At 46.6% G+C, this 72,089-nt stretch overlaps 2 long non-coding RNA genes and 2 pseudogenes across 2 annotated transcripts; 3 read left to right on the plus strand and 1 right to left on the minus strand.

The window, feature by feature from the left end:
- Positions 1 to 4,414: 4,414 nt before the first annotated feature.
- Positions 4,415 to 4,553, plus strand: LOC125555137 (annotated as a pseudogene).
- Positions 4,554 to 49,942: 45,389 nt separating this feature from the next.
- LOC125550095 lies at positions 49,943 to 52,815 on the plus strand. The gene is made up of 5 exons (XR_007301532.1): positions 49,943 to 50,100; positions 50,631 to 50,875; positions 51,322 to 51,396; positions 51,743 to 51,806; positions 52,610 to 52,815. It is a non-coding gene; the product is annotated as an uncharacterized LOC125550095 (long non-coding RNA).
- A 2,141-nt stretch (positions 52,816 to 54,956) lies between these two features.
- On the minus strand, positions 54,957 to 56,189 carry LOC125550094 (annotated as a pseudogene).
- Positions 56,190 to 67,899: 11,710 nt separating this feature from the next.
- On the plus strand, positions 67,900 to 69,828 carry LOC125553299. The gene is made up of 3 exons (XR_007304021.1): positions 67,900 to 68,672; positions 68,769 to 69,240; positions 69,635 to 69,828. It is a non-coding gene; the product is annotated as an uncharacterized LOC125553299 (long non-coding RNA).
- Positions 69,829 to 72,089: the final 2,261 nt, after the last annotated feature.

The following is a 72,089-nucleotide window of genomic DNA, read 5'->3' on the forward strand; positions in this document are numbered from 1 at the left end:
TGGATTTACAAAAAAGAATGTGAATAAACCCCAATAGCATGCAGTAGAGAAAATATCACAAAATCCAATGCAAAATGATCAATAAGTGTGTTCAACATTCAGTTTATGTAGAAGGCCAAGAAGAAATTGTGCAGAAATAATATATTAAAACTTTATTTAAGGTCCAGCTAGAGGATGCTACAAGGGGTCCACGACTATTGACGTGCATGTAATGGGGCTCAGGAAATTTCTTTCACAAGAATTCCCTAATCAAAGAAAAAATATAGTAAATATTGCATGGAGTATGGATGGTATGCATTATGGCCGCATCACAAAAAGAGTTAGTGCCCATTTTCTTATGTTCATACATAAAATCTTTATTTTAGGATAAAATACTAGCTTCTTAATCTTGCAGAAAAGAAGTTGAGTTTTAATTCCCTAAGAGGAAAGCATATTGTCACAGCATCAATATCCAGACACTTAAACTGAACATTCCGAATATAATGCTATAAGCATAAAGGATAAAATACATGTTATTACATATTATAAGTAGCTTATAATCTTAGCACACAAATTATCATCGTTATTTGAACTAGCCATGCTACAGAAAAGTATGTTGAACTAACATGAACTAAATTTAAGATTGGCTTCCTTGACAGTTACACCTGTTGCAATGTTATTTGACTGAAAATACAAAACAATTGTAAATTTCTATATTCATTCTGTGTTGGAAATTTCTCACACTGTGTATTGTTAAACATGACCATTTGAATGAAACACGGGTTTAAGCAGAAAACACAATAATTCTCATTCATGCAGATAGATTAGATGGTAGTAACCAAGCATATATAACTGTAATTATGAACGTGGATTCCACTGCATTCAGTTAGTTAACTTTTACTTGGGTTGACATAGATAGTGAATAGATATTAATAAACAAGCAAAAGTAATAAATATCAAAGAATATAATAGCATTGTAAGTTTTTTAATACATTATCACGGTTACCATGGTTACCGCGAAATTCCGAGAAAATTTTGGACGGAAAATTTTGATTTTTAATGAATCCGAAGAAAATTAGTCAAAATTTCAGTCAAAATTCATTCAAATTCAAAATTTCGAATTTTTTTCCTTGGGAAGTTGATTTCTCGTGGGGTACTGGAAAACGCGGTATCCACCCGATAACCGGTTTTCTCGAGCGGTACCCAGAACGCTGCCATATACTCGTCCCAAGCCATGCGAAATTCTTAATTGTCTCTGTCAAGGGAAAGGCAACATATAATTATCTCGCCGTTGACAATTGCATTATACATTCTCATGTATATATGTACTTTTTTTGTAAACATAGTACACACACAGACATTCACATACACACACATACACTCACCCATGTGAACGTAAAGGCACACAACCTATCATTAAGATTGTGCCCACATCTCAGTATGAGCATCTCCGAGAGACTGTGCCGGGTTGCCGGCACATCTTGAGGCTGACGATGTACTTTGTTGTAGACAAATCTGGTTTGTGCAAAACCTGTTGATGACTGCTGCTAAATTTGCAGCGGATTATTGGTGTTCAATTAACTTTGCTATGTACGTACAAGTGGGTATGTGAGGCTTGTACTTAGGTTAGAGAGATGGTATCATGTTGAGTTAACTAACTACTACATTGATGTTTGCGAGCACCCGGCGAAACTAATCCCATCATGTGATGGCACATTCATCCGTTTGGTTTTTAGTAGTACGTTGGACCGGTGAGAGAGGTTGTTCCTCCCCATTCCAGTAGGCAGCGAGCATTTTTTCACAGCATCCTAGACCAAGGGAACTGACCATGCATGGCGTTTGCCCCCCAACAAGAGCCAATAGATGGCCCCGATCCAAGCATTTGCACTCCGACCGATGCACACCCACGCTGGAGTTTCGTATGGGCGGCGAGTGTCTCCATTTAAAAATCTGCACCTTGCGTGCAGAAAAAGGAGCGGGGCACATCGGAATGCTATACAAAAGTTGTCAAAAGCTGCATCGGCAAGATGTATCCCCAAATAGATTTATGAACACGATGATACATAGTGCAGACTGGTAGTAGTAATATTCAGAATACACAAGCTGCCCATAAATCTGGTCGATGGGGACCTCTGTGAATTTGTGCTTTCATACAAAGCAGATGAAGACGCACAATTATTTTTAGCCGAACAAACATAGAAGCACGTAGGAGTGGAGCACACTTATCTTCTACTCACAAGTGGCACATCGCACTGTGCCACTTTAGTTAAGGCTGCAATGGGCCGGCGTCCGCATCAAATTCCAGTGGCCCTAAACCGCCGCTATAGGGTCCTGGAGACGAGCTATGCACTGCTTTCTTCCACTGATACTATCTCGTATCTGTGGGTGTGGAGTATTTGAATCAGAGCTCACATGCTCTATTATGAAAAGTAAGATCCAAAAAAAAGAATAGTAAAAATAGTTTAGGCAGCAGCCATTGTTTCAGGTCCGCAAACTGAATGCACTGCAGGACAGATCAGAGCAGCATGCAATGTTTGAAGGTATGAAGTAATCTCCTATGACCGGTTCCACCATAGTTTCAAACATATGCTAGAGATAGCTCAATCCCAATATATGTCAGTTATATTAATTTGTTAATTTCCTGATACTCGCAGCTGGCCTGAGCACTAGATATCATGGTTATTAGCTATGAATGCTTTGTGATTTGTTGACATGCACGTCTGAATATGTATGATTTCCTGCTTATTAATCTGCGATGGTCAATGATTAAAGTATCATTTTGCTTATCCTGTGAGTAGAATGTCGACTCTCCTTGTTGCCTTTTTTTTTGTTTGAACAGGATTGCTTGTTGCCTGTCCAGCCTGAAACATTAGCTATCTTCTGTATAGCCATGGTTAGTAATTTGGCCTGTATATAAGCTAGCTAGCTTCTAAGGAAATTGACTGCATTTACTACTTAACCTGCTGTTGTTATGCTGGATTAGAAGCTTGCATCTGACGGCCAAAAGAGTCCAAAGGTGAGATCAGACGGCCAAAAATCATGTATACGTGAGAGGCCTCGTAGAGTGTACAGTTGTATATACTGTCTCTGTCTTTAATAAATGGAAAAGAAACACGCCAGCAGGATTTCAGGTTCAGAAACAGAAACAGAGGAAAAAAACACGAGCAACCTGGTTTATTTCTTTCCACATTGCGAGTCTGTGTCTTGTGCAATCAGGATTGCTTTCTTGAGGGTTCTGAAACTAACTGCTCTCGACTTGTTCATGTTCTGATCTTGCGTTTACTAGTTTAGAGAGAAGGTTGACAGCGTGCAGTGCAAGCAAATGAAGTTTATGGCCTCTGAAAAGAAGACTCCAGTTCTGAACCTGGAACCCAAGTTAATTTCTTCCATCCAGAACAGAGCAACCTGATCGTAATTTGGTTCTACTCCATTGAAGTAGCAACAGACAACTAGGCCATCCAGCTAGCAGGCAATCCCTCCAAAAAATCATCTTAGCGTGGATCTCACCGACATTTCATTGATCCTGCATACATCACTCTGAATTCCAATAACATACGTCAATAATTAAGCAGCCAGGAGCCGGAATAACTCTACTTTACTGACAGTCATTTGTGTTGCTGCGATACAACAACTGAAATACCAATGTGCTATTAATCGAGCTGTTAAACAGCCGTATGTGTCAACTATGTTTATGCGCATCTTGTACGTGTTTGGGTATACCTTGTACGTATCTTGGTAGGAGTTGTGTTCGGTTAGGATAGAAGGCTTATCTCTTATTCATAACTCTATCTCTAGCTAGCTTGCTTCCCAAGTTGTAACCTCCTACGAGATCCAAACTGTATGCGCTATCAGGGACTCGGCGCCCCTGCCTATAACATGTACAACGTCTCTCTTCACACATGGTAGTCAGAGCCCTTCCTTTTCCCATCTAGAGCTTCTGTCGAACCAATCTAGCCTAGCCATGTCTTCCTCCGGTGCCTTCTCCCCGAGCCTTAACAATCAGGTCACGGAGAAGCTGTCACGCACAAACTACGTGCTATGGCGCACGCAGATCACACCTCAGCTGCGCGGTGCCGGCGTCTTCGGCTTCATCGACGGCACCAACCCGGAGCCGGCCAAGCTCCTCGTCACCACCAAGGATGGCAAGGAGACTTCATCGCCCAACCCTCTCCACCCTATATGGGAACGGGAGGATCAGCAGGTCCTTGGCTACCTGCTGAATAACCTCACCAAAGAGGTCCTGGTCACGGTGACCACGGTCACCACGGCGGGCGCGCTCTGGACGACACTCGCGGCCACGTTCTCGTCACAATCGGCGAGCCGCATCAACAACATACGCACCTCCCTCATCAATGCGCAGAAGGGTAACCTCTCGGTTGCGTCCTACTTCGCTGTCATGCGTGGCTACGCTGATGAGCTGGCCGCGGCGGGCAAGCCTATCCAAGACGATGAGCTCATCTCATACATCATCCTTGGGTTGGAGGCGGACTATCAACCTCTGGTGTCGGCTCTCGACGCCCGTGTCACTTCTGCAACCCTCGACGAGCTCTTCGCCATGCTGTCAAACTTTGATCAGCGCATGGCCCAGTTCAATGGATCTGGTGGCTTCAAGTCTTCTGCCAACATGGCGTCGCGTGGCCAGGGCGGTGGATCCCGCTCACGTGGTGCTCCTCGCTACAAGGGATGGTCTGGAGGCGGCGGCGGACACGATCGCGGCCATTCTCCTCCACGCTCGGGCGGCCGAGGCCGTGGGCGTGGGCGTGGCGGTGGCAACCGCACGCGTCCAGAGACTCCGCGGTGCCAGATCTGCGGCAAGCCCGGTCACACAGCAAAAGATTGCTGGTACCGGTATGATGATGATGAGGACTCTCAAGACGATGACAAGGTAGCTGCTGCTGCTGACGGTTCCTACGGTATTGACACCAATTGGTACGTCGATAGCGGAGCCACCAACCACATCACGAACGAGCTTGAGAAGGTCACCATGAAGGAAAAATACCGCAGCAAGGATCAAATCCATACTGCCAGCGGAGAAGGTATGGGTATAAGTCATATTGGTCACTCTATATTCCTTACCCTAGTCGCAAACTACACATTAAGAAAATATTGCATGTCCCTAGTGCACACAAAAATCTTCTTTCCGTCCATAGAATTGCTCTTGATAATCATGTTTTCCTTGAATTTCATCCCTTTTTCTTTTTGATCAAGGATCAGGCAACGAGGAAAATCCTCTATCGAGATAGATGTGTTCGAGGGCTCTATCCGTTGATTCCGGAGTTTAGAAGATTCAATAAACAAGCTTGTGGTGCTATCAAGCTTTCGTCCACACGATGGCACGATCGTTTAGGACATGCCTCTTTTTCTTTAGTAGAAAAGTTGCTTAGGAAAAATAAGCTCCCGTTTGTTGGTGAGCGTCATGTTGAAACCATTTGTGATTCATGTCAACGAGCTAAAAGTCATCAATTACCGTATCCTGTCTCTACTAGTGTTTCTACCAAACCCTTGCAACTCATTTTTTGCGATGTTTGGGGTCCAGCCCCTACCTCTGTTGGTAGACATACTTATTATGTCAGTTTTATTGATGACTATAGCAAATTCTCTTGGATCTATCTTCTCAAAAGGAGATCCGATGTGTTCCAAGTTTTTCAAAACTTTCAAGCGCTCGTTGAACGAAAGTTTGATAGAAAAATCATCGTTGTCCAATCCGATTGAGGAGGGGAATACGAGAAGTTAAATTCCTTCTTCCAAAATCTTGGCATCTCACACAACGTGTCATACCCGCATGCTCACCAACAAAACGGTTCCGCAGAACGCAAGCACATGCACATTGCCGAGGTTGGTCTTGCCCTTTTGGCAGGCGCATCCATGCCCCTCAAGTTTTGGGACGAAGCTTTTCTCACAGCAGTTCACATTATCAACATGCTACCTAGTCGTGTTATTAACAATGAAACTCCAGTAGAACGACTTCTTCAGACTAAACCAGATTATAAGTCTCTCCGTGTGTTTGGGTGTGCATGTTGGCCGAACCTTCGTCCCTACAACAACCGCAAACTTATGTTTCGCTCAAAACAGTGTGTCTTCCTAGGGTATAGTGCACAGCATAAAGGGGTCAAGTGTTTAGATGTCTCCACTGGCCGTGTCTACATCTCACGTGACGTTGTCTTTGATGAAACCAAATTTCCCTTTGCTGACCTCCATCCCAATACTGGTGCACTCCTTCGCAATGAAATACTCCTTTTGCCCTCTCATCTCACTAGTTTTGACCAAGGGGGACCTAATATTGATGACCTATTGACTAACCCATCTAATGATGTGCCTGAGTTTTGTGTTGATGCAACAGATGACAACAGTGCGGAAATTGCAGAAGAAAATCACGTGCAAACTGCAGAAAAAGTAGCTCAAATTGAGCCATATTCCATGTGCCTCCCGGCGGGAGGCAAATCCGCCTCGGGATCGGTCCAGCTGCAGCGAATCGGATCCTCCTCAGGATCGGTTCCTGCGACCGAGGCAGGTGCAGGCGCGGGATCCCCGCCCGCTGACGGGGCAGCAGCAGGCGCGGGCGTGCGCGCCGCGCTTTCCCCAGACCCACGCGTCCATCTGGCGGGGACCACGCGCACTCAGGCGGTTGCGGCCCCGCACCAGTCGCCATCGGCCTGCGGTACGAGGTGCGCCACCAACCCGGTGACGTACACGCGGCGTGGTGGCACGCGACGCGGGGAGGGTCCGACCGGCGCTGAACTCCAAGTGGATGCGCCATCACCATGCAATGATGAGCTGCATGCACCGGCGGGATCCTCTGCGGCTCATTCACGTGCTCTCCTTCAACAATCAGCCGCAGAAAATCCAGCAGCATCTTCCTCGGGATCTGACGTGGTCACACAAGAGCAGTCTCCAGGATCCTCTGCTCCGGTCACTGATCCTGCCATTCTGCAACCGCGACGCACACGACTGCAACAAGGGGTAATCCAACCTGTTAATTACAAGCATATAACAAAGTATGGTATGGTCTGTTCCACAGGTGAACCAGATGAGCCTAACACTCTTGAAGCAGCACTGTGTGATGAGAAGTGGAAGAAAGCTATGCATGAAGAATGCATGGCATTGATGAGAAACAAAACATGGCACCTGGTTCCCCCACAGCAAGGTAAAAATTTGATCGATTGCATGTGGGTTTTCAGGATTAAGAGGAAAGCTGATGGAACCATTGATTGTTATAAGGCTAGATTGGTTGCAAAAGGCTTCAAATAGAGATACGGCATAGATTACGAGGACACCTTCAGTCCAGTAGTAAAGGCAGCCACTATTCGCCTTGTCTTATCTATTTCTGTTTCCAGAGGATGGAGTCTTAGACAGCTCGACGTTCAGAACGCGTTTCTCCATGGTGTTCTGGAAGAGGAAGTGTACATGAAACAACCTCCTGGGTTTGAGAGTAAGAATGCTCCATCTTATGTGTGCAAACTTGATAAAGCGCTATATGGATTAAAGCAAGCTCCAAGGGCGTGGTATGCTCGTCTCTGTCACAAAATGCAAGCACTTGGTTTTGTTCCATCTAAGTCTGACACGTCATTGTTCATCTACAAGAAGTCCAACACATGTATATTTGTTCTTATATATGTTGATGATATAATTGTGACTAGCTCATCGGATGAAGCAATCACAGGACTTCTTAAGGACTTGAGTGCCGATTTTGCCCTAAAGGATCTTGGTGCTTTGCATTACTTCCTTGGGATTGAGGTGAAAAAGCACAATGATGGACTTGTTCTCTCTCAAGAAAAGTATGCCACTGACTTGGTCAAGAAAGCTGGGTTACAAGGATGCAAACCCTCTCTTACTCCATTATCCAGCTCAGAAAAATTATCCCTTGCAGCAGGAGAGCCCTTGAGTAAAGAAGACAGCACAAAATACCGGAGTCTGGTAGGAGCTCTTCAGTATCTCACACTTACCAGGCCTGATATTTCTTTTGCTGTTAACAAAGTCTGTCAGTTCCTTCATGCACCAACCAATGTTCATCTGACAGCTGCAAAACGCATAGTTCGATATGTTAAGCACACTCTGAACTTAGGACTGAACTTCAGCAAATCACCGTTTACTCTAGTCAGTGCATTCTCTGACTCGGATTGGGCAGGTTTTCTTGATGACAGACGCTCCACAGGTGGTTTTGCAGTATTCTTTGGACCTAACTTGATCTCATGGTGTGCACGCAAACAGGCAACTGTATCCAGGTCCAGCACAGAGGCAGAATACAAGGCATTGGCAAATGCCACAGCTGAGATAATATGGGTTCAGTCCATGCTGAAGGAACTTGGCATACGGAGTAAACAGGCTCCTTGCTTATGGTGTGACAACCTTGGAGCTACTTATCTTTCTGCAAATCCAGTGTTCCATGCCAGGACAAAACACATAGAGATAGACTTTCATTTTGTCAGAGAAAGAGTTGCTCAAAAGCAACTTGATATTAGCTTTGTGCACTCCAAAGATCAACTTGCAGATGGATTCACAAAGCCCTTGCGCCTACAAGAAGCTTTGAAGACTTCAAGCATAATCTCAACTTGATGAAGTTGTGATTAAGGGAGGGTGTTAAACATCCCTATGTGTCAACTATGTTTATGCGCATCTTGTACGTGTTTGGGTATACCTTGTACGTATCTTGGTAGGAGTTGTATTCGGTTAGGATAGAAGGCTTATCTCTTATTCATAACTCTATCTCTAGCTAGCTTGCTTCCCAAGTTGTAACCTCCTACGAGATCCAAACTGTATGCGCTATCAGGGACTCGGCGCCCCTGCCTATAACATGTACGGCGTCTCCTCTCGATGAGGCAAGACGTTTTCTGCTTCGCACACGAGCTAGCCAAAAAAATCATAGTTATTCAGAGAACCCTAATTAAATAGCCAATGCAGCTGGTTCAGAGAAGCTGCAACCTGAGGTGCATTGTTAGAGCAGAGCAGAAAGAACAGCCTGCCAAGGTCTTCATGTTTCTTCACCAGCTAGTGTACCAGGAACTTTACTTCTCTAAATTTGTGAGTATATATGACACACTTCCTGAAAAATGAATACGATCTCTGAATCTCTGCAGGTAGTATATGGTTGTTGTTTTTCCCTTTATTCAGTAATCGGATCACAAGAGAAAACGAGGCTTCTTTACCAAACTGAAAATGGGTCACAAGTCACAACTCACAACTTACATACATGACATTTTTGACAAGTTTAATAAAGCATACCATTTTCCTTTCCGCACAGTATCTAGCGGCCTTGCTTATATATCAAGTGTGGCCATGGAACCGAGCTCTACCTTCATGCAGGGTTCGGTGAGAGAGACAAAAAATACTTCCATCACGTGCCCAGGGATTTGCATGGATGAACACTTGATATGAACCAGCTAGCTTGGCCACGGAAGAAGCGGATGCATCCTTGATTTATTTGATCGATTCCACCTGCATGGATTTGGTCATCCTATCAAACATGAAATTCCACTTGTAATGAAAAAGGTAAGAATACTCAAAACTAGAACAAGTCGTAGTAGCAGACGTACATGTATCCTTGCATCATATGGTCCATTTGGCCATCGATGTCCCCTTCCTAGTTCTGCTGTAGTTGCAGCCTAGTCGTCTTCTTCCACCAATCGATCCAGGCAAGCAAAACAAATTAGTTGTGGAGATACATTCAGCTATGCTATATAATACTGATAAAACAATATGCATGGAACCAACAAAGATTACATTAAGGAAGAATATATTATTAGCAAGATTGAAAGAGGGAGAGACCAAAGTATTACCTGATGAATATTTGTCTGTATGTTGTAGGGTTCGGATGTGTAGAGCACGTGCCATTTCTTCTCATCTTCACCGTCATATGCATAAGCCTCGACTTGCTTGATATGACTGAACTTGTCCCACTCGGAGCTTGATTCACCCTCAGCCATGGAAGTGAGTACTGCTAGGTTTTAGGCCAGCAGCAAATTACTAGGCTTTACAGTCTGCAGGTAGACTGGAAGTTGATTTATGCAGAGGATTTTCGCTGTCCATCCTCTGCATAAGCCTCGACTTGCTTAATATGATTGAACTTGTCCCACTCAGAGCTAGATTCACCCTCAGCCATGGAAGTGAGTACTGCTAAGTTGCAGGTCAGCAGAAAATGACTAGGCTTTATAGTTTGGAGGTAATCTGGAAGTTGGCTTTCCCAGCGAGAAACTCTAAGCTCGAGCCGCCGGAGTGCATCCATCTCCTTCAGTGTCTTGAGTTTTCTGCAGTAACTGATTTCAAGCTTTTGTAATTTTGGAAGATTGGAGATCATGGCCAGTTCGGGTACGTTAGTTAAGTCAAGCTCAACTACAGAAACAAAGTTCTCTAGGGAGTGGAGACATCGGACGTTCCATATTTCAAGTTTCTTCAAAGCCTTTGCACGGGACATAAGTCCTGGAGGCATACGACCCAGTTTGCAACCATTGATGCGAAGTACTTCCAGTAAGGGCATAGCTTTCACTTCCATCTCCCAAACCCACTCCTCCCATTCCTCCATTCCTTCCAAATGCAACTGCTGGAGTCTAGGAAACGTAGCAACCAACTGAGATGAAGGACGGTGCCGCTGATTGTACTGTTGGACGAATTCAGGACCGACACACTTGATTACTGGAGCCTCGTTCACTAATATCCACTCCAAATACGGGAGCCTGCACAAGCCATCTGGGAGTTGGATGCAGCAAGGTAGCTGTTCGAGGACTAGAATCTTCAAGCTCTCTAGAGGCACCATAGCTGTGGATGCCATCCATCCTAGGAGCCGACGACCAAAATATCCTTTTATTTTGATGTGTTCTATGCAATGCTGAGGACATAGCACATCAAACACCGCCTCAATTATTTGCTCCTCCTTTGACTCAGAGACTGATCCTTGGACCAACCCATCTCCACTACCAGAAAAACTGGGGTTGCCGACGGCCAAATCTATGCCGACGGCCCCCGTCGGCATCGACGGACATATGCCGACGGCCAAGGATAGGCCGTAGGCGTAGAAAAGCCGTCGGCATACATCCATCTATGCCGACGGGGCCGTCGGCATAAACGAGGCCGTCGGGACCGCCCGAGATACGCCTACAGGGCCCGTCGGCATAGGTCAGGCCGTCGGCATAGCACGGGCCCACCTGCCCGGTCAGCGCTGACCATTTGACGGCGTTGAACCTACGCCGACGGGTGGTAACGGCGGCCGTCGGCATATCTGTGGCAGAGGTATGCCTACGGCACAGCCGTCGGCATAGGCCCCTCTGCCACGTCAACGATCCGTGTGCCACGCCACGTCATCGATCCGTGTGTGCGCAGGTATGCCGACGGCGTTGTCGTCGGCATATGTTTACTTTACTTAATTTTTAAATTTATCTATGGCAGAGGTATGCCTGCGGCACAGCCGTCGGCATAGGCCCCTTCGCCACGTCATCGATCGTTGTGCCACGCCACGTCACCGATCCATGGGACAACCTCCGTGTGTGCACATATATGCCGATGGCCTTGCCGTCGGCATACGTGGGCATTACTTTATTTTTTTAGTTTTACTTTGTTTTGTTATTTTTACTTTATTTTAGTTTTTGCTTTTGCATAAGATAATTATGCCTTATCTAAAAAAACAAACCCGATGGTATATCGATTGCCCCCCGTTACGAACGTCGCTATCGCCGTGTCACGGAGGGGGGAAACGGTCGACACGGAAAGAATTCTGGTTGGTGGGGGGGTTCGGGGTGTAGCTATGTCACCGAAACATCGCACGGGTCCCGATGCGTATGTGAAAGTGTTCATGCATGCGTAGACGCCCGGCACGCGTGTCCGGGGTGTGCCCCCCCTCACGGACGGCGCCGCCGCCGGCACCTGGAGGGGGGAAACGGACGCGTGGGGTCTACACGGAGGGGATCTTGCTGTGGGTCTGGCCCGGATGTTGCTCCAAAGTGTTCCTATGGGCTGACCTAACACAACCGGGTGGGGAGGTCCACTGGTCAAAGCCCGTCCGTGCAAAGTCAAAGGGCTAGATCCCGTGGTCAAACGCTACAGGGTTAGGCGGGACGGGGGCACTGGGGGGGGGGTAGCAATGCCACCGGAGCGTCGCACCGGGTCCTCATACATGCGGGGTGGTGTGGTGGCATGTCCGAAGAGGCGGGACGCGTCTCCGGGGCGTGCCCCCCCCCTCACGGACGGCGATGACACGGTAGTAGACGTTCTGCGGTAACGATGCGGCGTCAATATTACTAAATACTTGGAGCGCGATAAAATCATGAGTTTTTTTGCACGAGCGGGCACATGTGCTATAGGAACGATGGTGTTTTTTCATAATTTTTGGTGATGGAGAAGTATCCGAAAAATTCCCTCTACGCGGATTGCCCTTCGCGCGTCTACGGCTGTGGCCGGCGGCCTCCGGGGGCTAGCATGCCGCCAAATCTTGCGTAGGCGGCCTCTCACAAGTCTGGAAGTGTTGTGGTGGTTGCAAACGCCCGGCACGCGTGTCCGGGGTGTGCCCCTCCTCATGGACGGCGCCGCCGCCGACACCTGGAGGGGGGAAACGGACGCGTGGGGTCTACACGGAGGGGATCTTGCTATGGGTCTGGCCCGGATGTTGCTCCAAAGTGTTCCTATGGGCTGACCTAACACAACCGGGTGGGGAGGTCCACTGGTCAAAGCCCGTCCGTGCAAAGTCAAAGGGCTAGATCCCGTGGTCAAACGCTACAGGGTTAGGCGGGACGGGGGCACTGGGGGGGTAGCAATGCCACCGGAGCATCGCACCGGGCCCTCATACATGCGGGGTGGTGTGGTGGCATGTCCGAAGAGGCGGGACGCGTCTCCGGGGCTTGGCCCCCCCTCACGGACGGCGATGACACTGTAGTAGACGTTCTGCGGTAACGATGCGGCGTCAATATTACTAAATACTCGGAGCGCGATAAAATCATGAGTTTTTTTGCACGACGTGGGCACATGTGCTATAGGAACGATGGTATTTTTTCATAATTTTTGGTGATGGAGAAGTATCCGAAAAATTCCCTCTACGCGGATTGCCCTTCGCGCGTCTACGGCTGTGGCCGGCGGCCTCCGGGGGCTAGCATGCCGCCAAATCTTGCGTAGGCGGCCTCTCACAAGTCTGGAAGTGTTGTGGCGGTTGCAAACGCCCGGCACGCGTGTCCGGGGTGTGCCCCCCTCATGGACGGCGCCGCCGCCGGCACCTGGAGGGGGGAAACTGACGCGTGGGGTCTACACGGAGGGGATCTTGCTGTGGGTCTGGCCCGGATGTTGCTCCAAAGTGTTCCTATGGGCTGACCTAACACAACCGGGTGGGGAGGTCCACAGGTCAAAGCCCGTCCGTGCAAAGTTAAAGGGCTAGATCCCGTGGTCAAACGCTACAGGGTTAGGCGGGACAGGGGCACTGGGGGTAGCAATGCCACCAGAGCGTCGCACCTGGCCCTCATACATGTGGGGTGGTGTGGTGGCATGTCCGAAGAGGCGGGACGCGTCTCCGGGGCGTGGCCCCCCCTCACGGACGGCGATGACACGGTAGTAGACGTTCTGCGGTAACGATGCGGCGTCAATATTACTAAATACTCGGAGCGCGATAAAATCATGAGTTTTTTTGCACGACGCGGGCACATGTGCTATAGGAACGATGGTATTTTTTCATAATTTTTGGTGATGGAGAAGTATCCGAAAAATTCCCTCTACGCGGATTGCCCTTCGCGCGTCTACGGCTGTGGCCGGCGGCCTCCGGGGGCTAGCATGCCGCCAAATCTTGCATAGGCGGCCTCTCACAAGTCTGGAAGTGTTGTGGCGGTTGCAAACGCCCGGCACGCGTGTCCGGGGTGTGCCCCTCCTCACGGACGGCGCTGCTGCGAGAACACCATGGACCAGCCGGACAGCAGCAGCCCATTATTTATATCTGGGCGATCGGTCCTGACAATGGGCAAACACCATACATTTACACTATTCTCGTAGCTGTATATGGGTCCGTATAAGGTGAAAAAGCCTGACAGGAGTGAATCACGATGCATATTCCCACGAGGAGGATACCGAGCTGCCTGACGCTCGGCCTCTGCAACGCCACTCTCGGGTAAACCCAAGGTACTTGCACGGAAGGGAGACCAGCTGCACAGATAAAATATCACTCACATCGAGCCCATTGCAGCTAATAGGGTAAGCCACTGTTGGGAGTTATACTCTCCACTTTTTTTGGCAGGAGTTATATTAAGAGAATAGGTGTTGCGATGGTCAAACTAGTGTGCTTGGGAATATGAGAAGTCTAAAAATGCAACCCAGGCTTAAATGACAGCTGCCTTCATAACTTTTGGCCCGTGTGTGCCCTTCCAGTCCCTGGACGCTTTCTCTTCTCCATAAATAAGACCACCGGACGAGCATTCCCTTGTACGTTTGTCTACAGCGCAGCAACCTCCAGCACCGCGGTGAGCTTCTTCTACCTAGTTGCTCACCGTGAGGGAGAAGTACCCTGGAAGGGACCGCATCCACACTGCCGACGGATCAGGTTTGCACATAGCTCATCGCGGTCATGCTCTCCTTCCTACTCCCTCTACCACCCGGAGACGCGTCCCGCCACTTCGGACATGCCACCACACCACCCCGCATGTATGAGGGCCCGGTGCGACGCTCTGGTGGCATTGCTACCCCCAAGTGCCCCCGTCCCGCCTAACCCTGTAGCGTTTGACCACGCGATCTAGCCCTTTGACTTTGCACGGACGGGCTTTGACCAGTGGACCTCCCCACCCGGTTGTGTTAGGTCAGCCCATAGGAACACTCTGGAGCAACATCCCTAAGTCGGTGAGGAACCTCCTCCTCCACCTCCTCCTCCTCCACCACCACCTCCTCCTCCTCCTCCCTAGAGTGTACCTCACTAGAGGAGGGCCTCGAAGACAACACCCCTAAGTCGGTGAGGGTGTGCTCTTTCTGGCCACGACCCCCTGTAGTGGTTCTCGATGCTGTGATCACTCCTAGTATCTCCTACACACAGCTTCGTCGGATCGACCCGAGCCTGAGCCAGCGCACGAGCCAGCTAGTGACTAGTACACAGTCCCTCTTTCAGGAGCAACAATCTGTAAGTATTTTCCCTCTTATCTTCATTGCTCACTTCATTTTCCGCATTTAGTAGTTTTATGAATTCCATCATGTCATACCGTAGGCCTACATGGAGTACACACGCCAGGAGACCATGGCGTGGCATCAGAGGCTTTATGAACACCAAGTGCAGAGGGATAGCCAGATGCAGCAGGCTTTTCAGGATATGGCGGCCGGCAGGTGTTCTCAGTTCCCTCCAGCACAATGCCCTCTAGCACAACCAGTGCTGATGAGCTTTGAGGAGTTTGTGGCACAGAACGCTGGCCCCTCGCCGGTTAGTTCATCCCCAATCTATTCACCCAAAGCATGTCATGCCTTTCAACAAAGTCATATATCCCGTGCATATGTCTTTTCAACATCCAGGGAACATGTGGATCTACCGTTGGCGGTGGTCTTCGCAGCACTCCGGAGACACGGAGCCCGACCACTCCGATCCACGGAGGCGGAGGCGGAGATGGAGGTGGAGGCGGTCTTGGCGGTAGCGCTGCCGCTAGCAGTGACGACCTGGGCTTTGGCCGTCTTGGCGGTGACGACCTCCGCGGTGCTCAATGATCCTTGTGTGGTGATGATGCTTGAGATGACTTGTGTGTGGTGATGATCATTTAGATGACTTGTGTGCTTCTCTATATGCTTATGTTGGTTGTGATGATGTTCATTTAGAGACTTGTGTGTGATGATGCTTATGCATATATTGTTGTGATGGTGCCGGATGATATCCCGTTGTGTTTTATATGTCTATCCCATCATATATATCTGCTGATATGTGCTACTATTTAAATTGAATTGATCTGAAAACAAATAGAAAAAAGAAAAAAAAAGCAAAAGCAATCTATGCAGATGGCTAGGCCGTCGGCATAGGGCTAGCGTGAGCTCCCAGTAGCTGACACGTGGGCGCCTATGCCGACGGCCTAGCCGTCGGCCTATCCAGACACGGGACGAAGTCTTCAATCTTGTATCTTCATAGTCCTGGAGTCCGGCTGAAGGTATAGTCCGGCTACCCGGACACCCCCTAATCCTGGACTCCCTCAGTACCAATTCTTTGACATTCATCACAAGATAAAACAAACTTACGGGCATCCTTGAAGAGAGTAGGCCAATAAAAACCAGATTGCATTACCTTATGTGCAGTTATATCTCCAGCGTGGTGTCCTCCATAAGCTTCGGAGTGACACTTGCGTAGGATCTGTTCCTGTTCATGCTCAGGTACACGACGTCTAATAACACCATCTACTCCTTCTTTATAAAGATGTGGGTCATCCCAAAAGTAATGTCTCAAATCATAAAAGAACTTTTTCTTTTGTTGGTATGTGAAGCTAGGTGGTATAAATTTAGCAACAATATAATTAGCATAATCAGCATACCATGGAGTGCTACGAGAAGTACTTATGACATTTAGTTGTTCATCAGGAAAGCTATCATCAATAGGTAGTGGGTCATCAAGAACATTCTCTAACCTAGATAAGTTGTCTGCAACTGGGTTCTCAGCTCCTTTTCTATCAACAATATGCAAATCAAATTCTTGCAGCAAGAGAACCCATCTAATAAGTCTAGGTTTAGAATCTTTCTTTTCCATAAGATATTTAATAGTAGCATGATCAGTGTGAATAGTTACTTTAGAATCAACACTATAGGGTCTGAATTTATCACAAGCAAGCACAACTGCTAAAAGTTCCTTTTCGGTAGTAGCATAATTTCTTTGAGCATTGTCTAGAGTCTTGCTCGCATAATGGATAACATTTAATTTCTTATCAACTCTTTGCCCTAGAACAAACCTACAGCATAATCACTAGCATCACACATAATTTCAAAGGGTAAATTCCAATCAGGTGGCTGAACAATAGGTGCAAAGACTAATGCTTTCTTAAGTATTTCAAATGCGTCTACACAATCATCATCAAAGACAAATGGTACATCTTTTTGTAATAAATTAGTTAGAGGCCGAGAAATTTTTGAGAAGTCCTTAATGAACCTCCTATAAAATCCGGCGTGACCAAGGAAACTTCTTATACCTTTGATGTCCTTGGGACATGGCATCTTTTCAATAGCGTCAACCTTGGCTTTATCAACTTCAATACCTCTTTCAGAAACTTTGTGCCCCAAGACAATACCTTCATTAACCATAAAGTGGCACTTTTCCCAATTCAAGACAAGATTAGTTTCTTCACATCTCTGCAAAACTCGATCAAGATTGCTCAAGCAATCATCAAAAGAGGAACCATAGACGGAAAAGTCGTCCATGAAAACCTCACAAATCTTTTCACAAAAATCAGAGAATATAGCCATCATGCATCTTTGAAAGGTAGCAGGTGCATTGCATAAACCAAAAGGCATACGTCTATAAGCAAAAGTACCAAAAGGGCATGTAAAAGTAGTCTTTGATTGATCTTTAGCCGACACAGGTATTTGAGAGAAACCAGAATAACCATCTAGAAAGCAATAATGTGTATGTTTGCATAATCTTTCTAGCATTTGATCAATAAAAGGTAAGGGGTAATGATGTTTCTTAGTGGCTTTATTTAATTTGCGGAAATCAATTACCATCCTATAACCTGTAATAATTCTTTGAGGAATCAATTCATCTTTATCATTAGGGACAACAGTAATACGTCCCTTCTTAGGGACACAATGGACAGGACTTACCCACTGACTATTAGCAACGGGATAAATTATACCTGCCTCCAGAAGCTTGAGTATTTCCTTCCTTACCACTTCTTTCATTTTAGGATTCAAACGTCGTTGAGGATCACATACTGGTTTAGCATCCGCTTCCAAATTTATTTTATGCTGACATAGAGTGGGACTAATGCCCTTAAGATCATCAAGAGTATATCCAATAGCGGCACGGTGCTTCTTCAGAGTTTTCAATAATCTTTCTTCTTCATGCTCTGAAAGGTTAGCACTAATAATAACAGGATATATTTTCCTTTCATCAAGATTAGCATACTTGAGATTATCAGGCAATGGTTTAAGCTCAAAAACGGGATCACCCTTGGGTGGAGGAGGATCCCCTAGGATTTCAACAGGCAAATTGTGTTTCAGAATAGGTTCCTGTTTAAAGAATATTTCATCTATTTCCTTTCTTTCATTCATAAACATATCATTTTCATGGTCTAGCAAATAGTGTTCTAAAGGATCACTAGGAGGTACAGCAATAGAAGCAAGACCAATAATTTCATCCTTACTAGGCAATTCTTCCTCACGATGTTGTTTACTGAATTTAGAGAAATTAAACTCATGAACCATATCATCGAAGCCAACAGTAACAACATTCTTTTTGCAGTCTATCGTAGCATTAATAGTATTCAAGAAGGGTCTATCAAAAATAATGGGACAAAAGCTATCTTGTGGAGAACCAAGAACAAGAAAGTCAGCGGGATATTTGATTTTCCCACACAAGACTTCAACATCTCTAACAATTCCCATTGCAGATATAGTATCTCTATTGGCAAGTTTAATTGTAACATCAATATCTTCTAACTCAGCAGGTGCGATATCATGCATAATTTCTTTATATAAGTCAATGGGTATAACACTAGCACTAGCACCCATATCACATAAGCCATGATAACAATGATCTCCTATTTTAACAGAAATAACAGGCACGCCTACCATAGGTCTATGTTTATCTCTATCACAGGGTTTAGCAATTCTAGCAGTTTCACCAGAGAATTCAATGACATGCCCATCAATATTATCAGACAAGAGATCTTTAACAATAGCAATATTAGGTTCTACTTTGACTTGCTCAGGAGGTGTATAAGTTCTAGTATTGCTTTTACGAACAACAGTTGAAGCTTTAGCATGATCCTTTACTCTAGCAGGGAAAGGTGGTTTCTCAACATAAGAGGTGGGAACAATAGGATCATTATAAGTGATGGTCTTTTCTTCAACTTTAATAGGTGCAGCTACTTTTACTTCTATGGGAGGATGATATTTAAACCACTTCTCCTTGGGGAGATCAACATAAGTAGCAAAAGATTCACAGAAAGAAGCTACTATCTCAGAGTCAAGTCCATATTTAGTGCTAAACTTACGGAAAATATCGGTATCCATAAAAGATTTAACACAATCAAACTTAGGTGTCATACCTGACTCCTTACCTTCGTCGAGGTCCCAATCTTCAGAGTTGCGTTTAATTCTATCCAATAAATTCCATCTGAATTCAATAGTCTTAATCATAAAAGAGCCAGCGCAAGAAGTATCGAGCATGGTGCAATTGTTATCAGAAAGCCGAGCATAAAAATTCTGGAGAATTGTTAATTTTGAGAGCTCATGATTGGGGCATGAATATAACATTGATTTAAGCCTCCCCCAAGCTTGAGCGATGCTTTCTCCTTCGCGAGGCCAAAAATTATATATATAATTGCGATCACGATGAACAAGATGCATAGGGTAATACTTTTGATGAAATTCCAATTTCATTCTTTTATAGTTCCATGATCTCGTATCATCAGATAGCCTATACCATGTCGATGTGTCTCCCTCCAAAGATAAAGGGAAAGCCTTCTTCTTAACAACATCATCGGGTATACCTGCAAGCTTAAATAATCCACAAATATCATCCAAATAGCGTAGATGCTCGTCGGGATGCTTTGTCCCATCTTCTGTAAAAGTATTAGCCAGCAGTTTTTCCATAATACCCGAAGGAAATGCAAAAGGAGTTTCATTTTCAATAGGTTCAGTAGGTTGAGGAACAAATCTTTGCTCTACTGGACGGGGTGAAGATACCCCGAACAAGCCCCTCAGAGATTCAGTTTCCATAGTAACAAGTGACAGAAAATTTCAGCACACTATATAAATTTTTCCTTACCAAATTCCACCTACCAAAGGCGCTACACTCCCCGGCAACGGCGCCAGAAAAGAGTCTTGATGACCCACAAGTATAGGGGATCTATCGTAGTCCTTTCGATAAGTAAGAGTGTCGAACCCAACGAGGAGCAGAAGGAAATGATAAGCGGTTTTCAGCAAGGTATTCTCTGCAAGTACTGAAATAAGTGGTAACAGATAGTTTTGTGATAAGATAAATTGTAACGAGCAACAAGTAAAAAAATTAAATAAAGTGCAGCAAGGTGGCCCAATCCTTTTTGTAGCAAAGGACAAGCCTGGACAAACTCTTATGATAGGAAAAGCGCTCCAGAGGACACATGGGAATATCGTCAAGCCAGTTTTCATCACGCTCATATGATTCGCGTTCGGTACTTTGATAATTTGATATGTGGGTGGACCGGTGCTTGGGTGCTGTTCTTACTAGAACAAGCATCCCACTTATGATTAACCTCTATTTCAAGCATCCGCAACTACAACAAAGGTATTCAGGTAAACCTAACCATAGCATGAAACATATGGATCCAAATCAGCCCCTTACGAAGCAACGCATAAACTAGGGTTCAAGCTTCTGTCACTCTAGCAACCCATCATCTACTTATTACTTCCCAATGCCTTCTTCTAGGCCCAAATAATGGTGAAGTGTTATGTAGTCGACGTTCACATAACACTACTAGAGGTTAGACAACATACATCTCATCAAAATATCGAACGAATACCAAATTCACATGACTACTAATAGCAAGACTTCTCCCTTGTCCTCAGGAACAAACGTAACTACTCACAAAGCATATTAATGTTCATAATCAGAGGGGTAATAATATGCATAAAGGATCTGAACATATGATCTTCCACCAAGTAAACCAACTAGCATCAACTACAAGGAGTAATCAACACTACTAGCAACCTACTAGCACCAATCCCGGACTTAGAGACAAGAATTGGATACAAGAGATGAACTAGGGTTTGGAGATGAGATGGTGCTGGTGAAGATGTTGATGGAGATTGCCCTCTCCCGATGAGAGGAGCGTTGGTGATGATGATGACGATGATTTCCCCCTCCCGAAGGGAAGTGTCCCCAGCAGAACAGCTCCGCCGGAGTCCTAGATTGGTTCCGCCAAGGTTCCGCCTCGTGGCGGTGGAGTCTCATCCCGAAAGGTTGCTTATGATTTTTTTCTCATCGAAAGACTTCATATAGGAGAAGATGGGCGTCGGAGAGCCACCAGGGGGCCCACGAGGTAGGGGGGCGCGCCCAGGGGGGAGGGGCGCGCCCCCCACCCTCATGAGCAGGGTGTGGGCCCCCTGGCCTTCATCTTTGGTGATGATTTTTCTTTATTTATTTTAAGATATTCCGTGGAGTTTCAGGACTCTTGGAGTTGCGTAGAATAGGTCTCCAATATTTGCTCCTTTTCCAGCCAGAATTCCAGCTGTCGGCATTCCCCCTCTTAATGGTAAACCTTGTAAAATAAGAGAGAATAGCCATAAGTATTGTGACATAACGTGAAATAACAGCCCATAATGCAATAAATATTGACATAAAAGCATGATGCAAAATGGACGTATCAGCGGACCGGACCGGCGCGCGGGTGGCAGTGAGGCAGAGCAAGCAACACACGAGAAGAAGGTGGACACAGCAGGAAGCAGCAGCAAGCGCCGGGAGGTTGGGCGAGCAACGAGCGTGGGTAGCAGCAGCGCCATAGCATCAGTAGTAGCAACAAGCCAACCACAGCAGCACCAGGCACGGTACGGGCGGCGACGAACTACCACTAGTAGAAAAGGGGGCAAAGGTCCAGGCCGGGTCAGCCCATTAGTCCCGTTTCAGTCCAGAACCGGGACCCATGGGGGCATGGGACCCGGTTCGTGAGCCCAGGGGGCCGGCCGGGCCACGTGGGCCATTGGTCCCGGTTCGTCTAGACCTTTTGGTCCCGGTTGGTGGGACGAACTGGGACCAATGGGCCTCACTCCTGGCCCACCACCATTGGTCCCGGTTGGTGGCTTGAACCGGGACCAAAGGCTGCCCTTTAGTCCCGGTTCATGCCACCAATCGGGACCAATGAGGTGCCTATATATATTCCCTCGCGTAAGAGCAGAGCACACTACTCTATTTTTTCTGGCCGCCGAGGGGGGGAGGGCTTGGTGGTGCTCTAGCTCACCACCTATGCACACAAGGTGTTCGATGGAATGCCCGAGCGACACTACTTAAGCTTTATCCTCTCCAAGCTCGACCTCCAAGCTCCATTTTCCTCAATATTTGTCTAGGTTTAGCGGTCCATCACGCCCTGTCCCCTTCTTCACCACCGTAGATCACCCGCGCCGAGCTCATCGCTGGCACCACCGTGGTGAGTGAGGGAGTCCTGGATTAGGGGGTGTCCGGGTAGCCGGACTATACCTTCATCCGGACTCCAGGACTATGAAGATACAAGATTGAAGACTTCGTCCCGTGTCCGGATGGGACTTTCCTTGGCGTGGAAGGCAAGCTTGGCGATGCGGATATTCAAGATCTCCTACCATTGTAACCAACTCTGTGTAACCCTAACCCTATCCGGTGTCTATATAAACCGGAGGGTTCTAGTCCGTAGGACAACTCCATCATACAACAATCATACCGTAGGCTAGCTTCTAGAGTTTAGCCTCCTCGATCTCATGGTAGATCTACTCTTGTACTACCCATACCATCAATATTAATCAAGCAGGAGTAGGGTTTTACCTCCATCGAGAGGGCCCGAACCTGGGTAAAAACATCGTGTCCCTTTTCTCCTTTTACCATCCGGCCTAGACGCACAGTTTGGGACCCCCTACCCGAGATCCGCCGGTTTTGACACCGACATTGGTGCTTTCATTGAGAGTTCCTCTGTGTCATCGCAATTAGGAAGGATGCCTCTTCCCGTCTTTAAAGACGGCGCCGTTACTAAGGGAGCCTTGGCTGTCGGCCAAACCCTCCAGCTAGGTGGTTTTCTCATGACCGCCTGTTCGGCCATTGCGCCGACGATGACCTCTCGGGTCATTAAAAGCAATCTTCACGTCAGCTCGGAACTTGTCGAGCAGCTAGATCCAATGGAGCTCTCTTCCATAAACGAGCTCTTGGATCGCATCGCCGCCTTGGGGGTAGCTACGGATTACGACCAGGTTGGGCTTAAACCCGATGTAAGAGAAATTAACTCTCCCCAAGTCACCCACCACGTTGCCGTGGTAGAGGCGCAGTGTGGCGACCCTTCATCTATTTTAAAGACTAGCTACGTCCGAATTCCCGACCCCTCCAAGCCGGATACCCGCGGAGGGGAGGATGTGACTCAAGACCTGAGCTTAGGATCAGGCAACGGGCTAGATTCATCGGACAACATCCAAGAATCCAAACTTCAGAGTTCGGAAGCTCTTCGGCCTCCGAATCTTAGATTGGGTGAGGTTTCAGATTCAACGCCACCCGCCCCCCGAACATAAGCGATCTTTCCCAAATTAGGCAAAAGCCCGAGGAAACAGTACATCATTACTGGGCCAGATTCCTCCTGGTTATGAACAGGATAAAGGATTGCCGCGAGGGAGACGCAATCTCAATTTTCTGCAGTAATTGCACGGACGAGGGAATCCATAACGCCATAAGTCGTCGTGATATTACACACTTCGCTGACTTGGCGTCCATAGTACAAAAGTACTGTGCAATGGAAAGTGCCTGGAAAACCGAAATAAAGTTTTGGGATAATCCGGTCTTGAATAGCAATCCCGTCCGAACTAAGAGGGTGCATCATCGCAAGACACCCGGGTTAAATACCAAAAATCCAAAACCCTCTACAGGGCATGGAACCATACTGGAAAGATGGCTTGATGGACCCTGTAAAATTCACAGTACAGAGGACGCCACACCAACTCACAGCCTTAGAGCATGTTGGATACTACGGCAGGTGGCCAAAATTGGCGAGGACCTCTTAATTTTGGAGGCCGCAGAAAGCCACCCCGAGGACACTAGTACCGTTCTCACAGTCTTCGAGACTTTCGCATCAAAGAATATGCGAAAAAGAACACTCCGCAGCCTTGCCGAAGTCTATCAAGTAGCAACAATAAACCCATGGAGCGACATAGCTATTACCTTCAATGCAAGTGATGAACCTAAATTCCGAACAGCCCAAGCACCAGCCGCATTGGTTCTCAGTCCAATAGTGGACGGCTTTCGCCTCACCAAGGTACTCATGGATGGAGGCAGCGGATTGAACCTCATTTATGAGGAAACCCTTCAAAAATGGGAATAGACTGGAACCGCATCGGGCGAAGCAGCACAACCTTTAGAGGAATAATCCCTAGTCGGGAAGCGCGCCGCACAGGAAAAATCACACTAGATGTGGTGTTCGGCACGCCGGATAATTACAGGTCCGAAGAGGTCACGTTTCAGGTGGCCCCGTTCAACAGCGAATATCACGCTTTACTAGGGCGGGAAGCATTTACGATCTTCCAAGCAATACCCCATTACGGGTACATGAAGCTTAAGATGCCCGGGCCGAACGGATTATGACTCTCGCTAGTGATCCGGACATAGCGCTCCGTGCAGAAACAAGACGGCCGCATTGGCCCTTGAGGCACTATCCGAAGCCTTAGCGGCTGAGGAACTGACTGCGCTGCGTTCCACGGTTAACAGGGATGATGTGATACTCAACAAGAGATCCAAGTCCACATCCTTAGCCAGCGGACGAAATAGTCATAATTCCAGGTCCATCCAACGGACCCCAATAAAACAGCTTCCATCGGGGCACGATTGAACCCTGATGTAGACGCCGCACTGCGAGAGTTCCTACGAGAGAACTGGGACATTTTCGCCTGGCACCCTTCAGACATGCCAGGAATGCCACGCAGGCTGGCCGAACACAGCTTAAATATCCTAAAAGGATTCAAACCTGTCAAACAAGCCTTTCGGCGTTTTTCCGAACCCAAGAGACAGGCTATGGGAGAGGAGCTAGCCAAGCTATTGGAGGCCGGATTCATTAGAGACATAAAACATCCGGACTGGCTAGCAAACCTGGTGATGGTACCAAAGAAGGACAAATCCTGGCGCCTGTGTGTCGATTTTAAAGACCTTAACAAGGCTTGCCCAAAGGATCCCTTCCCCCTCCCCCGTATCGATCAAATTATCGATGCCACCGCAGGACACGATTCGTTGTGTTTCCTCGAGGCATACTCCGGTTACCATCAAATCAAGATGGCAGAATCAGACCAAGCCGCAACAGCATTCATCACACCATACGGCCCATTCTGCTTCAACACAATGCCCTTCGGGCTGAAAAACGCCGGCGCAACATATCAGCGCATGATCCAGACATGTCTGGCAAACCAGATCGGCAAAATAGTGGAGGCGTATGTGGATGATGTGGTCGTCAAATCAAGATATGTCGAATCTCTAGTAGACGACTTGAGGCTTACATTCGATAACCTCCGAAAATATGACATCAAGCTCAACCCGGAAAAATGCGTTTTCAGCGTCCCATCCGGAAAGCTCTTGGGCTTCATCGTATCCGGTAGAGGAATTGAAGCAAATCCAACCAAGATCCGAGCTTTGTCACAATTGGATATCCCAAAGGACCTCAAACAAATAAAAAATTAACCGGATGCGTGGCGGCTCTAAGCCGCTTCATCTCCCGTTTGGGAGAAAAGGCACTGCCCCTCTATCGCCTCCTTCGGCGCACCGAACACTTCGAGTGGACGGATGCCGCCACGGCCAGACTCGATGAAATAAAAGCCATATTGGCAAAAACCCAGTCCTGGCCACGCCAAACACCGGCGAACCAATGCGATTGTACATTACAGCAACCCATCAAGTTGTCAGCGCAGTGCTCATCGTCGAGCGGGAAACGGACGAACACAAATTTCCCCTTCAAAGGCCAGCTTATTACGTGTCCACTGTCCTTAACCCATGCAAATCATGGTACCCGCATTATCAAAAGATTGCATACGCGGTATTCATGGCATCCCGGAAGCTACGACACTACTTTCAAGAGTGTTCGATAACAGTAGCATCGGAGGTACCACTAAACGATATTATCAACAACCGCGACGCAACGGGCCGGATCACAAAATGGGCCATTGGGCTCCTCCCATTCAATATGACCTATAAGCCACGGCGAGCTATCAAATCGCAAGTTTTGGCCGACTTCGTCGCAGAATGGACGGAGGCCGAGCTCCCTAAAGAGTACGGCACATATTCAAACTGGATTATGCATTTCGACGGCTCCAAAATGTTGTCCGGACTAGGGGCTGGCGTCGTCCGGAAGTTCCCCACAGGAGACACAGTCCAATATGTGCTCCAGATCATGTACACGGACTCCAACAATGCAGCCAAATATGAGGCCCTCCTACATGGTCTCCGGATGGCAGTATCCATGGGCATCCAACGCCTAGAGGTACGCGGGGATTCGAACCTCGCGATATCCCAAATAAATGGAGACTTCGATGCCAAGGATCCAAAAATGGCAGCTTACCGCAACGCCGTCCTAAAAATGTCAGCTCGGTTCGAAGGGCTGGAGTTTCACCATATAGCCCGAGAAAACAATCAGGCAGCGGATGTCCTGGCACGCAACGGAGCAAAGCGTGATGCAGTCCCCCCCAACATCTTTTTAGAAAGACTGTTCAAGCCATCCGTATCATGGGAGGGAGAACCCGCAGATAACAGCCCAGACCCAACCACACCACTGGACGCCGAACAATCTGACATAATTGGAGGCTCTGCCACCGAAATTACACCTTCAGCCCACGTAATAATGGCGGTCATCGCCCCGTGGACAGAACCGTTCCTAGCCTACCTTACTAGGCAGGAACTCCCTGAGGACCAAAATGAGGCACGCTGCATAGTGCGGCGATCTAAAGCCTATAAAGTCCATGAGGGAGAGCTTTATAAGAAAAGCACTACCGGAGTCCTTCAAAGGTGCATCTTCGAAGAGGAAGGGCGGAACCTGTTGGCTGAAATTCATGCCGGACTTGGTGGTCACCACGCCGCTGCACGGTCCCTTGTTAGCAAGGCTTTCCGTACAGGCTTTTATTGGCCGACGGCCCGGGCAGACGCTCAGGACCTAGTCCAACGATGCGTTGGTTGCCAACTTTTTGCCAACCAAAGCCATATGCCACCCACCGCACTCCAAACTATCCCCATCACCTGGCCTTTTGCGGTCTGGGGGCTTGACATGGTTGGACCCCTTAAAGGTGGGACCCAGAAGAAAAAATACTTACTGGTCATGGTGGATAAGTTCACCAAATGGATAGAAGCCAAGCCTGTTAAAACGGCCGAATCCGGACCTGTGATAGACTTCATATCCGGGGTTGTACACCGTTATGGCGTCCCCCACAGCATCATAACCGATAACGGTACAAACTTCACCGCCGACGAGGTAAAACTCTGGTGCAAAAACATGGGCATCAAGCTCGACTATGCTTCCTTCTATCACCCACAAACTAATGGCCAGGTCGAACGTGCAAATGGTCTTATCATGAGCGGCATTAAACCCAGACTAGTGCGGTCCCTCAAGGAATCTAACACGCACTGGGTAGAGGAGCTCGACTCCATACTCTGGGGGCTACGGACCACCCCGAATCGCACCACCGGATACACACCATTCTTTATGGTGTACGGCGCAGAAGCAGTTCTGCCCTGCGACATAATTCATGACTCACCTCGAGTGCGCATGTACGAAGAAAGAGAAGCCGAGCTCAATCGGCAGGACAGTCTGGACGCCTTGGAGGAGGAGCGCGACGTGGCAAAAGCTCGTTCCGCCTTCTATCAATAGCAGGCTAGAAGATATCAAAGCAGAGAAGTGCGGGCGAAAAATTACAACGTTGGTGAATTAGTTCTACGCCTGCCGGACAAGAAAAAGGACAAGCTCAAGCCCAAATGGGAAGGTCCCTTCATAATTGACCAAGTCCTTACTGGTGGAGCGTACCGCCTACGAGATGCCTCGGATAACCGACTCGAGCCGAACCCATGGAACGCAGCCCGTCTCTGAAGATTCTACGCCTAACGCCGGACTCTGTGTTCGTCTCCCTCCTCTGTCCATCTTTTATTTTCTTTTTTTCTGTCTTATATTTCTCTCCTTCCCCTCTTTTCTTTTATAGCCCTTAAAGGCTCATCAAGTGATGCGCTACACGCGCTCATTAAACCTGGGGGCTTCCTTAACAGAAGCTTATTTATACGGGCTTCACGCCCAACACATGTGTCAAACTTCCGCATGTACCTTTTTTCACCATTATATGCATCGATATGACTTAAGTTTTGGCCAAGCTGGGTTGTCTGGCTCCTGTGCTTACCCCTACGTTCCCGATTGTTCGGCTAGGCGGTAAATGGAGCACCTCTGCGATTGTTACTGCCGGGTCAGCCAGATGTGTACCTCAGACTGGGTGAAGCCGAAAGCTAGCGTTCTTAAGGAAATATTCGGTCGGTGAATTAAAGATTATCTTTTTACTTATCTTATGCGCCCCCAGATGCCTTTTTCTGCGTTTTTTCATGCAGTCCGGACATGCACTTTAGGGCATGCCTCCCAGCGAAAGGAACCCCTAACGGAACTATTCTCTCTGGAAGATGTTTCTTACTAACCATGTAATATAACATAACTAGTTGGGCACTTGTCTGATAAAGCACTAATGACCCCTACGCCTGGTCTCCATGCATACCCCGGTTCTTATATAACCGCTACAGTATTCGGACACACTCCGGACCGTCAGGTGCCGAGGTTGAAGCGAAAAGGTCGGCAACGACAAACGATCTACAATCCGGCTAGAAGGCATTACACATGTTAATTGAAATTACACAGTCACTATGATTGATTGTATTCCTCTTCAATACCATCTAACAGGCTGTCTAATTTACAGTCCTGCTGGGAATACTTCGCGGCCAATTCTACTTGGCCGTACACTAAGCTTACAGGGATCTCCTTCCCATCGGGGCCCACAGGTCCGACCTCGGCCATGTGGTTTGGGTCAGACTTCGTCTACCGCGTCTTCACCATGGCACAGGCCTCCCTAGCACCTTGACGGCAGGCTGATATCTTCCACAACCGGAAGCGCCGCCGAGCTCCCTTTAGCTTCTCTGCAAGCTCTCCAAGACCCTCGGGCATGGAACGGGAGGGCCATAAGGCTTGGACAATGCCTCGCATCGCCTGCCGAACTCGCTCGTGCAGTTGCAAAAGCTCGGGAAGAAGGTCACCCGTAGAACCGGGCATCTCCTCTGTAGGACGACCTGTTAGCACACCTACAGACATAACTCTGTTAGCCGGCTCCCTCGCCGAACTCCTTTTTCAAGAGTTCGTTTAAAGCACTTACTAAATATGCCGCGTCGCAGCCGTTGATTCTCCTTCGTGGAGTCCGACAGCTGGGCACGAACATCTTTTAGTTCGAAGTCCAGCTTTGTGTTGGCATCCTGAAGATCATTCTTCTCCCGCCTCACTTTTGTAAGCACGCTCTCGCCAGCTTCTAACTGGCGTAGGAGTTGTTGCTTCTCCGGATCTAATTCGGCGCCATCTGCAATTTTATTTGTCAGATTTGCATGTACACCGCATAATACTTATCTTTTTTAAGCATGTATTACCAGAGGGGGTCTTCTTGGGCTCCCCTGTCGCGGCTAGTATGGCCTCAAGTTTGGCTTTGCACTCTTCCAGTTCCTGGGACAATAGGGTATTCTTTTCTGTAAGAACCTGCATAACACATGATCCTTAAATCAGTTATTCTAACTGTTTCAAGTCTCGGGGGCTATTGACATATATAACCGTTAAAATCCTTACCCGTATGTCTGTCACATATTGCTCCGTGGCTCTGGCTAGACCATTTTGAGCGGCACGAAGATATGCATCTCCCGAATTAAAGGCATCTAACGCCTCTTGGGAGAAACAAGCATCACGGAGAACTGTGCGGCGGCGCCGGTGATTCATGGCGCTCTCCACCTCGGACTGGGTGGTGGGCAGCCTGTCCGCATCCTCTGTTGGAGGAGCATCCGTCGTGTGCCTCGTGCTTGCCTCTGCCTCCGGACCAGGCGGTGGAGCCTGGCTGGTGGACGCACGATTGGCAACCTCTTCGGATATAGTCCGGCGAGGTCTCTTTGTCATGCACAAGAACAGGAGCGTTAACACGCCTTACATGAACAACACCTCGGAATAGGAAGGCGCTTAATACCTTTGCGCCGGTGCCTCAGTCCGGACTACGTTTCTTTTCAACCCACGGGTCCCTGTGGCCCCTCGTTGGCTAGTCGCCGCAGGCGCGGCCTCCCGCCTTGGAAACCTCCCTTGCAGAACACGGTCGTCAGGATACTGACAACACGTGAGGATGGATCCCTTTTCAAGGTATTGGGATTTTGGTCTCAATCACCTGGGAGGCCGGGATTAACCCTGGGTAATCGGCTGTAATGGCTACCAAGGTATTGTCCTTGCTTAGCTGATGAAACACCCCGTCAATCAACTCCACCGATATGTCCGGATCCTCTTCGGAGTCCGGATCGAGGGATCGTTCTGGATCCTCGGGCTGTGGAGGACGGCTGTTTATATCCTTTATTTCCTGGCGCAGTTCCTGCGTCGAAGTCGTCAGACTATATATTTAACAATGGGAGTATAAAACAGACGGGCGAGCAAAATTGTCCACTTACCCAACTTGGAGGGTTGTACATGGTGAACCCGCCCTACGGGTTGACGCGGAGGAATTCCTCCTCTTCTCCCTTATATAAAGAGGACAAGATCTTTACTAGAGCAGCCACTGAAGCTGGGCCCTTGCGACCGTAACGGGTGGCGTCATCCTCTCCATTGAAATCCCACATGGGGTGGCCTCTATACTGAAGCGGCTGCACCTCCCGCATGATGCATTCGGCTATGACTCCAATCATGGTTAGTCCGGAATGAGCTAATAATCTTATCCGGCCCATCAGATAAAGGACGTCCCTGTCACTTTCTCTCTGAGAGCTCCGTGGACGCCAGCTTAAGCATTTCTTCAAGGGAGCACTGTTGAATTCAGGGAGATCGACCCGGATAGGATCCGGTAGCGGGACATCATCTATATAAAACCATTCCGAAGGCCAGTCCTCGGACGCCTTCTTTGGGGTTCCGGATAGATATCCGGTCCCGGCGATGCGCCATACCTCGGCTCCGCCCACTTGATATATGGACCCCTCTTGAGAACGGGGCACCAAGCAGAATATCCTCTTCCACAACGCGAAATGAGCCTCCACACCCAAGAATAGCTTGCAAAGGGCAACGAAGCCCGCGATATGTAATATAGAGGCGGGCGTGAGATTGTGCAGCTGGAGGCCGTAGAACTCTAGAAGCCCACGGAGAAATGGATGAATTGGAAATCCAAGTCCCGTTATTAGATAAGGGACGGGGCACACCCGCTCTCCTTTGGAGGAAGTCGGGGTGCTCTCCGCTTGCTCTCCACCATTGTAGGTGGCGAGTCCGGCTCGGACCGGGACCGTATAGGCCTGAGGAAGAAATCCCTTGGCCTGGAGTGACACTAACTCGCTGTGCGGGTTGGAACACTTCTCCCAGTCTCCAGGTTTAGGACTGGAAGGGCGAGAGGAGGGGCTGCGATGGCTGGCCATGGACCTTGGCTGGAGGCGCTCTGATGATTACTCGCGGAGAGGAGAAGGCGTGGTTTCGATCTGAATCCCCATCCCATTAAATAGGTGGCTCGTTTATGCGGCTAGGGGTGTGAATGTAAAAACACCCCGACTTTTTGCATTCGTTTGACACGTGGAAGACAGTCATTATTGGGCGTAGAAGCCAAGGGGCGCCACATTACAGGAGAGGAAAAAAGGACATTATTCAATAGGTGCACAGGATTTGGAGAAGAACCCGCCTTGCAATGCCGAAGACAATCTGCGCACCGGACTCGTCGTCATTGAAGCCTGGTTCGGGGGCTACTGAGGGAGTCCTGGATTAGGGGGTGTCCGGGTAGCCGGACTATACCTTCAGCCGGACTCCAGGACTATGAAGATACAAGATTGAAGACTTCGTCCCGTGTCCGGATGGGACTTTCCTTGGCGTGGAAGGCAAGCTTGACGATGCGGATATTCAAGATCTCCTACCATTGTAACCGACTCTGTGTAACCCTAACCCTATCCGGTGTCTATATAAACCGGAGGGTTCTAGTCCGTAGGACAACTCCATCATACAACAATCATACCGTAGGCTAGCTTCTAGGGTTTAGCCTCCTCGATCTCGTGGTAGATCTACTCTTGTACTACCCATATCATCAATATTAATCAAGCAGGAGTAGGGTTTTACCTCCATCGAGAGGGCCCGAACCTGGGTAAAAACATCGTGTCCCTTGTCTCCTGTTACCATCCGGCCTAGACGCACAGTTTGGGACCCCCTACCCGAGATCCGCCGGTTTTGACACCGACAGTGAGCCTCTTGTTCTTATCTTCTTTTTGAAAGGAAAAATATTCTTACTTGTATGTTTAGATAGATACTTGTATTATTTTCTTACTTTTATTATTGCATCTTATATAGTGCGATGGTTTTGGTATCCGCCCCCGTCGGCCCTCGTCCTGTCTATGATTCGGATGTGGTATATATTATCTTTATAACTATTGGTTCATTTATTGTTTATGAAAATTATTCCGACCAACATGACATAGATTTTATTTGTCTAGGAGGTATGTGAACCGGAAATTCCAACCGACCCTATTGTCGAGAGGTTAAATTTAGTTGAAGAAGAAAACAATTTCTTGAAGGAAAAAAAAATTGGGCTATTAAAGAGCTTAACTATGATTTCAAACTTGCCGGTGAGAAGAGGTTATTTGATATTAGCTCACTTGATGAATGGAGAACCCAAGCCTATGAAAATGCCAAGTTGTTTAAAGAAAAAGTTAAAAGATGGCATGACAAAAGGATACAAAAGCGTGAGTTTAATGTAGGCGATTATGTATTGCTATACAACTCTCGTTTAAGATTTTTTGCAGGAAAACTTATCTCTAAATGGGAAGGTCCCTACGTTATCGAGGAGGTCTATCGTTCCGGTACCATAAAAATCAACAATTTCGAAGGCACAAATCCGAAGGTGGTAAACGGTCAAAGAATCAAGCACTATATCTCAGGTAATCCTATAAATGTTGAAACCAATGTTATTGAAACCGTAACCCCGGAGGAATACATAAGGGACACTTTTCAGAATGTTCCAGACTCCGAAATGGAATAGGTATGTGGTATGGTAAGTAAACCGACTCCAAAACAATTTTTAAGGCAATATTTCTCCGTTTTGGAATATTTAGAAAAATGGAAAAATAGGTAGCAGTCCAGGGAGGACACGAGCCCTCCACGAGGGTGGAGGGCGCGCCCCCTACCTCGTGAGCACCTCGCGTGCCCTCCGGACTCCATTTTCCTGCACAATACGTATTTTGGTCGGTAAAAATTCATTATATATTGTCCCGAAGGTTTTGACCCCCGTATCACGCAAATATCCCCTGTTTTCGTTTCGCGCTGTTTCCGTTGCAGATTTGAGAATTCCGGAGACTCGATCATCCTTCTATGAGGGTGAGCCTATGCCATGAAAGGGGATGACAAGCTTGCGTCATCAACAACACCTCCACCGCCAACAACAAAGAAGGAGACATAATCACATGGGTATGGGCACTCCCCTTGGCAACTGCCAACTCCTATCTTTACCCTTTTTCTTAGTTCGATCCTATTAGTAGTATCTTGATTTAGTAGAATAAAGTCATGGCATAATCTAGTTTTGAAGTTTGCTTTACGATCCCTTTATGCAATCAAGTCCGTGAGCTATATATAATAAAGATTAGTGTTGAGTCAAGGGCTTGTGTATTTCGCCATGGTCTTGGGTGAATAAAAGAAAAGGAATAAAAAGAAACAGAGAATTCGTATTGATCTTAGTGAAAGTAATGACTCCACATAGAAAGAGTATGATGATTAAAAGTTGTTGGGAGTTGGCAAATATAGCTTTGGTCATCGTTGCAATTAATAGGAAGTAATAAGGGAAGAGGGGTTTCACATATAGATATATTATCATTGACATCTTTTATGATTGGGAGCACTCATTAAAATATGACATTCTAAAGAGTTGATGTTGGACAAGGAAGACAACATAATGAGTTATGTTTTCTTATATCTGAGATAAAGTATGTTGTCATGGATCCTCTACCATGTTGAGCTTGCCTTTCCCCCTCATGCTAGCCAAATTCTCAGCACTAAGTAGAAATACTACTTGTGCTTCCAAATACCCTTAAACCAGTTTTGCCATGAGAGTCCACCATATCTACCTATGGATTGAGTAAGATCCTTCAAGTAAGTTGTCATCGGTGCAAGCAATAAAAATTGCTCTCTAAATATGCATGACTTATTAGTGCAGAGAAATAAGCTTTGTACGAACTTGTTGTGGACGCAATAAAAGCTACGGACTGCATAATAAAGGTTCACATACAAGGGGCAATATAAAGTGACGTTCTTTTGCATTAAGATTTTGTGCATCCAACCAGAAAAGCGCATGGCAACCTCTGCTTCCCTCTGCGAAGGGCCTATCTTTTATTATTATCCTCTACCTTATGCAAGAGTCACGGTGATCTTCACCTTTCCCTTTTTATTTTATCCTTTGGCAAGCTCAGCATGTTGGAACGAACATGATATATATATCTAATTGGATGCAGGGGGCATGAATTATTATTGTTGACATTACCCTTGAGGTAAAAGGTTGTGGGGCAAAACTATAAGCCCCTATCTTTCTCTGTGTCTGATTAAAACTCCGTAACCACAAGTATTGCGTGAGTGCTAGCAATTATGAAGGACTAAGTGATAGTTGAGTATGTGGACTTGCTTTTAAGCTCTGACATAGACTCTTTCCGATGTTATGATAAATTGCAATTGTTTCAATGACTGATGTTATAATTTGTTGATGCTCAATAAGGTTTCTGATTCATGCTTTGGCTTTGTGAAAAGATCATCACTTGAACATAAGTAATCATATGAAAAATCTATATATGTTGCTGTTATGAGAATAGTCATGATGCCTTCATGTCCATATTTTATTTTTATCGACACCTCTACCTCTAAACATGAGGACATATTTATTGTTATCGGCTTTTCGCTTGAGGACAAGCGAGGTCTAAGCTTGGGGGAGTTGATACGTCCATTTTGCATCATGCTTTTATGTCAATATTTATTGCATTATGGGCTGTTATTTCACGTTATGTCACAATACTTATGGCTATTCTCTCTTATTTTACAAGGTTTACCATGAAGAGGGGGAATGCCGGCAGCTGGAATTCTGGCTGGAAAAGGAGCAAATATTGGAGACCTATTCTGCGCAACTCCAAAAGTCCTGAAACTCCACAGAATATCTTAAAATAAATAAAGAAAAATCGTCGCCAAAGATGAAGGCCAGGGGGCCCACACCCTGCTCACGAGGGTGGGGGCACGCCCCTCCCCCCTGGGCGCGCCCCCCTACCTCGTGGGCCCCCTGGTGGCTCTCCGACGCCCATCTTCTCCTATATGAAGTCTTTCGATGAGAAAAAAATCATAAGCAACCTTTCGGGACGAGACTCCGCCGCCACGAGGCGGAACCAATCTAGGGCTCCGGTGGAGCTGTTCTGCCGGGGACACTTCCCTCCAGGAGGGGGAAATCATCGTCATCATCATCACCAATGCTCCTCTCATCGGGAGAGGGCAATCTCCATCAACATCTTCACCAGCACCATCTCATCTCCAAACCCTAGTTCATCTCTTGTATCCAATTCTTGTCTCTAAGTCCGGGATTGGTGCTAGTAGGTTGCTAGTAGTGTTGATTACTCCTTGTAGTTGATGCTAGTTGGTTTACTTAGTGGAAGATCATATGTTCAGATCCTTTATGCATATTATTACCCCTCTGATTATGAACATGAATATGCTTTGTGAGTAGTTACGTTTGTTCCTGAGGACAAGGGAGAAGTCTTGCTATTAGTAGTCATGTGAATTTGGTATTCGTTCGATATTTTGATGAGATGTATGTTGTCTAACCTCTAGTGGTGTTATGTGAACGTCGACTACATAACACTTCACCATTATTTGAGCCTAGAGGAAGGCATTGGGAAGTAATAAGTAGATGATGGGTTGCTAGAGTGACAGAAGCTTGAACCCTAGTTTATGCGTTGCTTCGTAAGGGGCTGATTTGGATCCATATGTTTCATGCTATGGTTAGGTTTACCTTAATACTTTTGTTGTAGTTGCGGATGCTTGCAATAGAGGTTAATCATAAGTGGGATGCTTGTTCAAGTAAGAACAGCACCCAAGCACCAGTCCACCCACATATCAAATTATCAAAGAACCGAAAGCGAATCATATGAGCGTGATGAAAACTAGCTTGACGATATTCCCATGTGTCCTCGGGAGCGCTTTTCCTATCATAAGAGTTTGTCCAGGCTTGTCCTTTGCTACAAAAAGGATTGGGCCACCTTGCTCGTTACAATTTATCTTATCACAAAACTATTTGTTACCACTTATTTCAGTACTTGCAGAGAATACCTTGCTGAAAACCGCTTATCATTTCCTTCTGCTCCTCGTTGGGTTCGACACTCTTACTTATCGAAAGGACTACGATAGATTCCCTATACTTGTGGGTCATCATCCGCTAGCCGCGCTTGCCCGCGTGCTCACTGTAGCCGCTGCGCCCGACGAGCCTCCCTGCAGCGCCCTTTGGCGCGCGCACGTGCCCCTAGCCTCGTCCCGACTCGCCCGCACCCCCCTGTCGCCTCTAGCCTCCACTCTGTCCCGCCCTGTTGCCGCCTTGCTCCCGCGCCGTGGCCGTCCCCCTGCTACTGCTTTGCTCCCGGTCGCACTTCCCGTGCAGCCCCCTGCCGGTGCCCTCCACCGCTCGCCCGCCTCCCTCTGCCATTACCGCTTGCCGCCGTCCGCGCGCGCCCCCACACTGGCCGCCCCTGCTCCTCGCATCGCGTCCCCCTGCAGCGAGATCGTGCGCCCGCGCCATCCTGTCGCTGCTTGCCTCTCCGCCTGCGCCCCGCAGCCTCCCCGCTCTGGCCGTCACTCGCACGCTCCGACCGCTGAGGCCCCCTGCCCGCCATCGCCTCGCTCGATGTGCGCCTCCGTCGGCCGCGCCGCTCGGCACCGCTCCGGCTTCGCCTCCCCTCACTGCCGGGCGGGCTGCGGCCTCGCCCGTGCCCACGCCCTATAACCGACGCCCGCTTTGGCCTCTGGGCCACTGACTGCTAGGGCCCAGCGCCCTGGCCACACAAAAATAAACAAAAAAAGAAAATAGTTAATTAACTAACTAATTAAGTCTATTTAATTAACCTAATCACTCAATTAAACTAATTAACCATGTTTTGTTAAGCTGTGACAATGACAAATGGCCCCCACACATTAGTTGACCGAGTCAACAGTCAGGGTTGACCGATAACGTCATGCTGATGAAGTATACACATTTTGATTTAAATTAATTCTGTTAATCCCCAAAAAATGATTAAATCTTTATAAATTAATATAAAATAAAATGTAACTCGGAAGAAAATACTTTGTACATGAAAGTTACTCACAACGACGAGACAAATCCGGATATGTAGCCCGTTCGTCCGCCACGCGTCCCTAGCATAGCAAACCTGCAACCTTCCCCCTCCGGTTCGTCTGTCCGAAAACGCGAAACACCGGGGATACTTTCCCGGATGTTTCCTCCTTCGCCGGTATCACCTCCTACCGTGTTAGGGCACACCTAGCACCGCAGTTTGCTTTGTCATGCATCGTCATGCATCTGTTTGCAATGTATTCATTGTTTCTCCCCCCTCTTCTCTCCGGTAGACTACGAAACTGATGCCACTGTTGGTGCCCCGATCAAGTTCGTTGTTGTCGACCCCTCCTTGCTAGAGCAACCAGGCAAGCCCCCCCCCTGTGATCACCAGATATCGCCTATTCCTTCTCTCTACTGCTTGCATTAGAGTAGTGTAGCATGTTACTGCTTTCGGTTAATCCTATTCTGCTGCATAGCCTGTCTTTGTTGCTATACTTGTTGATACCTTTACCTGCTATCCTAATGCTTAGTATATGATGCTAGTATTCCATCAGTGGCCCTACATTCTTCTTCGTCTGTCATGCTATACTAACGGGCCGTGATCACTTGGAGGTGATCGCGGGTATATACTTACATACATATACATGATACATGTGGTGACTAAAGTCGGGTCGGCTCGTTGAGTACCCGCGGTTGATTCACAGATTGGGGGCTGAAAGGACATACTTTCCCGACGGCCCTCCGGGTGGATCTTTGTGGCGGAGCGATAGGGCAGGTTGAGACCACCTAGATGAGAGGTGGGCCTGGCCTTGGTCGGCGTCCGTGGTTACTTCATAATAACACGCTTAACGAGATCTCGGTATTTGATCTGAGTTGGGTCGTTGACCTTATACGCACTAACCGCCACGTGGGACAATATATGGGCAACCGGCATCGTGGTATCAGCCGAAGCTCTTTTTGACATCAGTGACGGACGCATGCACGGTGTCAGAGACGGCGCCACGTGGAAGAAGTACTACCGTGAGACCACGGTGGAGAGAAAGGAAAGACAGAGGTTAACTGAAGAAAACATCGACAAGAAGGTTGAGATTGCGGTTGCGAAGAAATCAACTCAGACAGTCGCAACAGCGGTAACTGCCGCAAAACATGTGGTTGTAGATATGTCTACTTTCTTGGTTCCGTCCGTTTACAATTGGACCAGGCAAAATCCAGAAAAAAATGCAGCGGACTTTCCCCTTGCTGACTTCTTGGGGAGCAGCTCGACTAGCGTTGCACCAGCACCTGCAGCTGCACCTGCTCCCGCACTGGCTCCCACACCTGCTCCGGCATCGGACGTGCTCGGCGGTGCTTCGTCTTTGCTTGAGCTCGACGCCCTCACGGTACCTATCACACCGGGCCCCTTCAATAAATGTATAATCTCCCGTTTTCATTGCCTTTCGGATGTCTCACGTCGCAGACTTTTCTTGGTAGGCTGACGAAACCCCGTGCACCATATTGTACACCATCGGCAACCAGAAGGTGGACGTGGGGAAGGCGACGTTATTGAAGCCGAAGGAACCATTGTTCCACAGCCGGCCGATCCCCCCGAACGTCTTCAAGGTTTCCGTGGTCAGTGTCAAACCGGGCCACGAGAATTTGCCTCCTCTGGTACAAGTGGGGGATGACGACGAGACCCCGCGGCAACTTGGTGATTGTTGCAATGGGTGGGTCCTGTTGTGGCCAAAGAGTATGTTTCGTTTGGAGGCGGCCGGGAGCACACCCGCGAGCACGCAGTTAGGTATGAACATCAACACCTCACCTACCCAATTAGCATCGGCTGTCGTGCTGGGTGAGAGAGGAAGGATGAGGAAAAGGCTCCATTAATCGCTGGTGACGTCGCCATAGATGAGGATGAGGATGACGATGGAACTCAACAGTATGTCTATATTGGCGCCTACTTAGGGTTTGAGCGTCATGAGTCGGTGCCTGAATTGCCGTCTCCGGAGGCTGGACGTATTATGGACGACCTTCCGGTAGTAAAGAAGTCTAGGAAGAGATTGAGGAAAGGCAAAAAAGCTGATTCGATGATCCAGCCGCCTCAGCAGCCTCGGGTTCAAGACCGTATAGATATCCCTGGTGCGGATAAATGGCCTATCCCCGGTCAATCAATCCTACCTGCAGCAGTGCTTGGGGCTAAATTCGGCGATCTAAGGAGACTTCATGACGATGTGTTGCGGAAAGAGAAAGGCCGCATCGCCTCGAAAGATCCAGGATACCCACTCTACGTGGTTAACGTTCCACGGCAATTATCATACGTCGACACATTCCCCGCAGAGAAGTTCTTTCTTCGATTCGATTACATATTCGACATGTTTCACGTGAAGAAGCTGGATTTTACATTTGTCCGCCTTTATGCCTTGCACATGAACTACATCATCGGGGTTGAGTAGATACCTCATATCTGTGTCGCTGACACGTACTTCATGCATGAGGGCTTCTTGGGAGTTAGCGCAAAGCACCATGAATACGCCAGAGAATACATCGTCAATTTCATGCTCGCCAATAAGGACAAGGAGGCGATTCTCGTGCCTTATCATCCCCTGTAAGTCATCCGCGCGGATATCCTTCCTTCGATTTCAATCATTCATTTGCACAGTGGAGGCTAATTAATTTGAGGTGTACTTATTTTGCGCAGCAGCGGGCGCGCCGTCCTCATCATCCTCTACCCCCGATACTCCCACGCTCTTTACTTGGACTCGTCGAAGAACATTAATAAAAAGGATTACACCCACATCAAGGATGTTGTCGACAGTGCTATGTTTTACTACGACGCACGGGGTGGAGAGGTCAAGGACAAGAAGAGAAGGGGCGGCAGGCCCGCCTTCAGCCATAAGACCGACTTCTGCTGCATCCAGCAACCGAATGATTATCTTAATGATGGATTCTTTGTCCTACACCACACGCTGGAGTACAGACGGGGTCACCAGAACCTTCGCATGTCACCTACATCCGGCGATGCCCATATTCTGCAATGGGCAAAGAATGTAGGAGATATCGAGGATCATCGACTTCGAGCTGAGTTCTATCACATCCAGCGCGAACTTGCCCAAATCATCATGAAGGAGGTCGTCGGAAAAATAGGGACATTCTACGAAGATGGACAAATGTCGCGGGAAGACGTCCGAACACGGGTAGCCTCTCGGTGTCTCGACCTGAAGCCTTTCACTAGGCTCGGGGACTATCTCCCTGACTTGGATGGATGGCACGACATGGTGGAGTGATTGTCGATATATGACAATGTGTCCGTTTAGTCCATACTTTCTGTATGACGAAACTTTGAGTTATGCACGATGAAACTTTATTTGTGATGTAATTAAACCGTCCTCCTCGACTAGCAACGATCACTCTAGTTATGGTATTTTGGGTACGATCAACTTTGTTATTTATGCTTATGATATGTTGCTTCTATTTTTGTCAAGTCTGTCTCTTTTTGTTGCTCAACTATATATGTTGCATATCATCGACTCATGTGATGATGCAGATGCATAGATCATCGATGGCGAAGAAGTGCTACACCAGGAGTATATATACGACGAGTGGCCGAAGTGTCAGGCTCAGGTGTATCGGTTTCCGGTTTCCGAGCGACAGGCAGTAGTTAGGTTAGGTTCACGCTAATGCGAGAGAGGGATACGAACTCATGTACTGCATAGTTTCGCTCTCACTCAAAGTGATAGCTCTTCTCGCGTATATCATTGTTTAGATGGATGACAATGTAGTTGCAAGTCATCGAGACTTGTATCGCTATTTTCGAGATGATGACGAGAGACCACTTTGTGTTGGATGGTGATTATGATGATGACATGATTTGATGAGACTAGTTGTATGTATATGCTATGATTATATTTGTATGTGTATGATATGCTAAAGATTATTATATAAAGCCTATTGAAATACAAAACAAATATGCAGAAAAAAAAACTAATAAAACTAGCAGTAGCAAGGGGAACAAAGTTAGCAGTAGCGCTGCCTTACCAGTAGCACTTCCCTGTAAAAAGCGCTGCAGATATAATCAGCAGCGCTCTTCATTAAAGCGCGCTACTACTATCCATCTATAGTTGTAGCGTGGGACGACAGACGCTATTACTACATGTTAGCTGTAGCGCCTTATCAGTAGCACGATGTCCCGTGCTACTGATAGGCAAAATACCCGCGCTACTGATAGGGTTTTCCCTAATAATGAGGGAGTCGAAAAGTGCCTCTGCCCTCGTCCGCTTGAGGGCGCTGCAGCTGCGGAGCTGCTCGATATCGAGTTGCAGGGTGTCTTTGTGGACGATGTCGACCACCGCCACCGGTGCTGCCCTGGCTGAGGGAGCGGACGAGGCAGGGAAGTTGAGCTTGGCCCTGGAGCCGCGGAAGCCGCGTGCGGTGATGTCATAGGCCAGCGCGGCGGCTTCGGCGGAGGGGAAAGTGCCGAGCCAGACGCGTGCGCCCTTGATGGGGTCGCGGATCTCGGTGGCCCACTTTCCCCAAGGCCGGAGCCGCACGCCCCTGTAATGCGCCGGCTTGGTGCTGCCGCGGAGCACCATCTCCTCTACCCTCATCCGCTTTCCTACGTTGCCCGGCATTGGCAGCCGCCATGAAGCCACCGCCGGTGTGGTCGGAATGAGCACGGCAAGGATCGCGCCACGACACATGTTGGCTTCCTTTCTCTAACTCTGTTGCTTGCTCTCGCTCTTTAGTGACGAGTAGTACAGTAGCAGTGCTTTGAAGCGTTCTTAAATCTTAAGTAGGTTCCAAAAAATCAGCGGGCAACGGGGGAGGATGAGATTAAGAATGAGATAGCTCAGCACTTTCCTGCCGCATGCTCCCAACGTCGACGAAGCGCCCGACTCATTTCTATTCTATAGGAGCAAGTGTTCCCGTCGACATCGAGCGGACCAATGATATCCCACCAGCGTAACTCTTTTGTATTCTATGTAAGTTTGTTGGAGCGCTGGGCCGATCGTGCCACCTGCTGCATGCAAATGGCACTTAACTGCATGTCATTATATTCTCTGTGATCTCTCACAAGCTAATAATCCACATATTTTAATTTGTGAGATTTTCAAAACCCTCAGTAGCTAGTCGGCACAACGTGATGCAATGCGACCAAGCTGTTGCATCGATCGGAAGAAAACTTTGGAATAATTTAAAATTCAGACGGATCATTGCTCCTCAGGCTCCCAGACCACCAGCGCTAGCTAAGGTTTCCTCTGCCTCCTGCCGAGCAGCCGCCGGACGGCATCGTCGATCTCTTGTAGCTTTAGGGCGAGGAGGCGCGGTTAACCCCTGTCCATGCCGGCGGAAGAACTCCGCTTCTATTTTTTTTAGTTTTGGTAGAGTTTGTGTCCTGTCTAGGAAGACGAGTCGGCTGGTTCTTGAAGATGGAATAAGGTTTCCCCTGCCTAACCCTGTCCTCGTGGTGCTTCTAGCACCTTCGGACGGTATGTGGAGGTTTGTCTCGGACGGATCTCGCGGGGTTCGGTCGGTGTTTGTCTTCGGTGGCTCCGTTTGGATCCGGCCTTTGTTCGTTTATTTTCATGTGTCGAAATGTTAGACCATTCGTATCAAAACTTCTCTTCATCGGTAGCAGTTGATGTCCTGCTGTGTTGGCCCTCTGTGAACTTAGCACGACGACTTTCGGACTGTCTACTACAACAGGGTTTGCATCGTTACGGTGATGAAGGTGTGATGAAGGCGGCGTGCTTAAGGCTCGCTCAAGGGCTTGTACTACCTTAATAGTTAATGAATAGATTAAAAGTTTTTCCTATGAAGAAAAGTCGGTAGGTGGTCTACAAACTTGAATATATTTTTAACTTCTGATGTTCTTTGTACTACCTTAATAGTTGATGAATAGATCGAAAGTTTTTCCCGTAAAGTTTTTCCTCTGCCTCCCGCGTGCAGCCGCCAGCCTGCCCCATCGATCTTCTGTGCCTTTAGGGTCAGGAGGTGTAGTCAACCCCGGTCCATGCCGGTGGGAGGACTCCGTTTCTAGATAAATTTTTTTAGTTTTGGTAGGGTATGTGTCCTGCTCAAAAAGATGAGGCCGCGGCTTCTTGAAACGGAATAAGGTTCTCCCCCGAATAGCCTTCTTGCCTTCGGAGGGCATTTGGAGGTTTGTCTCCATGGGATCTCGTAGGATTCGGTTGAACTTTGTCTCCATGGGATCTCATAGGATTCGGTTGAAGTTTGTCTTCGATGGATCCACTTGGATCTGGTCTTCGTTCCTCTATGTTCATCTGTCTACAGGTTGGATCATTCTGATCTACACTTCTCTTCATTGGCGGCGGTTAGTGTTCTGGTGTGATAGTCTTCTGCGGGCTTAGCACGATGACTTTTCGACTATCTACCACAACAATGTTTGCCCCCCTCCGATGACGGGGGGAGAGGGGATGACGGCGACACGCCTTCATATCTCTAATCCTTGTTGTCGTCTCTAGGTAGTCTACAAACCTAGATGTACCTCTTACATCTAGTGTTTCTTTTACTGCCTTAACGATTGATGGATAGATCAAAAGTATTTCCGGTAAAGAAAAGTCAATTATTGCAGGTTGCATACTAGTACCCCCCCCCCCCTATTGATATGTCTCTTCCACTCATTTGGAAATGACGGTCTTGATGCTAATGCAACCAAGTTGTTGCATCTGAAGAAAACTTTGGACTAATTTAAAAATAAGACAGATCATCGCTCGTCAGCCACCCATTGCAACCAGCTCTAGCTAGGGTTTCCTCTACCTCCCGCCGTGCAGCTGCCTGCCTGCCTCGTCTCCCGTGCACAATATGAAATTCCAAATTAGTCAAAAATTCAAGAAATGGTTATGACATGAGAAAAATTCCATGTTGATTGATAATGACAGAAAATCCAAATCATAGAAACAATTGAATTAGGAAAAACTACATGCTCACGGATGCACCCATCTGGCCTAGTTAGCACACTCCTCTCAACTGTTTTTTTAGACTATGGATGAATGAGTCCAACTTTTGCAAGCAGATGGGCATGCCCATTATAGGTATCCATATCAGATTGAAAAAATTCTGACACCGTTTGCACGTTCTGGCAAGTCCGGCCCTTTATTGGACTTTTTTCAACAGAAAAACTCCAGAAAATGCAACTTTTCAAAAACCTAAAAAATTAAACATGGTGCCTTGAATTGGTCATAATGTCATGGAAAAAATTGGGTTCATTTCAAATATGTCGAGAAACAACGTGCTGTTAGACAGAGTCTTCTAGCCTACCCAAACACCCTACACTAAACATGGTCTACTTTTGGACATCCTTAAAATGACCCTAACTTTTACAAACAGGTGGGAATACCATGGTAGGCATCCATGTCTGGTCTCAATGATTTCTGACACCATATGCAAGTTGCGACATGTCCAACCATATATCGACTTTTTTTACGGAGAAAACTCACAAAAATGCAAATTTGTCGAAAACTAAAACAACTTGGCATGGTGCCTGGAATTGGTCATACAAGGACACGAAAAAATGGGGTAATTTCATGTATGTCGAAATAGAACATGCTCTCATGCAGAACCTTCTAGCCTAGCCAAACACCCCGCATTGAACATGGTGTTCTTGTGGAAATTCCTGAAATGACCCCAACTTTTACCATCAGGTGGGCAAGCCCATGGTAGGCATCCATACCAGGTTAGAACGACTTCCAAAACCATGTGCAAGTTGTGCCACGTCGTGCCATTTATTGCATTTTTTTTACCAAGAAAACTTCAAGAAATTCAAAAATTGTAAAAAAAAAAACCCAAACAACTAGGCTTGGTGCCTTGGAATTGCCATACAAGGCCATAAAAAGTTGAGTTCATTTCAAGGATCTCGATAAACAACATGCTCTCTTACGGAGCCTTCTTGCCAACCCGCACACCCTCCGTTGAACATGATATATTTTTTAAATGACATCAACTTAAAACAGTTACTTAAATGTGTTATTATGATATTCCAAAAACATTCAATTTTTTGAACAGGTTTAGGCCATGGCCCAACTAGGTGACAACATCGCTCCTGCTGGGCACCTGTTGGCCCGGCCGAAGGGCTGGCGGATTTGAAAAAAGTTCGATGGTTCAAAAAAGTTCCTATTTTCAAAATTTGTTGTATATTAAAAATTGTTCCTTTTTTCAAACCTGTTCAAAAAATCAATAAAAGTTTGGAGAGTTTCAAATAATGTTCGCGCTTTCTCAGTTTTTGGAATTTAAGAAATACTTATGTTCGTAGTTTGTTCCGGGAAATGAAAAATATTCCTGTTCATTTTGTTTGTTTTGGAATTTAAAAAATATTCATGTTCATTTTTTTTGGAATTTAAAAAATATTCCTGTTTGTACTTATGTTCCAAGAAATTCTACACAAATTCATAAAAAAAATTGGTCTCAAATTTTTGTTTGTATTTTCTATTTTCTTTTGAAATTCCAAATAAGTTAGTGTTTTTGTAAAATGATTTTTGTTTCAACTGTTCATGTTGAAAATTGTGTTTGGTCTTTTTAAAAAATGTTTGTGTTTTGACATTCGAGGCTATTTTGAAAGACAAAAATATTTTTTGAATTTTCTGTACTACTTTCAAAAATGTGAATTTTGATTTTTTTTTTATTTATTGGAAGTGAATATTTTTAGACCTTGTATCGTTTTGAGTGTGTACTATATTCGGTTGTTGCTTTATAATATAATAAAGCATGGTGAAAGCCTATTTTTGTATATGCAACATATATACAACAGGGGTAGGCCACTAAACACCACTTAACGCACGCATGTACGCCTAGCTAACTACCCTGGAATCTCTCCAGTCAGCTAACAACTTATCCATGCAGCCATTAACTAACCCACTTGTTTGGTGGGTGCACCATGTGACGTCAGTATTTGATGGCTTACTAGTCAAGAAATCTCAGTTCCCTTAAGTTTACAATGTTATTGGGAAGTTTCACAGAATTCTCGTAACCTTCAAGGCTAATGTGTTGTAGGAATTTCATCCTATGGATGTTCTCGGGTAGTCTATTTAAACAACTACATTTTTTTACGCCAAATATCTCAAATGTTTAAGCTTATACAGAGATTCAGCCAATGAAACAAAATTGGAGGATTCTATATATAGCGTCTGTAGGCTTGAAAAGGATCCCAATGAATCATCTAACTCTCAGTGGCGGAGCTTGACTGCGATGTCGGAGGGGGGGGGGGGCAAAAAGCAAAGTATGCAGTTTGGAGGTGCTCATGAGAATACTTTATTCTAATTATGACCCCGAAAAAATTTCCTTCAGGAATTTGTATTGGGCTGGGGGGGGGGGGGGGGGGGGGGGGGGCACAGCCCCCTCAGCTATACACATATCTCCGCCATTGCTAACTCTATCTTGAAACTCCCAATTATCATTGATGATGTGAGTGATTTATGCTCTTGTCAACTTCTCCACTCAAATTTATTTGATTCCAATCCTTCAGTTTCTACAGACAACCAAAAAAACCTTTGCAAACTAATATTGTGATTAATATTTTCTCCATTGTGAATTATTAGTGCATCATCTCTAGCTAAAAATTGAGCAAATGAGCGAACAAGATCATGCATATTGGAAATATCTAGACCAATGTCCTCTGGATCTGGCTCTATAAGGTCACGTAGTAATCCGTCTGAGTTTCCATGAACAACGCCTTCACTAACCCACTTGCCGACAATTTCATAGGATGGCATATCCTTCTTTTTAGGTTAATGGAGAAATGGAGAAAACATTGCCTCAAACAAGAGGGAAGTCCTCATAGCTAAGAAATATTGCATAATTTAGCTCTTCTGGCATTTGGGATACTGACCATATAGCATCATTTATAACCTTTTTCTAAGCACATTGTTCTTTTTCCCTCTGGCATAGGAGCCCTCCCATCACTTTTACAACAAGTGGTAGACCATCACACTTTCCTATAATCGGCGGTTGCCGGCTGCCTTGGGCGTCCTACCATCTTTATATGGGAGACCAAAATCTGATGGGTCGAGGTACGCCTCTCCCGGGTGCGTTGGCTGGCAGTAGGCCAGCAACTCCGACTTGCCGCTAGTGCGGGAGTTTGACGTGATCTCCTACCCGCGGTTCGTTGCTACTCGTGTGAAGTCCGGTGCTTGGTCGTGTGGGACTCGGTGCACGGCTCTAGGTTGCACCCGTTCCGGCCAACGTATGACCTTCTGGTTCGATTAGGGGCGTCCGCATGTTATGTTGTCGATGAAGGACCGTGGACGTGGTGGTCATGGCAACGTTGTGCCAACAGTCTGATCGGTGCTGACGATCACGGATTTGGCGTCATCGTCCGCATTAATGGCTCGGTGATGACCATTGGCAGCCACTGGGTCATGCCCCCTTGTCCACAAGGACTGGACGGGACTTCAGCCTGGATGCCCATATTGTGGCGGCGCTAAGACTGGCCTAGGGGCAGATGCCGGGATTTTGAAAACCGCGGCCTGTGCACTATAAAGCAGATGATTGGTGATGTCTCATGGCATAGATGTCGAAGCGGCGGCCCTGGTCTGCGTGGTAGTCTCTTCAGCCCGCACCATCACGACAGTGGTGGCATTGTCTCTTGGTCTTGTGGGCGGCGTGAGGCATAGCGGAAGGTGTCTTGGGCGCAGTTTCGGTTTCCGTTGTGATTCCTCGAGGATCTGAACTCATCATTCTTGTCCTGAAGACCTTATGCTAGCACGTGGGAGACACCGGGAACGCTCTGGCGCCAACGATGGCGACGCTCTCTTCTTGAAGACGTCGTCGTGGTGTCCCCCTACATGTCTGGGTTCCAGGTGAAAACCTTTATCCATTGGGGACTCGACAGCGGCGACGCGTGACACCGACATCCCTTATAAGGGCGTTGTCGTGGAGCTTAGGTGTGTTTACATGTAGCGCGGTGTTGTACTCGGATCCTCCTATGTCCTTTTTCGGTAGCACAGTAACTTGCATTGTACGAGATCCGAACATTGTGGGATCGGCTTTCTAAGAAGGCTACCTCTCCACCTCGTATCATTTGGTTTTGTAGTCTATTCGGTTGTTGCTTTATAATATAATAAAGCGGGGTGAAAGCCTATTTCGAGTTCTTTAAAAACCTCATAAGCTAGCTCTCTGGGAAATAAAGAGCATGTGTCTGTTGGCGCCACCTCCTCTCGCAACGCCGCTTCTTTTTCATCTTGCTGCCTCACACAAATCTCTCTCTTCTTTCATGAAAATTTGTGTGAGACCACAACACTCATGCACACTCATGCTACATTGTTTCCTCAGCCCTCACGACCTCTATCTCTCATTACTTGATATATGCAACACATATACAACAGGGGCAGGCCTGACGCACGTACCAACTAGCTAACTACCCTGGAATCTCTCCAGTCAGCTAACAACTTATCCTTGCAGCTACTAACTAACCCATGAATGTATGCATTTGACTCGGCTAAAGACGATACTGTTGTAGCTTGCCGCAGCTACAACTACCTGCATGACTCAAAAGTATGCATGAAACAAAATATGATGAAAACTAAATAACAAGCTTAACTCTAACAGTATCATCATAAAAATTTCCTATGTGACATGTGTTACGGACAACTGACTGTAATACACTGTATGGTGTCCTACATGGCCTAATGGGTTGAAAACCAAATTAACGTGGATCATGGCAAGCCGAAGGGAGGTTGGGGTGTCGGTGGAGCAAATGGCACAAAAAATAAAAAGACTTACTCCACAAGTCTTGCCACTTGTTGTTTCGTGGGTGCACCATGTGACGTCAGTATTTGATGGCGTCAACGATGATGAGTCGAGCCCCATGCATGCCTGCTATGTCATTCTAGTACGTCATGTATATATATAACTTGCTGGGCAGGCTGGTGTTGATACATTTACTCGTGTGTTGAGTCGTTCACGGGATCCAACAGGTTGACGTTGCATCGATCAGTAAACCGATCGTTCATATCCAAGTACACCAAGTGATGGATCCTAGGCAGGACTGCACATGCATGCACCACTGAAGTACCAGCTAAACTGGTCAATCAAAGAAAGAATCAGGTTAAGAATCGTGTGATTCGTCATAGGATGGATGGAGCTCCCGGGAGATGCTGACGAGCACCTAGCTAGCTGTGCTGTGGATCCGATGCTATCGCGCAGATTCCTCGGATCCATCACGTGTTCACTCCATCTGGGCTTGGTTATGCTAATGATGTTAAATCATCGTGTTAAGTGCCACAACTTGAAGATGCTCCTGATGTTAAATCGTCAGATCTGGCATTGACTGGAAGTTCATAGATTCGCTGACCCCAAATGAACTTGTCAAAGCTTCGTTAAGCTCAAGGCGTTGACACGCCTCAATTAATTCATCCTTACGTACGATGGCACTTGCATACAAGTTACCACACAGACAGGAACTGACATGACATCTAACAGCGCAAGTCATACTGTATATCACTACCAGAAACCGTAATATTTCTGTGGGTCGACTAATTTTCCTGTCGGGCCCGCAACTAGCCCACAGGAAAAACACTTGGGCTGTCGGCCAGGGATATGTCTAATATTCCTGTGGGCTGAGTAAGTACCGACAGGAATATAATTTTCGGCCCACCCGCGAAACACTAGGCCGCGAAGAATTTTCAGCCGCGCGCATCTGGAAACTACGCCCCTGCCATGGAGCCCTCTTTTCACGCCAAGGCTTGACCTGCTCCTCCAACACGGCCCTGCTCCGACCACGCCGCCACCGTTGAGAATCCACCCCAACTCGAGCAGTTCACCGGCGTCATGGAGGTACGTGACCTAAATCTCAAAACTCGGATGTTTCCTGTTTGTGGCATGTCCGGATCCCCAAATCTGGTGCAGCTCTAGGAATCCCCAAATCCGGCCTCAGATCTGATCTATAGAACTGTGGTTTGGATGCATAATAATCCCCAAAACTGGTGCAGCTCCTTGGATCTCAAATCTCGTTTTAGATTTCAGCTTTTTCTTTGAAGAAATTGCAACCATTTATTGCTGCCTTATTATTACTTCAGTTGGTTTGGAGGCAACAGTATGTATCCACGGGATCTGAAATTTTACTAAGAATGGTGGGATACTTGGGGAGTTTCAATTAGTTCTCAAACTTTAAGTATGAACGGGTTGGATACAACTGTACATATCCATAATTTTGCGTATAATCTTGTTTCAGCCTAAATGACAATTTTCTTTCTATTTTGGTGGGATTTTTTCATTGACTTACTGTACAACACCATAATAATTCAAGCTCTATTTTTTTGTCCATACATTTTTATTTTACCTGCCTTTAATATGCTGACATTCAGGAAGCACTGAGCTGCTGCATTGGAAATACGAGGAGCTTCATCAATGCAAGAAGTTGAGATTCACTCAACGGCAAGAAATAGTCTCATGTTTTTCTTCCAAATAGTATGTACCATTCCCCACTTTGATACTTATGAACACCCATTTGAGATATCCTTTTCCTAGTTACAGTTCATCCAGATCACGAGTACGATTTATGGTTCATGATCCAACTAAAAGAGGTGGAATATCCTCTGCCCTTGACATGGTATGGTGCATACTGTTATTTCCCACCTGTCTCCAACTTCATGTATTGGTTAATTTCGATTCAAGTTTTCTATCTTGCAAGATCATGCTATCTTCAGTTTGCTCAAGAATATCTGAAATGCACCTAGACATTATATTTCAGAGTAGTGACAATGAAACTGTACCAGGAAAGGCTTATTACCAGCAGCTATTCTCAAGATATGAATGCTCTGTTATAACAATTAACATGACAAAGATATGTTCAGGGGCTCCTATCATAGGCCATACTATATGTCATCTTAATTTAGTTACTCCTTTTACTACTTGCTTCTTGGAATTTCCAATTGTCTTATTATCTAGTACTTAACAGTTCTTGTGTATTCCTCATATTTCAGCTCACCGTGTTCTTCCTTCTCCCTTAAGTGTTATTTTGTTTTATTTCTTATATTGAAGATTGAACAATTGCAGTGCAAGCACACAATTGGTTGTTCCTGCTGGAGAAGGTGCACAATCTTGCCGAGTTGCACACAATCAATTAAAATGGTATATTTGTACATTGCTGGAACTAGTTGATTGTAGCTCTTAGTTGTACAAGTTGGATGCAAGTGTTTGGGTGCGATGACCCGTAGATATTGCATTTCTCTGACAATTATCAGTACATTGCATAGATGAATGGATGTCACTCCTTACATTGTTGTTCTGAACTTCTGTACTAATTTACTGAAGCATCAAGTAACAACTATCCTCTGTTTGGGTCAAACCTTTCTGTAGTAGTGTTGCATTCTATTTCCTTATTATTTTTTATTGTCTTACTATCCAGTACAGTAACACTCTGCTCCCTAACTTGTTTGTCCATGCCTTCTTATTTTAGTCTCCTTCATTATGTTAGGTTTTTTGGGAAGAATTAAATGAACATCATCAGTGTAACATAGAGGTTAAAGCAGGTGGTTGAGGTATCACTCAATTTCAAGAAATTGAATAAGATTCTTCCAAATGAAGTGGCACCATTTCCTTTCATATTTTGTTGTTCTATGCACATGAACCTAGAGATTAAATATTGATCAACACCTGATTGAGGTCTTATTTTTCTAGTTTTCTTGCGATTATTGAGAACATATCATGCTATGTCCAGTGTGCCCAAGATCACGAGACCAACATTATTGACCCAGTAGTTGCTATGTTGGTTTAGTCTGAACACAACCTCTTTCTATTGCTTTGTGGTCTTTTATTGTCTCACCATGATGTACAGTTTCCATGCTGTTACATTATTAAATTATTGCATAATGTTTTGGATTTTTTATTCTTAAGGAGATGATGATGACTCTGCCCATTTTTTTGAACATTTGAAATGGATAGACTTAAGAGTATTGACATTGGTAGTTTAATTTCTTGCAAGAAGTCTCTAATGACTTATCCGCTCCGGAAGTTAGCTGATAATTCTGTCAAACTAATCCAGTAGCATGTGCTTAGGTTGTCATTTAAGTGGATTTTGTCAGTCGCATGATTTTTATAAAATCTGAGATATGATGGTAGAAAAAATTACGCCATTATTAGTCTATAAGGTGTAGAAGTGGGTAACTTTGCTGAGACAAAAACAAGTTGGGTATATATGCCAATGTTATTGTGAGAAACTGAGATACCAAATAGATTATGCTTATTATACCTTACAGATATTGTTCCTGTTTCTCGTTACCTTTTTGTTGCAAACTGTTGACACTTGCAGATTCTTACAAGTTCAATTATATGTCCATTGCAGGGTATCCTTGAAGAGAAGCTTGCAACTTAAGCTGCAACAAAAGTGCATATTTAGTTGATGCACTTGTGTGTTTTTAGATGTTGCAACTCTGTTTTCATTGACCTACGATTCATGTATGTAAATTCTATGGAACTGTATCCGAAGACTTGTGAATTTGTATCTCTGGTTGATGGAAACAATTGATAGTGATGTTTCTATGTTTTAAATATTATGAGTTATGGAATAGCTATTTTAAAACCATTAATATTTTTTTTGTTCATTGGGTTTCTTTTTTTCCTGACGGTTATGTATGACAGGGATATACTATATAACCCTGTAGGGCCAAACCTGTCAGGAAATGTGAAAACCCGATAGTTCCTGTCGGTTGGTTTATTTTCCCTGTCAAGCTATCCCTGACGGCTAACCCTGTTTCCCTGTCGGTTTTGGGCTCACAGAAAAAATTCAGTTTCTGGTAGTGTATGTATGTATCGAATGGAGCGGCTACTCCTCTTCCGGTCAACTTTAGTAACATGCATGGGTAGCTGCAAGTTGCATTTAGCTAGTACCCCTGTTCGTACCCATGTCTTATAAATAGCGAGGATAGGTGCTCTATCCCATGGACACTGAGGTCGTCTCTTCTCTTGCTCTCTGCCATATACTAATACTAGCTAGCTAAGCTGCCCCTTGCAAGTAAGTAATGGCACCTTCACCAAGTAGCAGTGCTACTGTGTTAGCCGTGATGGTTGTCCTTGTGCTGCTGGGGATGGGATGCCCGGCGGCGGGCATGACGGCATGCAAGGACTGCAAGCCGCAGTGCAACTCCACGTGCAGCGCCGCCAACTTTGCCGGTGATGGACCATGCGGCGCCGACTGTAGCCCGACGCCGGGATGCTCGGGCTGCCTCTCCTACTACCAAGGCAAGTGCATGTCAGGGTGCTTGAGGGCATGCAATGCCCAAACACCGGGTGCATACGACTGCGAAACCACCTGCAAAGGCAATTGCAGCAACCAAAGCAGCTTGTGCGGCGCCGTCTGCGGTGAGTCGCGGACGTGCACCGCCTGCAAGGAAAACTACTCCCGTGCCTGCACATCCTACTGCACTGCCTACTGCAAGTGCCACTGCGTCTAGCTAGCTCCATCGATTCAAGGTTTTAGATTACTCTGCAATGTAACTAAGGATTCTGCTGCTCACTCATCAGCGCCTCGCCAGCGACCGTGAAAAAGGGGCGCCGAGTCCTATAGAGTTGTGAAACTTAGGATCTTCATTTTCTACATCAAATAATCATTAGGGCAACATGTTTTCCCTCTATCATCTTCATCGGTTTTCCCACCGTGTTTTTAATTTCTCATTTCGATAGTAGTCGGTTGACTTCAAAAATTATCTTTTTCTATTAGCTTATTTATTTTGAGTATATTTTAATGTTGTTGCTTCAATTTACAATTGGTGGAATCTATATATGTCATACTCCTTCAAGTAAATTTTTGAGATCATCTTTATCCGACTACTTGTATGTCATGACAAAGCTATATATGCCATGCCCCTCCAAGTAAGTTCTGGGAGATCATCTTTATCTAACTACTTGGTATGCTAAGACTGAATCATGAATACATGCATGTGATTAGACAGAAGACGTTTGATTAGCACTGGCATTAAACACACAACACACACACCCTTAGAGTATATTTAATGCTCCCTCCATTTTTATTTAGTCCGCATATTAACTTTGACCAAAGTCAAACTTCATAAAGTTTGACCAAGTTTTAGAAAATAATATAAACATTCACAATAAAAAGTTATATGAGGTGAGAATATATTCAATGATGAATCTGATGGTATTGATTTGATTTTGTATATATATTCAAACAAAGCTAATATGTGGAGTAAATAAGAACGGAGGGAGTACTAGGTTGTATTTAAGTGTGTTCGTAAAAATAATCATGTCATCAGCCAACAAACTGTGGGAAGGATATTTTGTGGCCAGTGGCGTCTCCCCTAAACATTTATCTTCCCATAATCTAGCCGTGTTACCGCCATAATCTTCAGCACATATCTAAAAGTCTGAATCATGGTTCCTCTGTTGAATCTCCATTTGGTTCGTTCACCAATTGCTAACTGCATGCATGTATGACTAAGTAGTGAAGAAAGAATTATTTTAGTTGTGCAAGGTATTTGCGGCAAATGATTGATCTGGGGAACTTGAAGGGGGTAAAGGCATGTGACATCAACTAGTAGATCTTGGTGTTTTTTCAGCAATGTTTTGCAAGAGAGTAGTTATGTTTTACAAGTTGTTGGCCTGTTATTTTTATTTATTGTTCCGGGAATTGTAGTCTAAGCAGTGGCGTAAGCATCGTGGTCATATTTTCATTATTGGTTGCTTCAATCAACTCATTTTATTTTCATTTTTTGAGATTCTTCCATAGTAGAGCTACATATGTACCCGGTACTGAAACTGCATGCATGCATGCTCTGTTGTTCAGTCCATGAACTTAATTTTGAGCAACTGACACTACATGCATCGCATGCATGCTGGCTAGTTTTGATGGGATGGATTTAGAGCCTCAAATGCTGCAGCGCAGAGCTACCGTCGAGGCCCTTGGCCCTGTTGTGCCGGACCAGCTCCGCCATTGGCGAGGATTGGCGCTAGCACTCTCGTGGACGTGGCTGCGTCCTGCCTTCGGCGCTCTGGGACACCACACGGTGCTCCACGCTCTTGAACCTGTCGTTGGAGACGATCTGCAGGAAGTCGCCGATGTTCACCACCAGCGCACCTTCCACCGTCGGTACGTCCACCCACACAGCCGATGACTTATTGTTGTTGTTGCTGGCGTCGCAATCTTCCTCGAGAAGGACCTGGAGACCGCCGAAAGCGTCCTCGAGAAGCACGGCGAGGAAGCAACGGTCGGAGTGGCGCGTGGTGCCCAGTGTCAGGTGCGGCTCTGGGCAGGGCAGGTAGTAGTGGCCGGCGAGCCTCTCCAGGCATGCGGCGTCCTCCTCCAAGTGGTCACTGCGAAGGCCCAGCGCCTCCGACAGCAGCTCAAGCAGGGTGCGTCCCAGCTGCTGCATCATCCTCACATACTTGGGTGCAATGCTCCTTGGGCACCGCACCGCCGGGAGCATCTCCGACATGACCGCCTTGGGCACGCCATGGTTAACCACCTGGAAGAAGCCCACCGTCTCCGCGGCTGCCTTCACTGCTGCAACCAGCTCAGCTCGCTTGGATGCATGGTGTGGTAGTAGTACCACCCGTGGTAGGCGCGAGGTCGATGACCGGGATGGTGAAGTGGTGATCTGTGTGCTCTTGGAGGTGGGGGAGGGGGTGGTGGAAGATGGAGGGGATGGTGGTGACGCCTACATCGACGAGGCCTTTGACACCGGCCTTGGTGTCGTCGAAGGCCTTGAGGGCATGAAGACGATCGGAGGCAGAGGCCATCAATTGTTGTACTACTCCACTAGATGATTATTGCTGCTCCTGTGAATCAACTCCGCAAGGCCGGTGCAAAGCGTGCGAGATCGGAAAGCTCGATCCACTATTAATTTTCTGCATTACCTTACTCTTCTCAACTACTATGAAAGAGACAACCTAACTTGCACTTCTTTATGCAATCAGTGCGGTGGTTGATCCATCATTGTGGCAGGTCATTCTTTCTGCAGTGCAACTAGTGGAGTATAGGATACCAGCTCAGGTTGATCCATCATTGTGGAAGATTGACACCATTCCAGATTATTCACAGATTTACACAAGTCTAGCATCCGTACTAATACTGAGGATGCATATGTACGCACAAATAGTACAGCAGAATGCAGTAGTAAACAAGATATAGACAACCAACTATACGGAGTTCAATCATACATGGACGACTGGGTTTCCAGTTGGAAAGCAGCTGAATCCCATCCATTGTGAGTTCATCATTCCGTAACGTTCTAAACCATAGGGAATAGACTTTAAAAAAATGGGGTTATGCTCGGCCTCCGCATCACCATGATGCACACGGCCGCACCATAGGGTATAGATGAACACAATGTTCACCACTCCACGTTATTACAAACCATAGAGAAGAAACAGAATCCGGTGCAGATCGATGCACATTATTACAATCCAAAGGAAACAAATGCATTTTGTTCACCACATGCAACCGTGAAGTTTTCACTCGAGCTAACAAACCACCTGCCCGTGTCTGCGGTCATCCTTGCCTCTTAGCCCTTGGCTGCCCCTCCACTGCTGAGGGACCACCACTGCTCCACTACTCCTGAACAGTGCTCTCACCACAGCATACTCTGTTTAAGCCAACTTAATGCAATGAAATCACTAATACAAATTTAAATGTGTCCACCTTAGTTACATGTAAGTGAAACTACCGAGGGTACTCTGCAGATAAGTTGAACTCATGTTCCACACTGTATTGTCTGGTCGACCCCTTGGTGTTTATTTCACCTTTTGTAGATGGATTTACATTATCTGAACTTTGCTTCGTAAACTCATGTGCGCCTTTGAGTGTCAACTCCACTTGTCTCATGGTAGGACGATCATCTCCTCTTAATTTGACGCATGCAACTGCGATAGTAGCCACTTCTTCGACTTTTTTGCCTCCTTCTTCAATAACTTGTGGATCTAATATTTCCAATAATTGTCCTTTTTCAAACAAGGTAAAAAAATGTGCAACAAGGCTCTCATCATTTGAGGACAAATACAAAAATGGTTTCTTCCTGGTTAGTAGTTCCACAAGGACGACCCTAAAACTGTAAACATCACTTTTCTCAGTTAGCCGTCCTGTGTAAAAATACATAGGATCCCAATATCCTCTTGTACCTTGGGCCATTGTCATAACCCCAGATATATCCATCGGAATGTACCGTGAAGCTCCAAAATCAGCTACCTTTGCTGTCAAGGTATCATCCAAAAGTATGTTAGCAGACTTGACATCTCTATGAACAATAGGTATTGATGCATCTGAGTGAAGATATGCGAGAGATTTTGCTGCCTCAGTGGCAATCCTCAACCTATCATTCCAGGACAATGATTTCGGTCCGATATGAAGATGCTCGTAAAGGCGGCATTGGGACTTCAGTTTCAAGGCAACAACTATAGAGTTTTGCTACATTTCTATGGTTGATTTGTGATAGGATAGCTACCTCATTGTGCGGTGCATGAGCGGGGAGGAGTGCAGGCGGCGTCGGGATGGTGGAGCTCCTAAGTGTTGCAGCCTGCAGCCTACGTCGGGATGGCTGAGATCATGGGCCGACGACCAGCAGATTGCTCTGCTCATTATTGGTAGCGTCAGGATGGCAGAGATTAGAGACGGACGCTTGCAGCGTCATCGGCGTCGGTTAGTCTAATTAATTAGTCCAAACATAGAATTACTAATAGGAAATTATCAACATGTCCTTATGCCAAAATCTGACAGACTTATGCTGACCATCGGATTAACTTAATACCACTCGTTACATTGAGTAGTATGATGTACCGTAAAAATTCCCTTGTTCTACGTGGGAGGCTTCAAAAATAACTGTCACAGAAATGAGTGTACCTTGCTCATTTCAGCGACAGTTAAATGCGTCTATCTATGCATCAAGGTACACTCACTTCAGCGACAGTTAAATGAATGTATCTCCGCATCTAGATACACTCATTTCAGTGTCAGTTAATTGCGGGTGGAGCTAGTAATACAAAGGCTCGATACAAGCCTTTGGTCATCAAAAAGTTTTCCGATGTTTCGTTCGCTAAGTTACACAGTAGTTCCGTCGAGAGCTCCGAAGTAAATCGATCGAAACTATCTACGAGCTAGCTCCACATGTAGCTCATGCGTGGGACTACGAACGATCGCCTGCTGCCACAAATCAATCAAGCTGCATGTGTGCTACTCCCTACCTTCCCTAGGCTAGCTTGCACTTGTATGTGTATAGCTCCTGGGGTGAGTCTATCTGGCAGTATAGAACCAAACACTCATGTGTGCTACTCATCAATTGCTCTGTTATGTGAAACCTGAAACTAAACTGAACAACAAATAATCCAGAAAAATTCAAAGCAACACCATCCTAAGCTTCATCTGATTCTATCGGGAAAAAATGGAACATAAACCCAGCTAACCATCGAATTAATTTCATTCAATGATGTACAGTTATAAAATAGGCTTCCCGATGAGAGTGCAAAGCGTGCGAGATCGGCAAGCTCGATCCACTATTAATTTTCTCCATTACCTTACTCTTCCCAACTGCTATGAAATAGACAACCTAACTTGCACTTCTTTATGCAATCAGTGCGGTGGTTGATCCATCATTGTGGCAGGTTATTCTTTCTGCAGTGCAACTAGTGGAGTTTAGGATATCATCTCAGGTTGATCCATCATTGTGGCAGACTGACACCGTTCCAGATTATTCAGAGATTTACACAAGTCTAGCATCCGTACTAATACTGAGGATTTCGTACTAATACTGAGGATGCATATGTAGGCACAAATAGTACAACAGAATGCAGCAGTAAACAAGATATAGACAACCAACTATACGGAGCACAATCATACGTGGACGACTTGGTTTCCAGTTGTAAAAGCAGTTGAACCCATCCATTGTGTGTTCATCATTCCGTAATGTTACAAACCGTAGGGAATAAACTTTAAAAATAATACGGGGTTATGCTCGGCCTTTGCATCACCATGATGCACACGGCCATACCATAGGGAATAGATGAACACAATGTTCACCACTCCACGTTATTACAAACCATAGAGAAGAAACAAAATCCAGTGTTGATCGATGCAGATTATTACAATCCGAAGGAAACAAATACATTTTGTTCGCCACATGCAGCCGTGAAGTTTTCACTCGAGCTAACAAACCACCTGCTCGTGCTTGCAGTCATCTTTTTTTTTTCCGGTCATCCTTGCCTCTTAGGGCATCTCCAGCCGCGCCCCCAACAGGCCCTCCCCAGACGATTTTGCCGCGCCGGCGTCAAAAAAACGGCCCAGTCGCGCCCCCAAAAGCCCGTTTTTCGCCGGCTCGGGCCAAAACTGGTGCCGGCGGACCCAGGCCGAACCCGGCGCCCTGGGGGGCGTTCGGGGAGCCGGCACAAGCGAAAAAGGCGCGTGGGCCCGCCCTGGCGGCGACCCGAGGGCCTTTTCCCGCCGCTTCTTGACGCTTTTCCCTCGCATCTCCTCCGCTCGCTCGCCTTCCTCCCACCATTCCCTCCCTTTCTCCCGCCAAACCCCCTCCAGCTCGCCTTCCAGTCGCCGTCATGCCGCCGAAGAAGTACGCCATGCCGCGCGCGGCGGCAACCACGACTGGCACCGTGGCCCAGCCGAAGCAGAGTAAGCCGAGGGCGCCGCCGTCGAAGCCACCGGGCATGTCGAACACCGAGTGGAGGGTGGAAGTTCAGCGACGCGACGCAGTCACCACCGACCGGCGGAACAGGTCCATTGCCAAGAAGGCCCGCGACAACGTGGCGCGTGCGGCGGCGTCTTCCTCATCGGTCGACCACGCGGGGATGATGAATCCACCCGTCGTCAGCCACGCCCAGTACGCGCCCTGGGGACAGCAAGGCGTCGGATCTCCATGGGGATCGTTGTCGCCCGGCTACGCCGACGGCGACGCGCACGGGGGGTTCAACCCAAACGTGACCTTCCCCCATGGCCATCCCGCGACGCGCACACCCTCGCCCGCCTTCGTCGGCGTGCAGTACCCTCCATACAACTACTCGCCGCCCGCCGCCTACGCGTCCCCACCGACGCCCCACCTCCGCCGTGGGCCGCTGCCCTTCTCGCATCTCGGCGACACGGACGACACAGGAGCCGACATGGACGACATCATCGTGACAGGATCGACCGCGGCCACCGCGTCTCCCGGGTTCGCCACCCAGGACGAGGTAGTGGATCTCAGCGGCGACATGGAGGCCGAGCTCGGCTACGTCTACGGCAAGGACGCGCACGAAGCGCAGGAACCCGAGGTGGAGGACGAGGACGAGGACGAGGAGGAGCCAGCTCCTGATCCGACGAAGGGGCGCCAGAAGAAGAAGCGGGCGGCTAGGACAGGCAAAGCGCGCATCAAGTGGACATCCAAGGAGGAGGAATGCCTCGCCGAAGCATGGAAAGTCGTCTGCCTCGACCCGACCATCGGCACGAACCAGAGCTTCGAGATGTACTGGGACCGCATCAAGGCCGAGTTCGCCGTACTTCAAAGGCGTCTACATGCAGCGCGGCTCCAAGGTGATGGCGAACCATTGGGGGCGTATCCAGTTGGCGTGCAACAAATGGCATGGAATCGTCGAGGAGGTCGCGGCTCGCCCGAAGAGCGGCGCCAGCGTTGAGGATCAGGTACGCACGCCGTTCGCCCGCATCTCTTCGTCGTCAACGCCCGTCACCCGCCAACTGTTTGTTTCTCCGCGCAGCTGCTGCGTATGTTCACCATGTATCGGCGCGACAACCAAGACGCCGACTTCAACCACCTCCACGTCTACAAACGCATTGACAAGTGCGAGAAGTGGGCGGAAGTCCGACGTACCCTCGACAAGGCCAAGGAGACATACAAGCCGGACGCGACGACTCCGGACGCGTCAGAGGGGCGGCCGGACGGCCACAAATTGGCAAAGAAGGGAAAAAACGCCGACGCGGCAACCGCGCGAGTGCAGAAGTCCATCGAGCATTGCCTCGCCGACGCCCAGGCCCGGGCCGTCCTACGTGAAAAGAAGACCAAGGCGCGGTGGTCGTCGCTGATGAAGAACAGCGCCATCAAGCTTGACCTGCTCCGGACGAACGTCGCCGCGAAGAAGAGGAACACCGACATGGCTTTTCTGATGGGCGGGGCGGACATGCTCCAGAGCAACGACGAGCAGCTCAGGCGTGGTACATGGCGGAGCGCGGCCTCATCCTGAACCAGATACAGACGGCAACGCCGACGACGCCGACGACGCAAGCTCCCGCGCCCACGACCACACGGACGCCAAGCCCGAACGACGCCTCTACATCGCCGCCCAGCAGTGCCGAAGCCGCGCCGATACAGCCCAGCACCGAAGCAGCTCCGGCACCGCCGAGCCCGCGCACGCCGACTCCGCCAACGCCTGTAGCCGACCCCGCCGAGTGAACCATTGCGCACGCGAACTTGCGGCGTGCGACGCTCTGTTTTTTGTAACGCCAGACTATGTTCGATCGCCGGATTTGTGACGTCTTTTGAGAGCGGGAACGATCAAGTTTAAATTTTCCGCATCCTGGGGCCGGCGCTTGGGGGCGTGATTGGGAGCTAGGTCGCCCCCAGGGGCCGAACTAGCGCCGGCACGCCCCCAGGCCGCTCTATTTAGGCGCCCTGGGGGGCCAAACGGCTGGAGATGCCCTTAGGCCATGGCTGCCCGTCCACCGGATCCTTCGCTGTCCCCCTCTGCCGAGGGACCACAGCATACTCTGTCTAAGTCAACTTAATGCAATGAAATCACTAATACAAATTTAAATGTGTCCATCTTAGTTACATGTAAGTGAAACTACCGAGGGTACTCTGCAGATAAGTTGAACTCATGTTCCATACTGTATTGTCTGGTCGACCCCTTGGTGTTTCTTTCGCCTTTTGTAGATGGATTTACATTATCTGAACTTTGCTCCGTAGACTCATGTGCGCCTTTGAGTGTCAACTCCACTTGTCTCATGGTAGGACGATCATCTCCTCTTAATTTGACGCATGCAACTGCGATAGTAGCCACTTCTTCGACTTTTTTGCCTCCTTCCATAACTTGTGGATCTAATATCTCCAATAATTTTCCTTTTTCAAACAAGGTAACAAAATGTGCAACAAGGCTCTCATCATTTGAGGACAAATACAAAAATGGTTTCTTCCTGGTTAGTAGTTCCAGAAGGACAACCCCAAAACTATAAACATCACTTTTCTCAGTTAGCCGTCCTGTGTAAAAATACATAGGATCCCAATATCCTCTCGTACCTTGGGCCATTGTCATAACCCCAGATATATCCATCGGAATGTACCGTGAAGCTCCAAAATCAGCTACCTTTGCTTTCAGGGTATCATCCAAAAGTATGTTAGCAGACTTGACATCTCTATGAACAATATGTATTGATGCATCTGAGTGAAGATATGCGAGAGATTTTGCTGCCTCAGTGGCAATCCTCAACCTATCTTTCCAAGACAATGATTTCGGTCCTTCGATATGAAGATGCTCGTAAAGGGTCCCATTAGATATGAACTCATAGACCAATATCAGGACTTCAGTTTCAAGGCAACAGCCATAGAGTTTTACTACATTTCTATGGTCGATTTGTGATAGGATAGCTACCTCATTGATAAACCCATCGATCTCCTTCTGTACCACCTTCTTGGGTTTCTTGATGGCCACAATATTTTTCTTATATTTCTTCGGGTTTTCTTTTATTTCTTATATTTCTTTTATCTTTTTTCAGATCTTGGGTATTCTTCGGGTTTTCCATTTTTTTATGCACACTTCTTTTTTATATAAGTTTTGTAATAAACGGTATATGTTTTTTCAATACTGTCGACATATTTTTAATTTATACTGCACTTTTTATTATGTCACATTTTTTGAAAATACACACCAAAAATTATTTTATAAATACACACTGAAGACTATTGTATAATATATGAACAATTTTGTTATATATACATTGAACATTTTCTAATAAAGTTTTAGGATCAATCTCAAAAGACAAACAAGTAGTTACAATTTAACGTGGCAATTTTAATCTGCTTGCTCCTCAAAAGACAACAGCACGTCAATACTAAAGAAACACAAGACGAAGCAACTAAATCAGACAAAAACCAAACTAACAAGTCGCGTACTCGCGCCAGTAACATTTGTAGCAAGTCTGTAAGGATTACCCTACACCAAATAGCGCACTTGTGACAATGACAGAGAGGCAGTTAGCAGGCTAAGTGGCTAACACAAACAACTACGGGGGGATCTGATGGTGCAGAGCTTAGCACGAAAGAAAAGGGTTTTCGTCTTTACGAAGTAACCTTGACGGCCGCCGGTGAGCTTCACGTGGACGCCCTTGTCGACGAACTTGGTCAGGTCAAGCGCGGTCTCCTTGCGCTGGCAGGGGCGGCTGGGCACGCCGACGCCGGCGCTGCTTCGCGGTGGTGCCGTACTGCCGAAGGTGTTGCAGTCGGCAGCCCGGCAGGGACTGACGGGAGGGGCCGGCGAGGCGGCGAAAATGACTGGGCGAGGCACTGAGGCAGGTGCTGGCGGCGGATCGAACGCGTAGAGCAGAGGGGATCAGGGCAATCAGCTGGCGTCGTGAGGCACGGGACGAGCAGTCTAGGCAGTAGGCTGTTCCTGGGCTTTTTTTCTCGGGCCATCCTCCTAGTAAATAACCCAGCCTATAGCTCCACCCCGCGCGCCCTGTTGCACCGGCCCTGTGTTTTTTGTTCGTTTTTACTTTTCCTTTATATTTTCTGTTTTTGTTTTATTCTATGTTAAAATAATTTGCAATTGCAAAAAGATTCTAAATTTTCAAAAAAAGTTCTTGAATTAAAAAACTGTTCATGATTTCAAAAGAATAAACAGTTTTCAATTTAATTAAACATTTTTATTTTGAAGAACAAATTTTTATGAGCATTTTTAATAATGATGAATAATTTTTGTATTTGATGAACACGTTTGAGTTCGAGGAACTTTTTTTGAACTTGATGAACAAAATTTGTTCAATATTTCCTTTTTGAAAAAATGGATGAACAAATTTAAATTCAATGAACAATTTTTGAAAACTATGAACAAAATTCGTATTTTATGAACATATTTTTAGTTCAATGGCCAAATTTAGAATTTTGAAGAACATTTTTGAAATAGGTGAACAAAAAATTGAATTCAATGAAGATTTCTTGAATCGTTAAACTTTGTTTTACGTGGAAAATGGGCCGGCCAATACGACAGCCCAACGCATGAGGGGGGGGGTGCATGCCAGGTCGCTTGCGGGCGACCTGTGCGCCATATGGGATCCCCCGATCGAGAGGCAGAGGAGCACACCTAGCGATTGGGCGAGATCGCAATGGAGGGCGGCAGACGCGTGGTCGAACTGGAAAGAAGGTGAAGAGAAGTAGGGCTATCTTTGCTGATGGGCTAATGTAGAGCGCTACTATATTCAACCTAGTATTCAGAGCCCAGGCGACAGAGTTCCGGGTCAACAGAGTTTTGACCATTTTCCAGATTATTTGCAGAACTGAAAGTGAAATTCCAATGTTACGAGAGAGTTACCTGTTCAAACTTGGCAGATTGGAATTTCTGAGTTCAAACATTGAATCTACAAACAAGGATATCAGAAAGTGTATTCTCTATCAGGACCTTCTGATGAGTGCACAACTTCAATTCAGACATGGTTTATGTAGACAAACTAGACGTACATGCCCTCTTTCTCAAAAAACGGATCTCTGATTGGATTATATTGGGTCGGCATCGTCCTCGCACTAGAAGCCCCGATGAGTTGGTACCTTGGGAGCTCCGGTTACAATTAACTTGGGTTTTCTAGTTGTAAAATACCGAATATATGTAGTGTCATTTGATTTTATTCCCCCGGTATGTGTGGAAACGACAAGACCTCCGATGGAGATGATCTATATATGTTCTTGGTATTGGAATTTCCATGCAAGGTTCTAGTATGCCCTGACAGCTACTCTTTCTCCCATGTGATTCTAGTATCAATCTTTCCCTGTGAGATTCTAGTTCGGCGTGGTCGTCAGATCTTCCTTGGATTGGATTATATTGGATCGAGTTTGCACAGTAAGCCCCGGTGAGTTGGTAGCCTGGGATCGCCTGTTACAGTCAGCTAGGGTTTGCTAGTTGGAAAATGCCGAATATATGTGGTGGCATTTGATTTTTGGTTGTATGATTAACATGATGATTCCCTATATATGTGTATAAACTACTTGTTGATCTGGGACAGAGCCGATGATGAGGAGATAGATGAGTTATGGCTCTATCCCCCCCCCCCCCCCCCCCAATACATGTGGAAACCACAAGACCTTCGATGGAGATGATTTATATATGTTCTTGGTGTAGGTATTTCCATGCGTAGTTGGGTCTTCTTCGGATTCGTTTCTATTGGATCTGCGGACCGACCGGTAAGAAGAAAGCGGTCGATCCATTGGGGGATTATTGCATGTGTGTGCGCGCGCGTTTTCCATCACGTCCTTCGTGTTCTTTGCCATCTCCTGTCCTACCACCCCATCACAAGATCGTGAGATCGGGACCGACATAGATCGACCGTCTCATCACCCCACGTCTACTCATGTTCAAGGCAAGAGTAAAGCGAGGGTGACATACGTACCAATGAGTGCAGCACACACCATCTCCATTACCCTCGCCGTCTCGGCTGTTGTTCATGTGTCGACTACATACTCTCCCCACCAGCACACCATCATGTACGATTCGCAACGACGCGAACATCTATCTCGGCCAGTCAGCGAAAAAAATTACAAACAAATTTTAGTAATATTATTTTCAGCAGCAGATATATTCCATATTGATTTGATTTTTTTTCAATTTATTTCATTATTCTAAATGTTTCCTTAAAACACTGCTTTCCAAACAAATAATTAAGCGTGTACTCTGCTTTAGGGAAGTAATTTTTAACCTTCCCGCTAAAGCCTTCAGTCTCCCTCCATTTTTTTTAATTTCCCACCAAATAATTTGGTCGTCTCTACCGCCACAAATTCTTAACCTCCCCGTTAAACACCCCTCACAGATTTTCCCGATTATTTCTCTTCACCAAATCGTAGATTGGATCTGAGCTCTCTCGTCCTGGTTCCTCCGTCCTCACGGCGTCATGACGGCGTCGACACTGCAGACCACACCGGAGTCCATCAGACATACACTGCCTCAGGTTATTCCTTTTTCTCAAATCTCCTCCGTGCAGCGCAACGCCTAGAGTCGGGCGAAGGCTGCGTCCTCGGCGGCACTAGGAGAGGCCGGGGATGAAGCTGGCGAGGCCCTCGTGGTTGGTGAGCATGGCCCAGACGACGTCGAGCGGAGCGCCGACCCGCACCCGCGCGCGCACCAGCCGCCGGTTCTTCTTCGGTTCTTCCCCGACAGTTTCCGCACCTCCATATCGAACGCGTACTGCTCGTCCTGGCCCTCTTCCACCTCCCTGCCCCCTGCGGTCATTAGATCCTTCCCTTCGTAGGTGTCCAGTGTCCTCGCCGGCGACATTGGGGGCGCTCTCGGAGGAGGACGAGGAGGAGGCCGGGAGGGGGTTCCATTGGGAAGGGGCGGGGCGAGACCGCGAGAGACGAAGCGGATGCGCGCGGGGCTGCAGAAATTGGTGGTGGTGGCGACGGTCAGGAGGAGGCGGAGGCGGAGGCGGTGGGGGTGGGGGCGGTCATGGGGAGACGAGGAGGAGGGGCAGCAGGAGGCGGTGGGTGGTATGGCCATAGCAGCGCCCCCTTTCCATCGTAGAACAACCACGCGGACGGCCGCCGTGCAACACTCCTCACCCTCGCCTCTGGCATAGCCGCCGGGATGCAATTGCCTGCCTGGCCTTCCTACTACAACAACCCCCAGGATGCAACCGCCGTGCAGCACTCCTCACTGTCAATGCTGTCCACGGCGACCATAGCCACTCCCTCACGCATTGAAGAGGATGTTCCTCCGTCGCTTCCCTTGCCATCGAAGTTATCGTTTCGTCGCCATCCACTTCCGCATGGTCTGCATCCTCACAGCTCCCTTTCCTCTCCTGCAAGAACCTAAGATCTGAAGATGTCACTGCAACTACAAGTGAAAGGATCCAAGATCCTCACCAACATACTTGCTTGATGCTTTACAATTACTGCTACGCTTGTAGATATATAGATATACTTAGCTTGAAGTTGAATTTCTACTAGTGTTGTTGGCTTGTTGCTGTACTCTTCCATGGGTATTGTCCAATAGTAATATTCCATGGGTAATGTTCAATAGCATTTATGGAACAGGAAAGAATGCTATTTATAAAATTAACTGAAGATGTCTTGCTTGTGCTGCACATACACTGGTAGTTTGTTTCTTTCTGTAACTGAAACGTTGAGTTTACTGAATCTTGTGTCTTTCTGTAACTGAAACGTTGCGTTTACTGAATCTTGTTTCTTTCTGTACACTGGCTAGTGATCCTCGGCTGTACATATACTGCAGTAGTTTGTGTCTTTCTATGACTGAGAGAAGTAGACAAACACCATCGGCTGCACTAAATAGTGTTATTTCGTACGAGTGTATTGATGTTTCCCTGTCAAGTTGGCCTATGTGGGTGTATGCCATGGCCAGGGAGTGGTGTCAACTGACACAAGTCATATCTTGCAATTTCTTCATAAATTTGTGTTAATTACTGTCCATATACGTATGCTGACCCCTTTGCAATGAAGGCTGACACTATAGTAGTTTTTGTCTAGCTTCGTCCCTGGCCATGGCGGCTGCGACCACGACCACAACTCCTGTATTTTTGTATTTTGGAGTGTCCCACGTTTTGTGTAAATAGTCCCAAGTTTTCTTTTTGACTATGTAAAATATTACCAAGTTAATATCAGAACCACTATCCTATACTGAACCATACTGCCACATTCAGCGTATTTGACATTGGTAGTTTGCTTACCACATTCAGGCTACATTTGATTTCATTTAATCTCTAAAGCCTAGCTTATTTTTGCTTACAACAGCTTCAGTATAGACTTGAATAGATATTTTTCCGGTCACTTTTTTATGCCTGCTTTAAGTACCGCATTTCTTCTGAAATTGACTGAAATTATGATATTACTTACAGAAGGGCACGGTGATGAATTCAACGCAAGATCCTGCTAATAGCAGATTGAGTACATTACACGGCAACTTGATAATAATATTATTGTTCACTTCAATAGCTAGGGACGCGTCAGGTAATGTGCACGCTTCAGAGGAAAGAGATGATGCACATTACTCCTTTCTGCAAGGTACACAACATCCTTAATTCTTAATGACTTATCTGAATGGTGCATATTGATAATGCTAAGTCCCTTAATTGTTTTTGTATTCAGTAAAGAAAGGATTTGTTCCCATAACAAGGATGGAAAGTATTTGCCAAAAAAAAACAAGGATGGAAAGTATAACAGCTTACAAAAACCAACGTGGACAACACAGATCTGGTTAAAAAATTATGACATTTAAGCTATCTCTAACATTTGCTATTATGCATAAAATCCTTGATTGCTTAATCATCAAAACGGTTAATCCTTATACAGGAACTCGAGTAAATCATACTCACAAATAAGTTTTTGAGAAGGTACGAGTCTAACTAAATATGCATGTCGATGCTAACTGTACTTCCATGTGTCAAGCATCTCATTGTTATACTATTTGCAGAGACTTGGAAACCAGAGAAGAGGAGCGAAGATCAAGACTAGAATTTGAAAAAAAAAACATGATGGCAAAGTTTACAGAATTGAGCCAACAGATGGGAACCCAACAGGTGATTACATTCATATGCTTGCGACCTTGTAAGATTTATGTTGCTTAATTGCATTGCTAAAAGTGCACTTCTATTTTCACGTGCTAACGAAGAGGATTAACAAAGAAAATAGTATCCAAACTTGCAAAAATACTCTTCTACATCGATCTACTCCTAATAAGACTCCAGTTGCAAGGCCAACTGTTATTTCTTCAAATGCTCTCATACAAGTTGCAACGAGGAATTCTCGAATGTTTAAAGCAATGGTAAGTCACAGCCTTGCTTTCTCTTCATGTTCACCTGCATTTTATACGTCATTGGCCTTCATAATTAGCTAGTTGCTGCTTCTTTTTCACCATGTGTTGTTGCTGCATCAAGGCGCAACTTCAAAAAATGAATATGTGCTAGCTAGGGACATGAACTTAACTGAAACTATACATCAAATCGCAACTTAAGTCACATCAGAAGCTTTTAGTACTCATGCTTTAGACATTTACACTTGTAAAATTGTTCTGATCGCTCAGTCATATGCTTGCTGAGATAGTGTTACTTCAGTTAGTCTGACGACATTTTTTTTTAACAATGGGGTTGGAATAATTGTACGGCATAAGTTATTTGGACTCAGTAACTAGAACTATTTTTTTGTTTTCTTGATTGCAGGATCCAAAGAACTAGCTGGACTGGACTCTAGATCATGGACAGTTTAGTTTGGCACTTAATTAGGATGGCTAAATTACATCTGAGTTTCATTTGATGGATATTTGCTATGAGAATTATGAATTTATGAATGTACATATTATATGTATGGTTTGGAATATTGTAATTGAATGCCTGTATTTTTTTTTACGGTTGCAATGGGCTATTACCACAACCAACTTTTGGTTGAAATAGAGTATCGCCACGAAAAGTTGGCATTGTTACAGTAGCTTCTCGCTACAAGCATTTTGACCGTTGTGATAACTATTTGGTGCTACCAAACTAAGTTTTGTTGAAATAGAGTATCGTCACAAAAAGTTTAAATTGTCGCAATAGTTTTTTGCCACGAATAGTTTACTCGTTGTGATACCTATTTATCACATCAAAACGATTGTGTTGCAATTTCCTGTTTCGACGACTGAAATATTTGTTGCCATAAGTTAGCGCCACAAGTGTAGCGGTTTGTGGCAAAATGCCTGCTACGACGAAAACAAGGATTGTTGCCATAGATTGTTGCCACAATTGACTATTGCCACGGAAGAGTATGCGCTACGAAACAAGCGTCGTTGGCATAGATTGTTGCCACAAATGTCTATCGGCACGAGCTATTAGTCGCCACGATCAGTTACATGTTGCGTTAAAGCTATCTCCACAAACCAAATTGTGGCATCAGGTGAGTGTTGCCGCGGAAAACCATGTGGCGACTTTCCCACATGGTTGTTGCAATAGCGCACTTTATTGCCACATTTTCTTTTTTGTGGCAACAACCTATTACCATGTGTCCAGTCGCAACGGCTGCCAACGAAAGTCGTTTTGTGGCAATAGGTACTTATCACCACAAATCGCTATGTATTGCGACGAACGATTTTGTTTCAATAGACCCGGATCCTTGTAGTGCCATGGCCTCTCGCTCCCATTCGGGTGGACCAACGGCATTCCGGCAAAACCGATCTACTGCCATGACACTGTCCCGGCCACTCCGACCAACTCCCCTCTAGGCTAAGTCATGGGTGGCCACGTGCCTACCAAAGGCACCAACGGCCACCGTTGTGGCAAAACGGCCACCACCGTGGCAAAACGGTCCAAAACGGGGATGATCCGGATTTAGCAACAACGGGCACACAAGGTTATGTCTGCTTACCGGGCCAGGGTACCGCACACCCATAGCCTTCCCTCATTGGAGGCACCGGCGAGAGGCACGACAATAGACCCAGTTAGGACCTTCCAATAAAGGCAAGCGTGGTTGCACTGGTCAGCTCGATATGGTGGCACCATGACTCAGCCAACAGTTGTTCAAGTTCAATTTAATCCGGTTAAACTTGAATGCAAATATGCTGAGCCATGATAAAATAACATGATGCAAATTACAATGCATGAACATGATATCAACATAAGCATGGAGGTACAACATAACTATTAACCATATCAACAATGAATGATATCCAACTAAGCATGACATACTGACTAGCATGAACATCACAAGTACATACTTCTCAGAAACATAGCATGACCACTACCATCAACAATAAAATATCATGCAAGAACATATCAACAATGCCATCATGCAAGCATTTAACCAACTGGATGCAATGGAACATGCATAACAACGGTACTCGGGACAGACGACAGTCATGCACCGAACACCATCACCAACATCAACATGTACTACTAGCAAGCATAAGCATATGAAAGGAATACTAGCAACTAGCAGGGCATGATAACCAGGTGCATAACAACATAGCAAGAAAGTAAGCACTAACCCAGAAACATTACCGAAACAATGATAAATATATTTTAAACAAGCAAACATTTAATAAATATTCAAGTTGAAAACCATGGCTACTACATGACTATCATGCAAGTGCGTATTGTGGCTTGCCTGGGGATGAAGAAGGCACTGGGGGAAAGTGCGGTGAAGGCGCGGAAAGATTCGCCGGAAACAGTCCTCTCCCGGACGGGTTGTTTACGTGCAAGGGAAAAATGGTTATTTCAGAATGTTAGCACAGGGTGAAAGTGTGACCAACAGAACGGGCTTGACGAGATGAAGAAATGGGCTTTGGATTCACCTTAAACGGAGTTACGAGCAAAAAGTTATAGCCTGACAAAGTCCAAGGACCAATCTGTAAAAAGATTTCTACAAACAGGCCCCTGAGCTGAAAAACAGAAAGCACATTTAGTTGAATACGCCTTCTCAGTAGAGAAAATGTATTTCTAGCCGTAGTTAAGCGGAAATACGCTTTCCCAGAAGGAAAACGGACTTATAACCAAACTAAGACCAAAATACGCTTTCCCTTACTGAAAATGCATTTCACTAAATGTGTTTCCACTTATCCAGCTAGGCAAGCGCGGGGCCGACTCGTATGACGCTGACGTGCGAGGCCCATGTGGGTGGGGCCCGTCACTTATCCACGCTGGACCG

The sequence above is a fragment of the Triticum urartu genome, chromosome 4 (genome assembly GCF_003073215.2).
Source record: "Triticum urartu cultivar G1812 chromosome 4, Tu2.1, whole genome shotgun sequence".
Lineage (NCBI taxonomy): Eukaryota > Viridiplantae > Streptophyta > Magnoliopsida > Poales > Poaceae > Triticum > Triticum urartu.